The 72,089-nt window shown below is 40.8% G+C and overlaps 1 protein-coding gene across 1 annotated transcript; it reads right to left on the bottom strand.

The window, feature by feature from the left end:
* Positions 1-13,617: 13,617 nt before the first annotated feature.
* On the bottom strand, positions 13,618-55,662 carry GRXCR1 (glutaredoxin and cysteine rich domain containing 1). The gene is made up of 5 exons (XM_074589256.1): positions 55,267-55,662; positions 51,793-51,795; positions 25,669-25,908; positions 17,051-17,116; positions 13,618-13,797 (listed from the first exon to the last, which is right to left on the bottom strand). The coding sequence occupies exons 1-5, from the start codon at positions 55,660-55,662 to the stop codon at positions 13,618-13,620; spliced, it is 885 nt and encodes a 294-aa protein (XP_074445357.1).
* Between the last annotated feature and the right edge of the window lie 16,427 nt (positions 55,663-72,089).

Here is a 72,089-nt window from a genome sequence, read left to right as displayed (position 1 = left end):
TATTATGACTTTCTCTGTACTGGATGGTGATTGGTTCCAGTATCATAGAACAGAAAAAAAATAAATTTAAAATAGGAACATAATAATTTCACAGCAAGGACATTCACAGTTAATGCCGGAGTACAAGTCAACTCATTCTTTATTACAGGCAACGTGAGACCACAGTCTCACCAGAGATCTGCCTGACTTCTGAAGTGAAGTTACACATCAGCACTACTTAAATACCAGTTTTGGGCTTGCTATTAGTTTCAATGTGCATTTAATATGATCATTGACTTTGGACTGAGACGGCAATTTCCATTTATTATAAGGCTCTGATAGATTTAACCAGGTTAATTTTCCCTGCTATTAAAAAAAAAAAAAATCCATTAATTCCAAAGGAAAGAAAAAATACCTCCACACTTACACTAGGAGAATGTGAATTCAGTAATGATTTGTACCAAAATATCTTTTCATTATTTCTAATCATTAGGAATTTAACTGTTGCGTAATATAACTTTTATACAGAACACACAAATTTTGCTCATTTAATTATTTTAGCTGGATTCCTGACACAGGAGAAATTAGAGATGAATCAAGGATACCTAAAAGGAACCGGTGAAGAAGACAAGGGGTAAGATTGAACTGTCATTGTGTACCTCAGAGGGACACTGTTCAGAGTAGCAAAATGAGCAGTTTCCTTCCAGAACATAAAAAATGTCCAATAAACAGCAAATTAGATAGAAACTCAAAGTTTCATGTAATTCACTATCCAAGGAGCAATGAGGCTGTGTGAAGCTGTTCTCCCTCGGATCAGACCAGAAAGGTAGCTGTTTCCTTACTTTTTATTTCAATAAGGGAAAACCCAGATCCTCGTGTACAACTAAAGGTTCTTTTGCATAAAAGAAAGAAAACTACTGAAGATTTTCCATAACAGAAAGAAAACCTGGGAAGTTCGCGGACACGGTAAAACGCAGAGAGGAGCACCCCAGGGCTGCAGAGAGGACCATGTGAGGTCTACGTAGGACACTCCCAGGCTGTGCCTCTGAGAACACACTGGAGGAAAAAACAGTTTGCAGATTCCCCTTGTCCTTGAGATGAGACAAACACGGGCAGAAGAGAGGCAAAGCAGCGAAGAGTCTGTCCTTTGTGCAGCGACTGAAAGGCTATAAAGCATCCAGCTAAATACATGGGAAATGTCTGAAACAGCATGATTTTAGGACAATAATTTAACCGTTCTTTCAAACTTGCCTTGGACGTAGGAAAAAAAAAATAATTCAATTAAGTGGCTGATGCGAACGTACACATTCATGGAGGGATTTTTATTTATGGTTATTTTAAAGATACCAAATGAACACACAGCTTCTGCTTGTTATGGGCAAGCGCTGTATTCCTGTTATGTTAAAATTTTACTTAACATGCTAAATTTCACTAATTTAAGTGCTGAATTGGTATGATCTTTCTCATGTGTAAGAAATGTCATTAAGACCATTACTAGGTGGAGTGTTATTGTAGAGCACTAGAGGTGAATAAGCAGCTGCGCATGGGACCTTGTAGGAAGGATTGTCCTACAATCTCCATGAATGCGTATGATCCAGGGTAAATCACTCTGGCTGCACTTGCTGAATTCAAGCGCTGCAAGAATACAACTTTCCCAGTTTACCTCCTTGCTTTTTGAGACAAAAAGAGAAGCTAATCAATTCCATTGCAATGCAGACTGCGTTATATCCTGATCCTTAAGGCAAATCTGTAAAACACCTTATGAAGACAAACTTGTAATTTAAAATTCATTACTCTGCTGGACACCAAAACTATCAAGTCAAAAGTAATACCTTTTTCATCGCACATTGTACTATCCCTTGTTCCTGTCTGTGTCTGTAGCAGGACATGTGTGCTATTACATGCTATTTGTCTCTCTCCCCTCTCTGAGAGATAACTACCTTTATCATCTCACCCTTTCCTTTTCCCACTCCTTCATCTCCTGATGCTGCCTCCCCCCCTCTAGAAACCAAATACCTCTGGTCTAACTGATGCACAACTGAATAAACCAGATTCAATTGATTTCAACTCATATTTAGCTCTGAAACCAGTTGCTTTGATTTCAGACCTAGAGAAGGAGCTGTGTGTTGAAAACGTGCCTCTTTTTATGAGAAACAAATTATATAAGAAATGCAAACTCTCCCTCCAGGCTTCTGTTGCTTGTACCATTAGACCATACAGCAGAACATCACTAGCTGTGTTCATTACACTAAGGCAATGCTAACAACAAGCGTGTGATAGGCATATGACAAGCCATATCTTAGAGGACAGTCTCCACCCCTGCATGGTGTCACACTTTCAGACCTCTGTCAGGACAGATCTTAGCTCTGATGTTGAGGGCAGCTTTCCAGAGATCCCCAAAACTCAAGCTAGACACGCTCATAAACACTCATAACACCACATGCATCTTTGCTCAAGAGATGGTGAGGAGGCACTCAGCATATTTCAATAAGTAGATCAGTCATTAAAAATCAGCAGTCCCTGAGCAGCTCTTAGGAGAACAAAAGAATAAGACAATCTGAGTTTTATCCAGCTGCTCTATTGAGATCTGGGATCTGACATAGAGGAATTTTCCCAGAAGGGAAAGAAGTTTTCAAATTCAGGTGTTATTTCTGTGTTATGGTATCTAAAATTGTTGGAGCAGGAGTTAAAGAATGTAACTGCTATTTGAATAAAATTAAAGATATATATATATATACACACACACCCCTCTACAGAGGTATCAGTACTAGATTATATTCTATAGTATACAACCTAAGTTAATAGAATTAATTTATCTGCACTGTCTATGCTATTGATGGTTTAGGTATTAAAATATCTTAAATGAGTTCACCTTAGCTTTTTTTTATTTCACACTGAACTATATTGACAGAGTAGACCTCTCTCCTGCATATAATGTCATTACTAGGCATCTGTTAATTCCTAAATATACTCACTGCTACTGATTAAATGTATATTTTAAATAGACAACAATATTCTTATTTTCAGTTTTTCTGAAATGAAGAGGTTACTGAGAAATGATGATCAAAGGGCTGGAACACCTCTGCTATGAGGACAGGCTGCGGGAGTTGGGGTTGTTCAGCCTGGAGAAGAGAAGGCTCCGGGGAGACCTTATAGCAGCCTTCCAGTACCTAAAGGGGTACAGGAAGGATGTGGAGGGACTCTTTATCAGGGAGTGGAGCGATAGGACACGGGGTAACAGCCTCAAACTGGAAGAGGGGAGATTTAGATTAGTCATTAGGAAGAAATTCTTTACTGTAATGGTAGTGAGGCACTGGAACAGGTTGCCCAGGGAAGTTGTGGCTGCCCCATCCCTGGAGGTGTTCAAGGCCAGGCTGGATGGGGCTTTGAGCAACCTGGTCTAGTGGGAGGTGTCCCTGCCCAGGGCAGGGGAGTTGGAACTAGGTGATCTTTAAAGTCCCTTCCAACCCAAACCATTCTGTGATTCTGTGAAAACGTAACTGGAGAAATCCAGTCTCTCACTCTAAACAGAATGCTTAAAATAGCTTTTAAATTTCCTTTTTATTTTTAGGTGTGAACAGAAATGTTTTTATTTTATTTGGAATAGTTTGTATTAGCCGAAGGTCTGTACGCACTTACTCGTCAGAATTTCTAAGCTTAAAACGGATCGTACTAAGTATAATGCTAAAAGAAGTTGTTACTTCAAAACTGTAACAAAAAGATCATGTCTGGGTTGAGTAATATGACAGGTAGTTAAGTTTACTTTGTGAAACACAGAAGCATTATCTAAGATTTGATGTGTTTTCCTCGTTATGACACAGATTATTCAAGGAGGTAAGTTAGGAGCGGTAGCAGTGGGTGCTACAGCATCCAACAGGCATGGTTGTACCTGCGGCATAACGCGATATGCAAACCCTCTGCTGAAGTGCTGCGGTCTGTCACCGCGTCTCCTGCAGGACTGGAAGCGCTAATGAAGAATGACAACTGGTCTGGTCCATTAAAGCCTAGAGCAAGTCGTAGGCATTGTGCCAGAAAAGGGTTCTTCCAAGCACACCTTTGGACCCACCTCGGAGAATTTTTGCAATAAAAATAAGAACGCCACGTGGCACACGATGAGACTAGCAAAGCAAATTGCTGAGGGCAGTGGGACAAGAGATTGTATTATTTACTTCATAAACAAAGGAAGGAAATAGGGCTTTATAATTCTGAGTTTTGCTTTCAGCTATGTGTTTTTTTCAGCCAATAACTGATGTCACTTGTGGTAAATGATACCTCTGTTTTTTCATAATTTCCCTTCAAATGAAAGAAAATATTCTGAACAGATTGCACACAAGTCAAGCTCTAGAACGAAAGTGCATAAGAGTAGGGAGTTAAAATATATTTAGTTAGTAATCTTAATTTGGTTAATTTCATTTAATAGCAAAACACATAAACTATTTCATCCATGAAGGCTGTCAGCTATTTTTCTTTCAATTAGATGAAGCATCCAGATGAAGCATCCAGCTAGTGCATGTGTCATCATTAAGCTTTTTCTCTTGCAATTAAGGTCATAGTGGTCCTTCATGGATAAGACATTTTCCAATATTTGTTCAATAGAAACAGCTCTTGAAAATTCTTATGTCTCTGTGTGAAATGACAAGATATTTGCAGCCAGTTTCAATTGCAGCCTGCAAGAGAAAAAAAGCATCACTAACTGCAAATACCCAGAACTGAAAAAGTTTTCCAAAAACTTGTGGTAGCCTCTCTGAGTATGAAACATGAATCCTTGTGTCTACAGACATGACCTGATCCTTTTGAGCTACCACGTAAAAACACTCAGAAAATAATTACTGCTGAAAATATTAATAGTATTCTAATAAGTCATTGAATCAAATACCAATAAAGATAATAAAATGTTACCAAACTTGCTACCAGCATGTCCCTATTGCCATCTGTCTCCAAGGAACAGTGATGACACGGGGACTCTCCTGCTTGGTCTTAGGTACAAAAAGCTCAAATTTCCAATTTACTTTACAACATATTTGATTTTTATACACAAACAGATTTTAAAAGTTAAAACAGACATGATATAGCTATGATTCAATTATTTGCAGGTATCAAATAACGTCAACTGAGGAAGAAAAGAAGGGAAGTCATAAATTGCTAGTTTTTCAGATATAAAGCTTTTATAAAACCTTTATAGTTTAAAAAAAAATCAACAGGGAAAATACTTCAAGGAATATTTTTTTAGGAGCAGAAGACATAGCGTATTCCAATTTCTGCCTGATAACATCTATGTGAATCTGGGCATCAGCAAAGATTGATTTTGTCTGGAGATTCAGATTAATTTTCTCTCCCTCAGTGCCTCTGAGGCAAGCAGGGATGTTAAAACAGGGATGTTAAATCTGACTTACCGTTCAAAATTGCTGTGCCGATCTTCCCTGTTTATGAAATACTTTCAGATTCACAGCCAAGAAGTCCTTTATCTGTTTGTAATTATTACTGTTACTATCAACATGAAATGCCAAGTTGGTGAAAAAAGTGCCTTGGGGTTATAGTAAACCTCTTGAAAATAAAGCTCACTATGAAGTTAAGACAAAAAACGAAAAGATGTTGACTACTTCGGCTCTTTTTCTGCAGGTGCGCATTGGATGAAAACAATTGGTGACAGGAGGTTAATAGCCCCACTCATGGTGGCTGCCAGGAGGACAAAGGCTGACACCAGCTGAGGATTTAGGAGAGCGGGGTGGAATAAACTATCTCTATTAATCCGGGTGGATAAACTGTTTGAGGGAGAGAAGATGAAACCAGTGAATCTGGGACCAAATTCTAAAACCGAGTTATGGTATAGCAAGATATTCTGGACCATAAGTTATAGTACAGCAAAGACAGATGGTAGGAAAGCTCTAAGGCAGGACAATAGGATTTGTGGCTAGGCCCTGAGGCTATAAATCCTGCAATAAGTAGGTATACCCAGTTGGCTGAAGGTAAGTGTAAAGTGTGGCATGACATATTTGGCATTATGGAGCATTAGATGCTCTGCAAGAAGTATAGGCTGCAATGGGAAAGACTTATTGCCATCATAGACCTCATAAAGGAGCGGAGAATAAACGCAGAAAAATATTATAGGGGTTTTTGAACCATATTGCTCATGAAATATGTCCTGGAAGGTCAGATATAGTGGCTGTAAAAAGAGGAGAGGATTTTATTGTCAACTCTTCTTTGATATAGGATGTGAACAACCACATAGGATGTGGTTGAGAATGTGAGAAAAGACTGACAACTTTAGGATTATTTTGTCCCAAACTATTAAAAGGATGTGGGACATGGGAAAAGGCAGAGCAGCACCAGTCGTCTCGGTGCACTGCTGGGGGTATCGCAGGAACACGACATCAAATAGCAAGGAGCCCTTTTATGAAACTCCACCTCCCACAGAAAGCGCGTTAATGGGTCTCTCTCAAACACTGAGGAAGAGGACTGCAGACTAAACTTTCTGATGTGTTTTTCTGTTAATCTTGCTTTAGTTATTTTTGCTTCTCCTGAGTTCTTAACTGATGGAGGGGATAATAATAATATGCTACTTATGTTTAAAACTGCAGTTCTGTTGTTTGATAGTATTCTAGTAAATTTTATTCTGTGATTACAATGAAAGGGAAAACTTATCAGCATCAGCTATTACCATCAAGCTGTAATGAGAGGCAGCATGATTTTCTTACAATACTAAAAGCAATGATTGCAATATCTCTATATTTGAGTAATATATTTGAGTAATGATGATGACTGTTTATTATTTTTGTGCTCATATTTAATTAAAAAAAAAGACAAGTTTTTACTGAGTTCTCTAATTTTGCAGACTGAGGTATTGATCTTATGTCCTGTCTGTCTGATTAGACCCCTGAGGCAGTATAAAGCACTCATTGCCAGCGCAGCTCTACTGATGCATAAGGTTTAGCATAAAAGTATCATCCTACAGGTCTGGAGGCTTTTCGTTGGAGTACAACAACTCTGTCCTACCGTGTGCTATTCCCGCTTGTCATAGGATGGGGAAAATTAACGTGGAAATGAACTTTGGGGGTAAAGCAGAGACTCGAAGGTCTTCAAAGTCTCAGATATTGGCCTAAATAAGGGGCAGAGCCCCAAACAGAAATAGCACAAAGTTGGTACTGGGAGTTAGCTCAGAGAGTACTCGGATTTAGGTGATGCTTTGAAGGTTTGTCATCCTCGCTCATTTGTAATTTACCTGAGTTGAGATCAGAAAGGAATGTCGCCCATAAGTAACAGACAAGAATGCATCCACCAGATTTAATAATATAAAGTCAATTAGCAACTTTTAAGGGATAGTTTTAGGAGTGTTCACATTAAATGACATTTAATGATTTTCTATTGATCATTATTTATTTACTTTGAAAAGATCATGATCAATAATAAAAACAACAACTTGTAGTCATCCCTTCTGACTGGTCAGCAGAGAAAAGGGGGTTTTTCTCCAGATCAAAATATAACTCTCTGCCAGCTACCAGAGGGCATTACCCTGCAGCATATTTTTTTTATATATGTACTTTCAAATTTCAGGTCGCTTAAGGATAATGATTTTTGTTGAACTTAATGTCTCATTGTTGAGGTTGGTTTTTTTTCTTTTAAATAAGCCTTTGTTTTCAACAAGACGATCCTTCCATCAGTGGAAAAATTGTGAGGCCTCGAAGAGAGACAGGCAGTATACGTCTTATTGCAATGTGGCTTTTCTTGAGTGGAAAACTTACTGGATTTCCTAAATCTTTTAACTCATTTGAAACCAATTTTTCAAAGTAGAGCCGATAACCTAGAAGAAGCTTAAACTGCAAGTTTTTTTCACAGCCCTTTCCTTCTAATGCAATTATTTCCTGATTCATCACCCCTAAGAAAATTAACGCAAGAAGCAAGAAAAATAGGATTAAATGTAGAGATTTATTTCTAATAACTTTTATTTTCCAAATTGTTCTTGGATTACAATGTCCTTTACTATAGTAAGCTAAGCAATCTAAATTCTTCTCCTCACTAAATTATTTAGGGCGTAAATGTTTCCTGTTGCATGCTTTTGTGGTCAAATAACGTATCTCAGGCTAAGTGAATAAAATTAATTTTGATGTAATAATAGAAAGGCAATAGCTAGGAAAAGTACCTGAAGTATCTTTCATTATGTATTTACTCATGAAAACTGTAAAAACTCAGCTCGTTAAAATTAATTTCTTATTTTCATTAACAAAAAACCAAAACTCTTCAGAATTTTTGTTACTTTTTTCACGTGACACTGCAGTCAATAGTCCGTTTTCTTCCAATACATCTTTACGTACAGCAGAATTAACTTCTTTTGTTTCAAGACCTATCAGGTTCTTTTCTTCCATAATTATGAGTTCCCAGGTGTCGCAAATTAACTAACAGGGTGAGTGAACATCTTGGAGGGCTTCAAGACATGCTACATTCTTATTTTAAAAGAGGCATTTATACTATACACTATATAGCATTAATTTTCTAACTCTATTTCACTTGTAAAGGGAAGATAAGCTAGGCCAAATCAAATAAGATTTTAAATCACTGGAATGATTCTCATTGATTTGAGAGGTCAGTGTTTGGGATCAGCAAACTTTAGAATTAGGTACAGAGGTCAGTAAGCTCTAGGGCTGGTATAGTTTTTACATATGAATTAAGAGGTAAATAAAGCTTGTTTATGCATCATTGCCCGCTGAAACCCTCCTCACTGCAAATTAATATAAAATATTTTGTTACAGTAGGCTGCTGACAGGTTAAGACAGTCTATTTGGTTTTACGTATCTTTAGAAATAGTACACCAAGGAAATAACCAGAGACTGAATGGAAATCAACTTTCAGACACACTATTTCATATCAAAAATGGCTGGATTTTTCCCGCAGAAAATGAACGCGCATTGGTTTTAAGAGTAAGCTACTCTCCAAAAGAGCAAAATAAAAAATGTTTATTAGATAGTGTAAGATTAAATAAAATTCATAATCCCTAGGCTCTTAGTGCAAGTGAGAAATGTGTTACTCTGAAACACACCAATGGTAATACAAAGAAAACAAAATGAGGATGATGAACACCCTGCTTAAAGGGATCCTCCCTATTTAGAGTAACAAATTTACTTGCACTCCACTCTTATGAGCACTAAAATCCTCTACAGGGTAAAAGACCAATCACATGCTCAGGTTCCATCCTGAGACTACGTAAAACGAAAATCCATGGAGGTTTGTCTATGTGTGATCACAAGTTCAAATTTTATATATGATTAGTTTGTTCAGTATGACATGGCTTTTTACTTGGAAAGGAGTGCCATGTGCTTTAAGAACATTCATCCCTTTCTTAAAATTCAGCAGATCAATATTAACCGGAAGAGAACAGGGTTTTAGGTCAAAACTTGTAGAGGAAAACCGGATATTGCAGGCTTGAAGCCAAACTTAGGGAGAAAAGAAAGCTCAAAAGAAGCTCCTAATCACCATCTGGTCACTGAAAAGTGACATACACTATTTGTCTGAGTACTTGCTCATCTCGGATGAGTGAATGTGTGTAGATGTTGAAAAAGCATCTGACTTCTGCAGAGATCTCATGCTGTGTGTGAATTCGGTTGCTAGTCCTAACCGTATCGGCATTTGATTTTGTTTTAGAAAGCAGTCATACACTCCTTTCTCTACCTCACAACGGGTAGTTGTTCCCTTTCCAAAAATTAACCGGCAAATGTTATCCGTAGCAGTCTAGTCTATCTCACTCTGCTTCATTTCCTGTTGTGTTCTAAACATTCTTTTTATTTCAAAAAGTCGGTTCAAAAGTTTTCTCCTTTTGAAAGAATCATGAGGCCACCAAAGCATATGTATTCTGCAGGTCATGATATACTGCAATATCCTGTTTGTCCGGCCAGTTAGACTGATATATACAATCTCCAGAGCAATAGTCACAGAGTCTTTGTGGCTTATGCCTGAAATGATACTTTTATTTGCCAGAGAGTGGAAGCCTTTGCTTTATCCATGAAGTTTCAAGTCTGTGAGACTTCAGATGGTCCTGATGTGGGAGCCAGTTCCCTGCAGCATTTCAGTTTCTACTTTTCAGTTCTTTTTCATGAAAGTTAACCGGTAGCTAGAGCCCATGAAAAAAAGGAAATGAAAAATTAAATTTATAGAAAAATCAGAGAATGAGTTGCACCGTGTCAGGTCCTAGAACGTGAATCCTGGTAAAGCCAAGCCACCTGCTTGGTGTAGCGTGTCGGTATGAGGGATATGCAGCACACTGGAAAGCACAGTGCAAGCTACAGGCCTGAGAACTCCAAATCATTCTATTTCTCAGGAACAAAACGATTATTTTGCAAAGCAGACAGCCTAAGGATTACCTTGCTCTCACATATGTTAATATCCTGAGCTGTCAGCCGGAGAACATCCTCTTGGATCCTTACCTCAGTGTAGAAACAAGGGCCAGAAACAAGAGGAGCAGAGCCTGATGTGTTTAGAAATAGAAAATTTCCTGTATGGCGATGCAGTTGGATGAGTCTTATTTTTCCTATCAGAGGAGATCACTGATAACTCCTTGGAAGTAAAGATGCAATACTGGTGTAAATCAGAACAGAGTTGTATCCCTTATCTGTTCTCAGGCTGTCTCAAAAGTTGGATTAGTAGCTGCCTGATACATCTCTTATACCAGACAGCGTCATATCCCTGACCTGGTCCCTGGGTTTGCATTAGTAATGTCATTCTGTCACCTTTGGTGTTTCTCGGACAGTTGGAGAAGCCAGACCCAACACCTTGGCAAAGATAGTAAAGCATGCAGTAAAAGCATCTTGCAAAAAAAATTGGGTTTGTTTCTGTTTTTCATGCAGGAAAATATAGATGCATGGGAAAATATAGATGGAGAGAAAAAGCCTACTGTTCAGTTGATGACAGAGGAAAAAAGAACTCTTCTAGTACTGGAAATTTGTCATAGGTTTTTTGAAAAATACATAGTGCCTGAAGAATGCTCTATTTGTGAGCATTATGTGTCTTGTGTTTTATTATCTTCTAGTCTTGCTTAAAAAACTCTGAAAAAAAGATTCTAAAAAATGTGACCTTTTGCTTTCATCGTTTCTCTTTCTAAAAAGAAAACTAAGAAGGTTTTGTCTCATCTTTGCTTGTAGGAGTTAAGTGCCTCTTTTAGAAGGGTAGGGCATAGGCTAGGACAGTCTCTAGGTCTCTTGCATGGTCCCTGGAGATAAATCAGGAATTTTATTTTATTATAACTCCAGAAATACAATTTAGTGTATTTGTCTCTCTCTGAAGAGAAGTCACTTTCTAATTGACTGAGAGGTGGGAAAACCAGCTTCAAACCCTTATTCCACATCAATGAAGAACATTTTCAGCGGAACTGAAATTTTAGCTTACTTTGACAAGTTATAGTAATTTGTCCGTGTAGTGGAAGAATAGCGATATGGACTATCTCCATGGACATTGAGCAAAATGTCTTTTCGAGGGTGAAGGCAGTGGAATTACAATATCACAAATACACTGGCATTTTCTTCAATAGTCATTTCCCTCAAGGGCAAGTTTGCTTATGCCACCTTAGGTGTGGAGTTACTGCTGTGAATGCGGTCACCCCCTGGATCCACAGCATAGTAACAACTAAAAAAAGTGAGTTTTCATGCATCAGAAATGATGACATTCTAAGCATCAGTATTCTGCTTTATGCTTTCATTGTCCATGATACCAGTCTGGACTGCAATATTAGCCAGAAATGGAGGTTACGTGACAGTATAAAATAAAAGAAGGGAACTGTATTTTCTTTCTTTCTTTTCTTCTTACCCCTGCAGTAATAAGTTAAGCACATCTGCAATTCAGAGTTTTATAGCTGGGGTGCTGCTAAGCACGGTGGATGGCCTCTGTAGAAAATTCACTCTCTCTCATGTTATGCAGAAGATCCAGACGCTCCCTCTGAGCCTTTCTGTAGAAGCTGCAGGAGCAGCAGGATCTTACAAGCACGTTCAAGCCCGCACATTCCATATCTCATAGAATATGCATAAGTCCTTTATATTCAAATGTTCAAAAAGATAAGTTAGCCCAACTTGTCCAAGTCTTCAGCACCAGCTACCACCTCTAGATATAGCAAGTGGAATGGAGGTGGAGGAAAGGTTGTTTTCTGTTGATTCTGGTGAGGGAAATAAGGTACCAGGAAACGCAAATGTTATCAGAAGGGGTTTTTTTGCAAGCCATGCTTTGTGCAGCTGTAGCTGCCCTGTTTTACACCACAGGTATGCTGTGCCCAAAACCCTGAAAGGAAAGCTGAGTTTCCCATCACAGACAAATTAAGCAAGATTGTAGGGGGAGGAGGGAAGGGAAATGGGGTCCTCCACCAGAGTAAGCAGCCTCTGGTAAAGCCAACTGCGCTTACCCAAACCCCAGCCAGCACAGCTTTACAAGGAATGAGGCAAAGAGCAAGAAGTGACACGACTTAGCATTTGCTAAAGCAGTTTGGGCAGGATGAAATGCCTACCATGGACACCTTTTCTAGCCAATACCAATTTCGAGAAGCTGCTAAACCCCTGCATTGCTTGTGCCAGAACAGACAGACAGCAGGAGGAAGATGTGCAATGTCAATGTAAGCAGAAGGTGGTGGTTCACTAAATTATCCTGTTAAAAAGTATTCTGTGTAAATGCATGAATGCTAATGCACTTCCAAACCGGAATATACTCAATATGGAGAGCCTACAGTCCATTCAGACTAACCGATGTCTAATTCTCTTGTGCTTGTGTTGGGGAAACACACCAAAAATGACAAAGGTATACAGAGTGCTGGAGTTGTCTGGGCTTAGACCGGTGGCCCTCCTAGAGAGGACAGACGCCCTGAAACACTTGCACCAGGCTAGCCATCAAATCACAACAGCCGAACTAAGCTGCAAAGGCAGAAATCTCATCCTCAATAACTTTTTCTGCAGTTTATGACAATGTCTGGTGTTCTCACTTGATCCCCACAGGATCCATTGTCATGCGGAAGATCATAAAGCTCTGCGATAGTACAACACTGGTTATCAACAGCTACTATGTTAAATGTTTATGTAACTTTGTCAAGCAACTTTAATTTAGTACTGAAGGCAAAACAGTACTAAAAGAGAAAGCTGATTCATGGGGCTTTTAAGACATGTTTCTGTTCCTCTGTTCCCACTTAGAATTAAGGCTAGAATTCGTCCATAGTGACTTTTCAGGGCAGTGCCAAGTGGAATGGTCTTGGGCCAGTCCACATCACAAAATCTTTATTTCACTAATCTTGTAAACTGCAGATACTCAATAATCTGAAGGTCAAGTTTCATTCTGCTGTAATCTTGAGGGCATGACTCTGGACTCTGGGAGCAGAAACACATACTATTGGTGATGATCCCTCCTAGAAAAAGGAAAGACTTCACATCCAAAGGGCTGATAAGACGATAAGTTTTGCAAACTAAAAATCTCTCTATAAAGAATGTGGAAAAATATGTTTCAGGGTTCATGTTATGGTCAAGTGACCTAAGTTTAAATGGCTCCAATGATCAAACCAGCAGAAGTATACTACAAATTGATTTTTATTGACTGAATTGGATAAACAGATTAATTTTTTAAAAAATCTTATTACAAACCAGCGCAGTACCATAAAATCAGTTTGTACGTGTGGAGATGCCATTCTTAGCCTGCACAGCTCAAGCAGCGCTGTAGCCCGTTCTCGTTGCAGGCGGTGCACTTGAGGGCTTTGAATGAGTCCGTAAAGCAGTTCCGAAACACAGACATCTTGCTCCCATGGCACGCTGAGCACGGTAGGAAACCAAAGCCCCCGCAAGAGGGGCACTCGTGAGGATGCTGGACTCTCTGCTCAAAGAAGAAAGTGAGAAAGACAAAAATGTTATCAACCACCATAAGCTCTAGGACAATGAGGGGCTCCAGGACGGCTGAGATTACACATTCTGGTTCTCATCTTGAGCAATACCCACCGCCCCATCCCAAGGTGTACCACCATGGAAGAGCGGTACATCTGCCTTTCCCTGTGGTCAGATACGCATGCAGTGATCAGAGAGGCTCACTGCAGGTTCATCAGTTATGTTGTGTCTTAATAGCCTGTGTTTATACTTGCCAAAATTGCTAGCTAAAGGATAGCTTGCGTACACTACTCTGATGCGGTTTAGGTCTAGATCAATTCTAGGAGGTATTGCAATTGATTGAATCTAAACTCCAGGCAGTTTATGTTGACAGTATATTTTCTATGTTGTACGTTAAGATATTATGACTTTTAGCACTTGCAGGCCCTTGCTGAACAGGTTATTCCTATTACTGTTAGTGTTGATCATATCAAAAAGCAATTCATAGCTTCTGACAAGTAGTGCTCGTGGAAATAAGTGGTGTATTCAAATTTATGAGTGTAGAATGCTGAAGCTTTAAGTGTAAAGAAGAAAGATCATCAATATTCAACAGTTATACCTGGAGAAAATCGCTGCAAGCAACGCTTGAGTTCCCTCAATTGTCCCGATTCCTGAGTAAAACAATAATTTTACTCTATTTTGTGTTGGATTAAAGAGAATGGAGAACACAAGAAGAGATTTCAGAGACATTTTTAAGTTTCCCTTGCTGATAATGTTGCTAGTTTGTTTAATGATTACCTTAAAGTTCTATATTAGAGAAACGAAAGGTGCACCACGTTGGGTACTTACCACAGCACAGATATGTGGCTTTAACATTGCACTGTTGAGTAAAGACTTTACAGATTTATTTACAAAGGAAGAGCAAAAATCCATACAATTCCTGCTAGTGTTAGACCGAGGAATTATGCACCACTAAAAAATTCGTCACAAATTATTACCAGAGTATACTAAAATATGTACTGGTAATGTAGTCCTTCTTGTAGCTTCATCAAGAAAACTGAAGAGATTTTTTCAAAACCATTAATAACAGCATTCATCTATTGACAGCTCAGATGAATATGCAAAAAAGGCACTTTTTCTTTTTGTCCTGTAGCTCATAAACTTGCCATTTTTCTTCACCAGGCAAACAACTCCTGCTTCCATTAATTTCTCCAGGGACAGTGTTTGGAAGCATTTAATGTAAAATTAGCATTCTTTTTATCTCAGGACTGCCCACATCTTTCATAATTTATGATGATGGTTTACTTCATTGGACATTATTGCAAATAATCTCACCATTTTAAGAGAATAATAATTTTCATCTTTACACTTATTATTGTTTGTTGGGCTTGTAAATAACTACCTTTCCATGTAGTTAAGAGAACTAACCAAAAACAAATGCAAAATTGCTTCAGCTCTGTTCCTTGTACCATGTCCATTTCCATCTTGAACAGATGACAGTTCGTGTAACTACTTTCTGCATCTTCAGTAATGAAGAAACCTGACCGCCCCTTGCAATTGCAGCAAATCCATTTTTGGGAAAAAAAAAAAAAAAAAAGAAACAAAACCGAAAGGCAGTGAAGCAGTGATTGTATTCAGTAAGCAGTTATCAGTTTGCTGTAGTCTGGCATTGTTTGTCTTATAGATGTACTTTCTGTCCCAAGATTAGGGCACACATTGGGCTAGGTAATTAAGTTATAGCATCGCCCAAAGCAGGATCTGGGGACATTTCATTCCGAAGTAATGAAAAATGTTAAGGAGGTGCATTAGCTAACCTTTCTAGTCAGACAGCAAGAACGCTGCATGCTTTAATCATATGGATACTTTTGTTTAATAGTTTCTGGTTAGATATTCAATATGGATCAATATGGCCAACAGGTTCTTCTACATTTTATACAGAAATACTTATACGGAGTCATGAGACAAGGAAAGTTTTGCTGAGTTAAAGAACAGGCCAGACAAATGCAGAAGGTACCGCCTGCACTGCAAAGGGACGAGGCCCTTCATGATTTTCTGGATAATAAAAATCTACCTCCTGAATAAGGCAGAGGTGAAAAATCCTTGGGCTTAGCCTGACCGGAACTTTTGGAGGAGTTCAAGAAGGAGACTGGCTGTGAGAAACAAACATGCTTCATAAAAGAGATACTCGTTTTGTGATAAACTCAAAGACGTATGGTATACAAAGAGTTACTGAGAACACATTAGGAAAGCATATGCTGTAGTTTGGCTAAATGCAGGGAAAGAAAAACCTTGGGGTTAAATCAACTAGATGTAGCCTTCTTTTTCTCTTTCATCAGTGTCTTTTACAAATATCATACCTTCATTATCTATTTTTAATGTTGATGTTACATACTTCTGAAGCTTAGGTGTTATCTTAATTTGGTTAGGGGTGATTTCAAAATAACAAGATAATTAATAGCAATACATTCTTTTTCTAATGACACAGCTACCCATATAGCCCAGACACTATGACACAGGTCTCCCCAAAATGTTCTTTGTTGCAGGCTATCCAAAGGAAAAAAGAAAATGCTTTGAGCAGCCACCAGCACAAGACCAGCAGAAAAGTGATGACCAGTAGAGATCTTGGCTTACAGTAAGATCCCACACCCCACGTGTCCTTAGGGAGCCTGCATCAACTGTTCGCGATAAATGGCAAACTTGCCCCACAGAACTTCAATGGACGAGGCAAACTGAGAGCTGGAGAAAGGCATGATAACCTGTAATTAGAAAATTGTGAATTTGTGCAAATTGGTGTAATTGGAAACTTCCAGCCTTTGGCCAGATTTTATAGATGTCCAGCTTCAGGTCTAACCAGAACGCAGACGTGCAGGTTCCCAGCGCGTTCACTGCAGCACACAGAGAAGCCGCTCAGCATCCACACCAGATGCCTGACTCCCTCAGGGCATGGTGAAGCTCAAATACCAAAGATCATGTCAAAAGTTATGGGAAAGGGAAAATGACTTGTTTTTCCTGCCGTGGCAAAATCAAGAGAAAGTGAAGATGGACATTTTGGTTTGATGTTATCGCCATTCACATTTTCTCGAAGTTAATGGGCTGGGATACTCCGGTATCATTCATTTGGAGAGAAAAACAAAAAAAAAGCATTGGAGATCATCAGTTTATATCAAAAGAAAAGGAACTGGTGAAAAAAAAAAAAAAAAGAAAATCTACTCAGTTACAAATATTCAATGTACATTCCTTATTTTTATTTGCAGAAATACAATTACCTCAATTTTGGTTAAGAGATCCTGCAGTTCCCCAGATTCATTCATTAGTAAAATTTTCTCAGCACCCTATTAGTAAGAAGAAGAAGAAGAAAAGGGTCAGCCAGTTTAGCATGAAAAAACAGAGATGATTAGAAGATTTGGCCTTGAAAATTTAAACAGGCTGAGGACAAATTTGGCTCTCATTAAGTATTTTGTAATTAGGTCAACCTTAGGAAAGCTAGAAGGAGAGAAGAATCTAATCGCAGCTCTGATAGCAGTGCCTGAAGTTCGTTACCAGGTGTCGTATCGCATTGCCTTTCTGTAAAAGGTGACACAGCTTGGAAATTCTGATTGTGTTCCCTTTATTTTACAGGGTATGCTTCTTGACAGAATAAAAAATATGTCTAGTTACTGTGTCAAAAATTACAATTATACAAATATACAACACATTGGAGAATGTAGCAAAATGAGAGGAGGAAATTGTGTTTCAAATATTCTGGCAGTTGAGCATTGAATTAAGACACAATATGCCTAATGGATAACACAAGGAGAAAAAGGGTAATGAAAATACTGCAACAACATTAAAGTCAGACACAACAATGAATAATAATAATTTAGTCTGAGTACATTAGGCCTCTGAGGGGTTCTGTGATCTGAACCGAGGCGGTACTGAAGTGGTTTTCCTTTTTTACTCCTGAAAGTAAATGTTAAGAGATTATTGCAAACAAAATTAAAGTGTCAAAGATGATGTAAAACTTTTTTTTCCCTTTTCTTCTAATTAGAGGGCGACATTAGAATGCTTACACTTCACTTATGTAACCAAATTCACTGAATACTAAATAATACCAAACACTCACAGACACTTTTAACCTGTGAATCACAAGAAACCAACAAAATGTGAGGAAACTGAGGCACAGACAGAGGGAACTGCACAGCCCTTACCTGCTACTAAGGGCTATTGGCCATATCTAGACCAGGTGGTGGGTTCATGCCATCACACTGCCCCAGTTTGCTATTCCCTGCATGCCCAGACTGTTAAATTTCATTTTGAGGTTTGCTTTTGGCACACAGCTGAGGTGTGGCAGGATGCTGGCACAGGGCTGAGGTGCAGTGGGATGCTAGTACCCAGCTGAGGTGTGGTGGGATGCTGGCACATGGACAGGGTGTGATGGGACGCTGGTACACAGCTGAGGTGTGGCAGGACACTGGCACAGGGCTGAGGTGCGGTGGGATGCTGGTACACGGCTGAGGTGTTGTGGGATGTTGGTACACAGCTGAGGTGTTGTGGGATGTTGGTACACGGCTGAGGTGTTGTGGGATGTTGGCACACGGCTGAGGTGTTGTGGGATGCTGGTACACAGCTGAGGTGATGTGGGATGTTGGTACACAGCTGAGGTGTGGTGGGATGCTGGTACAAGGCTTGGATATACCGTCACTTTGGGCTGCCCAGAGTCAGCCAAAGGCGCTCTCAGCCCCAGGTCCCCACCAGCACCACTCTCCCTGTTACTGGGAGGTACAGGAAAGGCTGCCGGGGAGCACAGGGAACACATGTGGGTCACTAATGTACATATTAGTGTCCAACCATTCACTGTGCCTTCTGGACACTGCAGCAGCTACAAGTGTGCAGCCCGAAAGCCAACTAAGGGCCATTAAAACATTGCAAAGGATTTTGTATGAGACCCTACTAAGGTTAGATTCCCAGTAGAAAGTCTGTTTGGCCTGGCTTTGTACAAAAAAAGAAGCATTTTTGACTCTGTTTGATGATTTTCATTTGAGTTAAAAAGCAAAATATCAATATTTTAGAGGATGTGAGTGCCACTTTTGCAGTGAACGCTACTATTACAGTGCTACACTTTCAAAGAGATTTTTATTTTTTTTTTAAAAGAAGTATCTAAAAGGTAATTAGTTGTGGCTGCTATTGAAATCTGTTATAGATCATGGGCACAGAGCGTACCAGCTTCGACATAGGCATTTGTGTCCCCAGCAGAGCAGCTTTTAGCAGCCCGTCACAGAATCACAGAATGGCAGGGGTTGGAAGGGACCTCTGGAGATCATCTAGTCCAACCCCCCTGCCAGAGCAGGGTCACCTAGAGCAGGTTGCACAGGAACACGTCCAGGCGGGTTTTGAATGTCTCCAGAGAAGGAGACTCCACCACCTCTCTGGGCAGCCTGTGCCAGGGCTCTGCCACCCTCAAAGTAAAGAAGTTCCTCCTCATGTTTAGGTGGAACTTCCTATGTTCAAGTTTGTGCCCATTGCCTCTTGTCCTGTCCCCAGGCACCACTGAAAAGGGCCTGGCCACATCCTCCTGACACCCACCCTTGAAGTATTTATAAGCATTGATAAGGTCTCCCCTCAGCTGTCTTTTTTCCAGACTGAAGAGACCCAATTCCCTCAGCCTTTCTTCATAAGAGAGGTATTCCGGTCCCCTAATCATCTTGGTAGCCCTCTGCTGCACCCTCTCCAGCAGTTCCCTGTCCCTCTTGAACGGGGGAGCCCAGAACTGGACACAGCACTCCAGGTGCGGCCTCACCAAGGCAGAGTAGAGGGGGAGGATGACCTCCCTCGACCTGCTGGCCACACTCTTCTTGATGCACCCCAGGATGCCATTGGCCTTTTTGGCCACGAGGGCCCATAGCTGGCTCACGGTCATCCTGTTGTCCACCAGGACTCCCAGGTCTCTTTCAGCTGAGCTGCTCTCCAGCAGGTCAGCCCCCGACCTGTCCTGGTGCATGGGGTTATTCCTCCCCAGGTGCAGCACCCTACTGTCAGCCCCTCTCACGCTTGGCCTCGAATCTTGCTCTGCTTTCAGAGAGGAGGGGCAGCAGGAGCGACTGGCACCACCAAGCGAGGGTTTGCCAAGGCGAGGCTTTAAGGATTTGTAGCTTTATTGATGTAATTGCAGCACTGCAAATTCCCTGAGCCGGACAAGCCCTGATTTGCCCTCGTTTAGGGAAGGATCTTCTGCCAGTGGCAATAGTTGGCAAAAACACTCCTGTGACTTCTGCTCCCTGTCACAGCGAAGCTGTGGGACAATGCCTGCTGGCTTTTGAAGCAGTGTAATTAAAAGTCTGACAGGTTTCCCATTATAGATTCGTATTTTACAGGATTTATATTTCACCTGACATTCCCTCGGCCACCTGTGTTACTTGCAAAGTGGAAAGGCTCATTACTATGGTTTTAGAATTAAAAACTAAACGTCTGAATGGCTGTTGACGTTCTTAGGTGTTTCAGCATGTCTTTTCTGATTAGCAGCTGCCTCAAGTGAAATTTGAATAAAAGATACTATGCAGAGGTTAACCTTCCCTTTGGATCTGCGAATCTTAACACACAGAGTCTGTAATTAATAGAGTAATTAAAGCTGCTGTCAAATAAGTCCACTAGCTGCTTTCTGGCCAGAAAGTGATGCTTTTCTTTTTCTTCCTTGATTGTACTCAGTCCACACTTACCCACACAGGGATGCGAAAGGCTACAGAGCCTGTCCTTCCTGAGACTGACAGAAGGAGCATGAGTGACAGCGGCCATAACATTTAGAGAGGCAGCAGGGAGAAGTGAGTTTTCAGTTTTGTTAACCAGTTAAATTTCAAAGCACCGGCCTGTGAACCCTTTATCTACTAACCTCAGGAGCTCTTGACCATGGTGGGGGAGCCCAGGGGCTGTGGTCAGGCCTTTGCCCTTCTTTTGGCAAGGAAACGCCACGGACTTGGCTAAATCACTCAACAGGTTTTCAAGATCATTTTTTATTCTTCAAAATATTTTCCCGATTTTCTCTTGAGAATGTCCAGAAATTAGCATCATATTTCAGGTACAGTCCGACTAATTGCAGAACTAGGACAAATCCAAGGTTCATTAAATCTGTCCTGTCGCTAAAGCAGCCTGTTGCTCACTTATCTTGGATGTAGCCCATTACCATTTTCATGATGCAATTCTTCATCAAGGAGTACACATAGATATATGGCTCTGCATCAAGCTGGACTGGAATTCCTGCTGATTTTGGGAAGCAGCCTCTCTTCCTCACACTTCCTTACACACAGAGAAAAAATCAGCATGGCGCTGCAACACCTCTCCTGCGGACACATTTGCTGCGCAGACAAATTAGCTCCTTAAAAATAAACTTTTGCAAAGTTTACAGGCGAGGCCTCTTGCTAAGGTGGCAGAATGCAACGACATGCCTTACCCTTACTGGACCTGCCGTGGTTTTTTGCCGTGTCTTAGGGAGGACACAGGCTCTATATATCCCTGTCTTTGCCCAAAGCTCACACGTTCTTCAGCCTACGACTCTCCATCTCTCACTGCGAGGTGCCCCTTGGCGGCAGACGTGCATGGAGCGTGATTAAATGCCTGGAAACCTGCCCACAAACCAAGAAAATTGACACCACACTATATAGTACCAGCACCACAAACGCTGGATTTGATATGCAAAGAACTGAAAGATTGATATGTAAAGAGCTATCAGATTAATTAAATGCTCCTGAAATGTTAAAATGCAAAACGGAGGAAGCAAGTGGGAAAACGCTAGTTGACTCAATGCAATGATTACACCATAGTTTCGCTGCCACTGACCCGCTCACCTCCACCCCACCAAGTGAACGCCAGGAGAACATGTTCAACAAACCATAGAGGCAATTGAGAGCTACCAATTACATACAGCCGCTGGAAAGCAGCAAAAAGGGAGCAGTTACTACTTGCATAACAAAAACATGTCACACCGATATTTTCTAAAACTCAATTACAAAAGTAGCCTCATCATTCTTAGGAAATAGTCGTAACCAATGAGTCAAACAAAATAATTTACTGTAAAGCTCGTGGATTCATTACAGCTGGGGAAATTTAATAGGAAATAGTTTCTTCATGAAAAAAAAAATTAATGAATTCACATATTTGAAAAAGATTCAAGTGGGTTTATATGGCAGGTGAATACTGAATTCAGTCACACATTTAAAGTGAAAAATAAAATAAATGTATTTTAAAACAATTATGCAGTGAGCAAACATCTTCACTAAAGATGACTCTATTTGCCTTCTTTTTATGTGCATCCCTTTCCAGCAGAGTGGGTCTTTACCTAACATCAACCTCTAACAGTCCTGGGTGCCTTTGTAAAAGAGTAAATGAATGCTCCATTTTTTTTATTTTTTTATTTTTCTGTGTTGCTTTCTGGGTTTTGGAAGTCATTTTTTATTCTGCTTTGGTGTCCCAGCAGATGGCATAATTCCATTTCAGATGGAGACAGGCTCAGGTGAAAAGGAGGGATGAGATCAGCTGGTGAAGAGCAGGCTGCAGCAAGAACCTCCAATTTCCTGAAAGACTGATAATTAGACAGCGTGTGTCAAGAAATACAATGATTCAATCCTGGAAAAAAAAAAAGATTAAAAAACCTGCTGTACTGCAGCATGCAGGACTTTGCTTGGCAGGGGCTAAATATGATTTTTCTAGTGCTTCTGCCCAAGGCAGGGGTGTGTTTCATTCCCCCTGCGCGGGCGATGATGAATTCCACAGCGCCGTGAAGATTTATCTGCGCAGCCTGCAGTGCTCCAACAGCCTTGTCCCTGCTTCTGAACGGCTGGGGTACCGTATACTCTGTTAGATGTACATATGTTGTGTTCCGGTGCTTTTGTTACACCTATCTCATTAAAAATAATCTTGTCCCCTTTCAAAACTGTTCATATTTTAATTAGGGATTGGGGTTTTTTGTCTCCTTATGACTCATTGAAAGGTGCCTGGCTCAATATAGATTCTCCTTTGTATTGTTATATGTAATGTCCTTCGGGGAGGGATTTGCCAGGAAATAAATATTCAAAAATTTAAAAAAAAAAAAAAAAAAAAGAGAGACAGAAAAAGAGATAGAAAAAAATATTGCATGATTAATTTACTGACACGCCAGGCTTCTGGATTCCTGTGTTGCATTTACATATCAGAAGATAATTATCCTAAAAGGCTTTATAGAAATGTCCACTGTTACCAATGAGACCAAATTCTGTAATTAGGTCTAAATCACATTTTAATGAAACACAAGCTCAGCATAGGCTCCAGCCAACTTACTGCCTTTGGTGTCACGGATGCATTGTCTTCTTAAGGTGCCACATCCACCGGGCACTGACGTAGCTGGGGGGTCACTACTTCCTTGCCAGACCTTCTCGATACGCAAGGTGCTCCCCCCTCATTTCTCTTCCTGAACGAATGAACGCCAACCTCTCTTATGAAGCCGTGTTAAGACAGAGAAATTAAAACTGCCATAAAATAATGGGGGTTTGCCACGTTTACCGAGCGCAGTGCATGGACGAACATCCCTTACCAGGGGTCAGTGACAGGTTGACCCTGGGGCTCTCCCTTCCCACCACCCCGGGGGCTGCCTGGGTTCGTTCTGCTCACATCCAACTTGGTTTTCCCATCCTGGTTCACCTCAGCTAAAGCACATTAAAGAGCGATGCCGTAGCAATAGATCCAAAGCAGCAGTGCCGCCCAGTGTGGTGATAATCAGTAGAGATCAGCGGAGGGCAGAAACCTGGCTTCTGCCAATATGGGACCCCCCCGCAACCCCGCAACAAGAGGAGGTTTCTGCTCTGTGAGCACAGGTTTGGGGGGACCCATATTGGCAGAGCAAGGGGTTGCCACCGTCCTGGCTGGCCGTGATGCTCCCCGTGAGCAGAGCAGGCATCTCCTGGACCATTCCCTGCCCACAAAGCAGATTCTCCACAAATAATATTGCTGTTATGTAGAATAAATTCATAATCCTCTCCCGGAGCTAAAGTCTGATCCATTTAACCACAGTGTGCCTCATCAATTTAATCAAAAAAAGAAAAAAAAAGAAAGAAAACACCCCCCAAGTCTGATTTTGGAGTTGTTTTGCAGATGAATACTTTTTTCTTTTTTTTTTCTTGTGTTAAACAATATGAATGGAGTTGCTGTGCTGTAATAAATGTCTGTAGACCAGAACACCAAATTCTTTCTTCATTTTTTTACCTACAGCAGTTAAAACCTGCTGAGCACCTGTCAGCAGGTAGTTGGACGGCTAGATTTGTCTCTCCCCCAGACACCTACCTTCTTAATTCACTTGCCTTCCTTCCTATACCTCTCCAAAATATCTCATGCAATACTTAAATGGTTTTAATGAGATTGTATTGTTTGTTACACTATTGCTCCTCTGTTAAAAGACAAGATCTTGTCAAAAAAAAAAAAAAGACGGTAATGAATTAGTGGCCCATCCATCACACCAACACGACTGGAAGCAGGCTTTACCCAGAGCTGAGCAAATAATTTATTCAATCCATTTCAGCATTTTAACTTAATTCTTTTGAGAAATTGATCACACATGGACGGAGATTTTCTCGGACTTGGTCATAACTCACTACTTTTATTTTTAAGATGATAATTAAGCCAACGGAAGTCTGAATCCTGTTGAATTTTGAGCTGCTTTTGAATGAAGAACTGCTGTTCCTGGCTGTCTGGAGAACTCTCCAGCTCAGGTTTTGGATAACAGCATTCTCTACCAGGAGGCAAAATCCCCTGTCTGCTGATATTCTGCACACAGGCGGTTCTGCAGTGGCTGCAGCGGTCTGGCGAGCCCTGGGCTAGCAAATGCATTTGTTAGAGTGCTTGGGGAACCACTCCGAGAGCGAGGAATGGGATGGGGAGAAAGGGTATTTGAGTGTTTATACATGCCCAATATCCATTATGACCTGAGGCTTGATTACATCGCATTTCGTTACTTAAATCTTTTGTGAAAATGAAAGTGTTAAGCGATACAAACACAATAACCCCGCTGTGTTTAAATATAGCTTGCCTTCACAAATCACAGTCTCGCTGTTCCTGCTAATTGCTAGTTCTTTACTGCTCGAGACAAATACCTTCTCTGAGCTCTCAAGCTGTTTTATTTGTGCCGCTTTCCAGATTCTCTTTCTTTCAAACTCTGATTTTTTTCAGTTTCCAATAAATAGATTTCGAAAGTACAGGCTGGCCTTAATGAAAAGGTGATTTCAAATATCAACAGTCTTTTAGACCCAGAGTACCAGAGTACAAATTTGGATTGTAGTTTTCCATTTGGAATTTATGTCTTGCAACAAGGCAGAGTTGGGCTGGTTTTCTCTCCCTTTTACTGCTAGGATTTTCTAAAATTAAGTATTAACCAATCCTGTACCTAAACCAATGTTCAGCTGATCACAGATGCCCACTACAGACTACATCATGTGAAATTCAACACGTGTTTAAGGTCTGACACCCCAAGCTGTTAGTTTCATATTCAACACAGATATTACTAAATGACAGGTTTATGTTATGGGTGGTCATCTTCGTGGGTCAATCATACACACAGGTTCCCATGAGGAAAAAAAATCCATTTCTCTAGATTTTCATGGTTTCTACTACAAAGATAAGCTATTTTTTAAGAAACACAAGATAGCTTAGAATGTATTACTGCATCTTATTCCCCTCTTCATAGTCTCTCCCTGGTTATCTTTTGCATCTTCAGATCAAACCTATCAGTGAGGAACTGCGCTGCACATACCACAAAGGGTTCTCTGGCTTTGATTGTTCCCATCATTCCAGCATTGCAAACAATTTGCTAAAAACCCTCCTTCCCATTCATCAAGATTTTCATCTGTTCTTTCAGACCGCAGAATAAAACATAGGCTTGGGCTTTACTTACCCCAAGATAATGGCCATCGATAAACACAACAGGGAGCGAGGGAACTTCACAGACCCTCCTGCATCTTTCATCCAGTTCTTTTCCATAATCGCTGTTCAGAGCAATATTTTTTTCTTCAAATTTAACCCTGTGATTTTGAAAGATCTTTCTAACCAGTTCGCATCTTTCAAAAGTGGTTCTCACCACACGAAGGCTGGTAGTATAAATTATTATGCGGCCAAATTCTGGCACTGTTGATACCTGGGGAGGAAAAAAATAAGTTCCAATTACATTAAATAAAGTGTTAATGGCTTCCAAGTGTTGAGCAATTTCATTTAAGATATTTTCAAGCAAAAATATGCATCTTGAAAACACACTCCAACATTGTACTTTTTTCAAATGTAGAGATGAAAGGGAGGACTTAAGTTCTTGCAATCATCAGCTTAAGGCAATTTAAGCTGTTTGTCTAAGTAAGGTGCAACTCTACTTTTCTCAGAAAGCCTTGGAGATGGTGAATCAACCCCAACACTTTCAAGAAACAGATATATTTTAGATCCTGGTAGACTTCCAAAAGTGAATAAGTCATCACCCTCTTGCTGTTGTCCTGTACACAGGGTCACCCCTCCTTCCCCAAGGAGGAAAACACAGTGCTGAGAGTTAATCCCCTCTCATCTATTCAAGCACAAATTCTTCAGAGTGGCAATAGTAACGTGAAGGTAGGACTCCCCTGACCCCGCCGTTTTGAGAGATGTCTGATTCTGTTATAACAGTGACTCGCTTTTGCACAAACACCATCTGGTAGTACCCAGACTAAGCCTAAACTTGCTAGTTCAGGTGCTGTTGGCAGCCTCCTTTCAGCAAGGACAAGAGCCTAAACTAAATTCCATCAAGTCCATGAGCCAGTGCTAACTTACAATACTGTAGGTCTCTCCAAGCTAAACTAGTTTACGACTGCAGAGGGGACAGATGTATCCCTACTTTTTAGTGTGGATCTATGTCAAACTACTCTAACATCCAACCAACAATAAAAAAGTTTGTCTTGTGCGTATTCAGTGTCCCATTCAAAGCCCACTGCAGCTAGCGGAGGCAGTTCCCTTGGCTTTGGTAAGTTTCATACTACAATGCAGATTTTACTTTTTATCCCACTTCTTCATAAGTAAAAGTTTATGCCACATCTTTTCTTTCTGGGATGAAAACAATCAGGGAGGGTAAATATTACACAGACTAGTTTGTCCAAGAGAGTGGTACATTTTCAAAAAGCCCGAGAATCATTGCTTTAAACAAAGACATTATGTTCAGATAAACAGGTAAAATCCTAGCTGTTTTAGAAGGTGGTAAAGCATTTCCAAGCTTTTTGAATTTTCCATTATGTCCAGCAAATGATATTTAATCACTTCAGCAGTATTCCAGGAGTAAAACGAGAAGTTAGAAAATAATAGGCAAAGATACATGTAACACACCGTAGAAATCTACGGAAAATTAACCTATTGGGCAAATAGATAACTGTTGAACTATGTCATGTAATAACCATAAAGAAAAGGTTGTAAAGTTGGGTAGATGCCATTGCAGGTTTTGCCAAATAACGAAGTCATGATTTATCTTACTATGTAAATGTGAAAAATAGTCATTGTGAAAACAATATTCTGCTCAAAAAGGTGTTTACAAGGTTCAACGGATGGTGAAGAGGTCTCGGGAAAAGCCCTTGTGTTTTACAGATCACTTAGAGAACATTGGAAGTGTAATTGCAGGCATTTGCAATTTATCAATTGTCTGTCTCCTGTTCTGGGGAGGAAGCCTGTTGTGATAGGTCAGTATTTACTTCTCTTTGAGCGGACGTCAGAAATTCAATTTTAGGAGCAGATGTTGTAAAAAGTGGGCGACTTTTCTCCAGTCTGTTTTCTAGGTTGAAAATCTGTTATACCGCCACTGCAGCATTGACTTTTCTCCAGCGTATTTTCACACATTCCAAGGGAGAGGATTAGCTCGTCTTCTGCTTGTAAGAGAAGTACTCTACATAAACACTGCCCATGCACAGGTTGCTGGAAGGAAGAGTAGTTCATCCTTTTCACAAGTAACCAAAAGGAGTTCTTAAAATATTCCTTCAAAAGATAATTTCACATACTTATTGTTTTCTCCTCTTTGGAGTGAAAATACGTTTTGAAGAGGGAAACTATTCAACAGGATGGAAATTCTTGTTCCTTCATAGCTCTAATCTTCACTGCTGTTTGTTCCCAGACACCGGTGGCTGGCAGCACAGACACAGACAGTCATTATCTAGCGAAGCATCAGGACTGTGGTGTCCCTGCAGCATACAAATAAGCAGCTGAAGAGACGGAAAAGTGGAAAGTTGTAAAGTGATCTGGAAAGATATCAAGTGGAAGGTGTGTACGCAGAGTTACTTTTACGTTTATTCCTTTATTTTTTCCTAATGTGGTAATGAAGAAATACCCTTGTTTGCCCTGCACAGAAGTATGAAGGGTATTGACTAAATCATTCTGTAGGGAAATTTTAGCAAACAACTCGTTTTCTCTGCTACAAACACACAGGACTTGTCCTTGGCAGGACTTTGTCATACCAGGGAAAATCCTTCCTGTCACCTGTCTTGAACCACACTGGTAATTAAAAATAGGAGTCAAGACAGTTAGAGGGATTTACATGGAGTTTTTTTAATGACAATCTATGCTAATTCCTATTTTGTTACCTAGTTCGATGACTACAGCCTGCAATATTTAGTGACTAGAATACACTCTTGAAGTAAATCAGCTGAATGATGTTTGAACATTATGCTTTTCCTTCCTGGGTTGGAACTGTGGCAAAAACATAATAAATGACAAGTAATGTAAACAAATGAATAGGAAGACATTTTAGAAAATGAACTTTTACAATTTTGCGTAACAAACTTCAAATTACAATCGTCTCCTATGTTTAGGAAAAATGGAAAGTTGTAAAGTGATCTGGAAAGATATCAAGTGGAAGGTGTGTACGCAGAATCACTTTTATGTTTATTCCTTTATTTTTTCCTAATGTGGTAAATGCACATAAAATTTTACCTGCAGATAAAGAGAAGGTAATTCTCTGATTAATGGGCATGACAAAACTACTTGGGCTGTGGAAGCTGGTCAGAAGGACAAACCGAAAGATGTGGAGCAACTTACACTGACCACTTTCTCTCACCTTCTGTAGGCGGGATTCTCATTGATACCTGAAGCTCATGGAAACCATCTGGCCTGAGGTGGCAACTTTTCTGTCAGATTCAGAAAACCCCGTGCACATGGGCCAGGAGTGTGCTTCAAAGAAGGTGTCTATGTAGAACGACTGCCAAGGAAAGGACTTAAGTTTCAGAGGAAAATAAATTTGCTTTAGTAATGATCTTCTACATCATTTACAGGTTTTAGTTTAACAGCACAGTGCTATCGTCTCCCAAAGGGTCCAAAGGCAGTATCTGTCTTACTGCATCAGCCTGAAGAGCTTGCATTTTGCTTAGGAGCTTCAAATAGGCAGGACCAGGCATTACCCGCGTCACTTCATGGCCCAGACGCCACTCCCTGTGACTGGAGAACAGCTGCCCTTTTTTTCTCAATCTAGAGGGAAAAAGCAGTTGTTGCACCAGTTCAATCCTGTTCATGGTTGAACAGGAGAAAACCAAAAGCTCTTTCTTCTTTTGCACCTGACTCAAGCCCTTTCCCAGACTTCTCTACCAGGTGGATCAGGGCTTTCACAAATGAGGAGTTATTTACACTTTGGTGTACCTCTCGCTCTGCCATCCCACCATCATCCATCTGACACGGTTGCAACTAAATGTAATCATTAACTGAGCAAGTCTTCTGCAAACAGCGTGAGGGATGTCACCCCATGAGGCTGAATACGTAAGCTTAGCATCAAGAGGCACCACAGAACAGAGGAGGAAATTGCTGATGAAAAAGAGAAGGCTTAATAGAGCAAACAGATGAGCAACAAAATGGAGGGATGCAGGGAACCGAAAAAAGGGCTGAAAAGCCAGAAATAACCAAAAATAGATAACAAACCAAAACACAAAATGTCAGGGTACTGACAAAGGAAGAGTAGTACAAACTAAATGTAGAAATAAAAACACAAAAAATATGACAAAAAAAAGAGACAGACAGTGAAACAAAACAAAGTAAATGATAAAACAGACGGAAGGTCACTGGAATATGACATCCTGAACCTTTTTTAAAAGAAATCCTGGCAGCCAGTGTAAATGTACAACAACAAATGTATTTACAGAATATGTGAACCTCCAAATTGTTTCAATATTTTGGGGTATTTTTAATAAAAAAACTTTTTATATTACTGGAGCTGTGGAAATACGAAATGTTTGGGAATCGTAGTCTTAAAATACGTGTTTGAGAGTTTACCTTTTCTGTAGAGCAGCTGCAATGACAATAATAACAGACTTCTCAGTAGCTCTGAAAACATTGTATAACCGTCAGGTGTTTCCATGGTGTTTCTGAAAGCCAGTTAAACGTGTATGCCATAAAACTCCCACGGACGTCTCTGGGTTGAGACCTTCCCCCCTGTATCTTACCCCCAGCTTCTGGATCCAGCTGCAGCTGAAGCAGCAGCAGCAGAAAGCGTCCGTGTTTCTCTACTGGTCCCACAGCTACCCTGGCCCTGACCATTCCCCCCAGCCCGCGCAGGTGTCACCCACACTCCTATTTGTAAGGGCAATTTCTACAATGAATTATTGAATAAAAATACTAGATTATCTCTTCAGCATATTTTTCATGAATTGCTTTCCCAAGGCTCTAGATTTTCCTCAGTACCTTTTATGACATCTTTATGTCTGCCTTGCTGACTTTGAGTGGCTCTTTATCTTTGGAACAAAACTCTTCCTGTGGGTTTTTTTGCAGCACAGCTAAGGGCCGGCGAAATTCAGAGCAAAGGGAGTGGTCCAAGCCAGTGCATTTCTACTTGTGGTGTAAGGACCACGGATGGACCTTGGGGCATACAGCAATTATTCCTAAAACAAGTGGTAACATTCGCTACCTGAAAACCTTTGTATATGACTGTGTCTGCATGAGAGCGAATGGACAAGCCCAGCAGTTAAGAGGAATATTCATGGTGTTAACCTAATTTTTGTTTGGTTGCAAATGAAAACCATAACAGCAACACTACAAAAGTACTCATGGGATTATTATTTTTTTTAATCCTTTCTCTGGATAGAAGGCATAAACATATGTTTTAGCCTTATTGGTGTGAGAAGAATAGCTATTTATATTCATATCCATATATAATTTATTTCAATAGTGGCGTCACCCACAAATTTACAATTGGTTCTTTTAAAGTGCAAAGTAACAAATGCAAAAAAAAAAAAAAAAACAACCACCCAATCCACTCTATTCTTTGCACTGTACGCTTTATATGAGCAACTGTATTCTAGCAAAAGCAGAATATTTTTCTGCTAAGATTAATGGGCTGGTATAATACTTTTGGCAAAAGCTGAAATGTTAATGCCATCCTTTATCACATACAAGATTTTTAAAGGTTTTTACTGTGTTTGGATATAACATTCAGCTAACGTTATTCATGCGGCAGTGAATTGCTTCTGTGACCTAAATCAATGGCTGATATGCCCTTCTCTGTCTCAGAATATCATCTTTCAACATCTCGGAGTGTGCTGCTGAAATATGCACCCCTTGGCTTTGTAATTAGATACTATCAGACTGGAAGAAGTATCTGCTGTCCACTAAGTCGGCAGAGGCAGGAATCTAGAGCACATTATAAACCCTGCGCCAGAGACGCTTCAGTGAGTAAATGCAACACCCGTGAGATAAAGAAAATGTTGAGCAAGAGAAAGTTAGTGTGTGTATATATATATATATTTATGTATGCCTATATGGGCATATATATATATTTATGTATGCTTGCATATCTACAAGTTTTAAATTAAGCTGCTCACTTCATAATTGGTATTGCATACCTTACAGCTTGAACTAGTATCAATAACCGACTGGCAAGAAGAATTAACGGTCTAATGCTGATTTTCTGACCACAATCTGGTTTGGACTTTTTGTTTTTATTTTCCACTCAGAACCAGAAGGGAAGAAAGCGGCTACCACTTTCTTGTTGAAGAAATTCTGTAGAAAAAATCATCAACTCAAACATTTCATTTTTGCAAGACTGAAAAGCTTTTACTAGCTTTTGAGTTTTTAAAATGCTTTCACTAAAAGTAATGTATTCTTCCTGAAAAGCTTATTTTAAAGTAAAAAGTTATCACCAAAATGTTTCCCTTTTTTTCTACATGACATTTCATCAGAACATAAATGTTTTCCAAAATGTATAGCTTTTAATGAAAAACATACTTTTCATCATGTCGCTGTTTCGATGAAAATGTGTAACAGCCTTTGAACAAGATGGCTGGAAATTGAAGGTCTGTGTTCTGGTGAAAACTATAATATTTGCCATCACAACAACCTAGTACAACGCTAATGCAGTTGTGAACCAGTCCCTTCTGTCCGTCATTGCTGGTTGCCTCCTGCAAATTAAAGGTTTAACGGCATTTTTCAGAAAGAATTGATTTGCTGGCTGAAAGACCTATTCCAACAAACAGACCTCATCGACCGAAGTAACATGTTTTTCTTCGGCAGGTAAGCTCTGTTTATGCGTACGAGAGGAACTGCAAGTGGTCCCTGGCTGTGGCGTGCGCTCTCGGTATGAAATCACATTCCCTTCCAATTCACTGTTTGCAATTTCAACCCTCCATGGGCTCTCACACAGCAAAGCACATTGCGCACTTAAATTTAAATTTAAGCACTCTCTTAAGAGCTTTATTACGTTAAGGCTGCAGTCCCGTTTGCATTGTCTTCAAGGACCTGGCACTATATCAATATTTGGGAACATTCAGAACCTGAATTTTATTAAATTCAGAAAACTGTGCACTTTAGTAGAGCTCAGTAGAATAAAGACTTGCGATAGTGCAAGTCATATACTCAAGTCAAAGCAGGTACTGACCTTCTCTTAAATACATCACTTCGAAAACACTACATTTTTTCTTATCCAGTTTTGGTAATTGCAGGAACCTTTTCAAACTGAAGGAGGGTAGATTTAGATTGGATATCAGGAAGAAATTCTTTACTGTAAGGGTAGTGAGGCACTGGCACAGGTTGCCCAGAGAAGCTGTGGATGCCCCATCCCTGGAGGTGTTCAAGCCCAGGCTGGATGGGGCCTTGAGCAACCTGGTCTAGTGGGAGGTGTCCCTGCCCACGGCAGGGGGGTTGGAACTAGATGGTCTTTAAGGTCCCTTCTAACCTGAACCATCCTATGACTCTATGATTCTATAACTGTAGGACTTGGAGTCTGTGACGCCATGTCGTTGGGACAGTGAAATGATATCACCAGCTACCATCCTTATAACCATCAGCAAGCTGGGAAGGTCTATCGATGCCAATTTACAAGTGAGGGCATCAAGAGCTGCACTCCTAAATAAGGCAGCCAGAGAGTCTGGGACGCTCCCAAATATAGATACTAGTTTTGCTTCCCCAAAGAAAGCAGTCAGGTCACTCTTTCTCTCAGCTTTTAAAATAGCACAAATACCTGTGTCACTTTTGTGCGCTTGTATTCTGTCACTCGCCTCCCCCACAAACAGCAGCCCCAGGAATACATTCATTTCCAAAAGCTGTATAGGACTGCAGGCTCCTCCGCCTGATTGAGTGGCCCAACACAGGGCATGAAACATCTCATTTTTTCCCATTTCGGTTTGAGCTCTGAGGAGCTGGTCATAGTTACTGAGAAGGGCTGTGATCCAGCAAGAACCGGAATTCTTTGATCTTCTAACCTCTGGGCAGCTGTCTCTCTTATCTACACACCCACCACATACTGTCAATTGTAAAATAGCACAATTTTATCTCCTAAGGTAGGCATCCTCAAAATTGTTCAACAACTGCAGCATAAAATGGATATCATACCTAGGATGCTGGTATGGTATATTTATATAAGTCTGCAATTCATTTGTACTTTTCAGGCCGTATATCAGTTTTGGGGATGTCAGTGAAAATAACAAAAGTAATAATAATATTGCATGTGATATTTATACTGTTCCTTTCATCCTAAAATCACTTGACTAAATACTAAAAAAAAAAAACAAAAACAAAAGGAGGGTTCTCCATCCTCTACCACCATGTATGTGGGTGCTGTGAGCCTTTCTGTTCCTCCCTAAATACAATATAACATCATACCCTTTCTTCTGCCACTGCAAGCTTTCCCACATCTCTTCTGTCAAAGTGTTTTCATTTCAAAGCAGAAAAAATACTTGCAATACCACGGAAAAGGAGTGCAGGGCACAACCTTGCCTCTCCCTGCTCTTTGTAGTGCTCCAGCTATCGGCAGGTTCAGAAGGTCCAAAGACTACAACTGGGCTCACCTCCCAATGTCCTTGTTACCGTCCATCCAGCACACACCCATACAACCAGGCTGCAGCCTGCTCTCCGGTGACCCGAGCTCAGGTAAGAGAACGGGTTATCTCCCTAGGGTTTGCGGTCTCTGCCAGAACCCTGATGCCTCTTCGGAAAGTGTAGACTTTCCAAAGTCAAGCACCTGCTGCAGGTGTGGCACTGCCTCCGGGGGAAAAAAGCAGCTCCTCTTCAACAAGGCAGAGCGATGCTGTGGAAGTCAGCCAGGGCAACCTTTAGTACGGCGTTCAAACTAGCAGCAAGAAGATCCATATCTGTCTGTGCCTAATTGGATTTTATTTATCAAGCTTTGGAAGGTCTATCACTGTTATCTTATTAATTTATTCATGCCATCCTGTATATGATAGGAATAAATTAAACCTGTGAAAATCAGAAGCAAAAGATAATCCTGTGAGTAATTCTAAACGAGTCTGCAATTCTCCCAGGAAGAAACAACACGGTGATATAATGTTTGTTCCTCTCCTTTGCTCGCTCGCTCCTTATTTCTATGGTTGTTTCTTTCTTTTTCTTACTTGCTCCGTATTTCTATGGTTGTTTCTTTCTTTTGCTTGCTCGCTCTTTACTTCTCTCTCTCCATTCAACGCCTCCAAGAAATTCTTCCCAGAGAAAAAGAGAGTCTCTGGGAAGACACTTGGCACTGTTACTTATGTTTATAAGACAGGAGAAGCGTTCCTTTGTTGCACAGGATGCTGCCCACAAAGTCTGAAGTGGAAAAAGCAAGAGCTACCGAAAACAGTTTTGTCCTCGGGAGTTTACAAGAGGCAGTAGAAGTTGTTTGAAAAAGGAGCGTCCAACAATCTCTTCTTGCATCGTGCGGCACCTTGAACTACTCCTGTATTCAGCAGAAGGGACCTGAAACCAGACAAGTTGCACCCGGACTGTCCTGTGACATCGCTGAAGCTACTTTTGGTAGCCTGGCATATGGGGCGTAGGTTAAGACAGGTAACAGCTGAGCTGCTTACACGAGTTGAGTGTTTCTATCTTCTATACCTTACAGTCTTCATCACGTTAGTACCTCTCATCTTTCTTTTTTCTTTCCAAAGGAAATACGGTAGGGTATTTTTGATCCCTATCTTATCTGCACAGTCAGCACAGTAATGTATTTTATAGATGATAAAATGTAAGCATTTAGAGGGTCAAACCGTATCTCAGCAAGGTATTATCTCTCATACCCCTTTTTTTGGAGCAGCCAGTTGTATCTGTTCATGGACAGTAATGGAAGAAATTATTACAGCAAGGAGTAATAATGGCCAAAATATTGTCCTGGAAACAACAGATATTGCAAAATTGCCAAAAAGTGGGTTTTCTTTTTCAATTTCCTTGCAAAGCCTTCAAACATAATCCTGATGTGTTGTGAAAAACCTTCAAATGATACACTCTCAATCAAATACTGTTTATGTATCTATTAATGTAACTGCCTGAAATGTTTCTTATGAGTGAAAAATAATTACAGTGTTAATTGAGAAAACGCCATTACACTGTGTTGCATTACACTTAAATGCAGTTAAGAATTCTTTCTCAGATAATCCAGTGATGGTCATAGGAACCAAATCACGGATATCTCTTGCTTAATTATTTAAAAAAACCTTCAATGTTGCAGAGATCGCTGTGAATCTACTTGCTAGCACCTTCTTCCCCTCTCATTAGCCCTGTAAGGACACCAAGAAAAATACAATGCTAGGAAGCACAAGGCAAATAGCAATAAAATATTAGAGCCAAACAAATTGTCCCATGGGTAGTCCTTGTACCGTTGGCCTGCATGAACTTTGGATTGCCAATAATTTTGAAGCTTCCACCACCAGTAAAAATGAAATCTTTCTGAGTCCGTCCATATCAGAAAAATCCAACACATAATTCAGGACAGTGCAGTTTTCTTAACAGCACTAGCCAGAGAACCTGATTTCAGAAAATTTTCATCAGCCAACACAATGACCATGCAAAGATAATATGCAATTATGTTTTAGGACAGACAGATTCAGTTCTTGGCCATTTACAGCAGGAAATTCCCAGTGCAATTTTAAGGTAGCAGTGAGGAAATACCCAAACCAAGTTTCAGCAAGGCACATAATAACTTCCCACTTCATTTGCAAAGTGTGCTGTGGGATCTTACACCAAAACAGAGAGTTGAAACCTGATATACTATCTTTCATCCTTATTATGACCTCACCTACGAAATATGACTCTGGAGCCAAGTGTTTCCTCGATTAAGTGGCATCTAAAATCAGGATTTGGGCGTTGTCCCATTGCTTTAGTTTCTTTGAGTATATCAATCATTATAAGCTACAGAAAGCATTATTCTAGGATGATTACTTTAAATCAGTTAGCTTGGCTAATGATACAGATACATTTGGAGTTTTTTAGCCAGTAAATCGATAACCAAGATTCAGCCCTGTGAAGCAAACATGATGGAGAGAATGCTCTGCCATTCACAAGGCATTCACTATATACAGTGAATGAAACTGCAGTATTTCCTAGAATACACTACTTAAAGGGAAAATATTTGTCACTAAGAAGGTTGACTCGAAATGAACTTCGTAGTGTGATTTTCTAGCTCTTGGTTCACAATTTCTTGAGCACACTTGGGTAAAGTTCCATGGGAGTTTCTCAGTTTTCTCTTTTTACCCAATACAGCATTTGCTTGTCAGGTGAGCAAAGTGGCCTCAAACCACAGGGGAAGCACACTTGGTTTTTCTGATATTGACCTTCATCTTCACTGAGAGCTTGATTGCTTCTCAGCCTTCAGCGGCAGGGCCACAGCACAATCCAGCCTTGTTCTTTCCTCTGTAATGTCAGCTCTGAAACGAACTGACTGGGAAAGAGGAGAGTAAAGAAAGTTAAAAATTGCTCAGATGCTGCTCATCAAACAGCCTGTTCATCTATTACCCTCCTCTTACCTTATCAAGTCATTTGAGAGCAACAAGACTCCCTATACGAGAGGAAAGGTGCTGGGATTACTTTACTTATAAAGACAGTATTTGCAAAAAGGCTCTTTCAAGACAATGAACAACATTAACCTATAAGACTTTTTCTTTCCAGCAAAACAAACTCAGTTTTTCAGTGGGGGAATGCTGCTGCTTCCGATAAGTAGTTTTTACTTCTCGTAGCTGTTTTACAGTATATTTAATATGAACATTCCTAATACCCACCTTAACCTATACAGAACAGATCATGCAGACTTCAGTCAGCACCTGTCCTAAAAATGATTTATCTTTGGCAATGGGTTATTCTATATTTCCCCCTGTGCCTACCCTGTGTTGCAAGACTAATTGTAGTGTGCTGTAACCTGGCATCCAACCAAGCAAACAATTGTTTTCTAAAGTTACAGTGTTAGTAGGAGAGTTATAAGCTCGTTTTACTAATGTTTGATTATGTGCTATGTTTGATAAATGGCTTTCAGCTGAACAATCTGAGTGGCGATATAAACAATTTCTCTTTGTTTGATGTAATCGCTGGATCAGGAAATGGAAGCCTATACTTCTGCAAAATTGCGTTACAGTGTTACAGGAGATATAAGCTCTCTGATTTGCTTCTCGGGACTTTGACTGCACAAAACAAATGCTAATTAGAAAGGCTTATTAAATTTTAATACCATGTTTTATGAAGTAGGCTTTGCCAGTCAGATACAGATGAGGAGACAAATTCAGGAAAATTCAATGGTAAAAACTGCAAAGATTTTGTAAAACTTCAGATTCCCTTGTGGTCAGGACTAAAGTTCTGGTGGAAAACTATGCTAGAGTTTGTCCTGGTTAAAGCAAAGTTAGGAAGAAAATTCACAGTAGACGTGGCTAAGATATAGGTATTTTTAAGTTGTAAACAAAAGAATGAACAAAAGGATTATTCTTAATGTTGGTCACCAATTGGTGTTGTCGCAGTACAGTGTAAAAATCCTATTTCCTCCCACTCATCTGGCTTTGCCAAACCTTCTAAATTCAATCTATAATTGACAACTCGTGTTTCCCTAGTCCTTTTATCTTTCTCTCTACTTCAGAGAACCGACCAGATTGGAGACTAAGCTTCCCTTCCCCTCCAGCAAGTCTGATTGCTCTTCATCTCTCTTCCAGGTCGAAGTCATCTTTCAGGACTTTATCACCCAGTTTTCCCCAGGCCTCCAGGACAGATTTGTACTTCCTCCAACACTGCCAGCCTGTGGAACCCATTCTTCTCCTGCCTCTCGCTTTCTGCTTCATTCTCCCAAGACAGAGTACTTCACTGCCACACTTGACATTTCTGGCAGCTATTGAAGGACTGATTTAAGTGCAGCCCTTATCTTTTCATAAGATTTACGTAAGGTCAAAATTACAAGCCTGTGCTGCAGGCAGGCTGTGAGAATGGCTGGGAGCTAGAGATTCCATGGTGCCAGCTCAGAAGTAGCCAGTGCCTCCTTAGCACCTTTCAGTAGGGCTGAGCATATAATGAGTTGGCCAAAATGGGACAGAAGCCCACCAGAGGACCCACACCACTAAGCTGCTAGACGTCCCCACATCAAACCTAGGAGCATTTGCGATGAACACAGTTCCTAGGTTTCTGGACATGTCTAACTTGCAGAAAGTGTCACATATATCTTATCCTATACAAAGATCATCACCATGCGCTGCCCAGAGCGCATATAATGCCACCACTTCAGATGAACTCTGCCTCTCTGGTGCAAACTAGTGCCATAAGCCAGAAAGAGACTGAGCCAAAACGTCCAAAGCTGTGTATTGGTTGCAGTTTATGCCTGAAATGTGATGAATTCAAAGCATCACTTCCTTCTCTGGTAGGCTTGTTGAGAAATTCTGTGAATTCAAGTGAACACACTTATCTAATCATCTTAACAAACACGGAAAATATATGGTACTTGAAATCATTGCAGGACATCTCCACAGCCATCACACCAGCTTTTCGTGCTCCAAAACAACATTCCAACCACAGCTCTTCCATTTCCCTCCAAGATGTCTCTGTGAATCCAGATAGCAGGAAGCTTCCTCCAGCATCCCATGGATAAACTCAGTTTTCCTCCACGAGTATTTGATTTATCTCCTTTATTCCCTTTACAATATCAACGTTCCTATTTTATTCTTCTCCAGCCTATCCCACATAGTCACCGTCTACGTGTAACAACCTTGCAAAACAACCACTTGAGATTTTCTTCAAACTAATTATTTTGTCTCAGTATTTACAACCCAGACGGTCTTATTTGCCATGACCTTGGTTTCCACTAGTTTTCTGGCTCTTGGTTAACTTCATCTTTTCAAATACCTCTACAGAATAGCTTGGCAAGGATGCTACGCAATTTCAGCTTATCAACTTTACTCAGAGACGTTTCTCCAAAGACGCTTCAGTTACCTTCAAGTTACCTTCAGTGTTTCAGAGAAGAGAAGGACATTTGCTTCCCTCACCAATAACCTCTTCTGTTTTACCCATTTACTCCCAGTGTCCACTCATCATAGTTTTCTGTCTCACCTCCCGCACTGCTCGATGTAAGATGAATTCCTTTAGAAATCATCTGATACAAAGTATTTCCTAAAGTATTGAGGTATTTGACTATGTGTAAATAATTTTTGCTAAAATTCACATGCAGTCCACAGAAAACACGCTAGCTGTGAAGCACGGTGGCGCATCAGTGGTCAAACTGAAACGTCCCACTTCTGCAAGAATTTTATTTCTGGCAGGCAGATATGGCTTGTGTTGTGACAGGCCTGAATGCAGTTGTGATGGCCACAAAAACGCACAACACTGTGCTCTTGCACGAATCCGGAGGTCTTTCAATTGAGGTCTAAATTTTGGCCTGAAGTTTCATTGCATATTAGACTCATTTTGGCTCCAGTAGCATGTCTGATCTATGCAAAACTAAGCAGCCATAGCTTTTAAATTATCCCCGCAAGGGTTTATGACTGTGTTACACCAAGGAGAAAGGAAAGGAAAAGAGCTGTTAGCTGTTTGCGGCTGTTTACCCGGAGACGGTTTTTTGAAGACTCTGCTCACAGAACAGCAGTTTAACAGTTTATACAACATGCCTTTGACATGAGAAAGATACAGTTATTTTTAAATGTCTGGAAAATGGGGAAGTCAAACAAAATGTGAAAATAAGAATGGTAGATTCACAATTTGTCATTCCTACCAATTTTCTGTGTCTACTGAAGACAACATGAAGTTAAAGAACAGGCAAACTGGAAGGTCAATGCTACAACTCCAAAGCACCTTGCAAACAGAAACTAATTAATGTAAGAGAGAGAAAGAAAAAAAAAAGTCTACTGCATGTCACCTAAAGAAATGCTGCCATCAGTAAATTAAAAATATATGGCTTGAGCTGCATAGCATCTGCCTGCCTAAAGCTATGTCTGTAAATAGTGTGGAAGACCAGAGAGCTGAAACAACAGACCACAGGCGGGTCATGAAAAGAATGTTAATATTAATTATACAAATCTAAACAATGGGCAAGCCCTGGAAATCTGAGAATAAGCCTCTCTTCTTAGAAGAAGATTTGTCCTAGATTACACCATTTAATTTCCTTGATTAACAGTTATGAGTTACTACTTGGTGATAAAAGTTATGTGTAGGTGTATGGAAAATAATTATTATTCAACATTTGTTCAGTGTTTATTTCACCTCTATCTCTTTATCACTAGCAACAGGAAGAAACAGCCTGAGCAAAATGAGAATTGTACTTCAATAAAATGGAGCTTTTTCTCAAGTTTAAAAAACACTGTTCAATTTTTTTCACTCGTTTTTTCTGGGCCTTTCTGTTTTCTGAAGCAGGAAGAAGGGCTGGAAAAAAACAGAAAAGAGCACGTAGGTCAACTTGAAAGAGTTCTGACTGGCGCTTAGTGCTTGGTCACTTGCCCAAAAAGGACTTTTAAACATATCTAGACTTGCTTATATGTGGTTGTATGTATGAAATATTTGAATAAATGGCTAGTTATTTTTCTTGCGCATTTACTTTTCTTACTGTCAGTTCTCATTTTAAGGTACTTTGGAGCTTGCTTTTTAATAATATGAGTAGGATTTTTCAAATATGTTTAATTGTCTTGAGTGGGAATGTTTTGTCCTGCTACTTACTCAGACTTCTACTCAGACTTCTACTATTTACTTATGTACCATTTCCCATGATGTCACCCTGAATTATTAAAATAAAAACACAATACATTTGTCTTAAACAGCACCGTTAGTTGTCTGGCCCAAATCCTATTTCCTCTTGTCATAAGCAGCTTTTTCCTTTGCTTTTTATTTACCACACTGTTCAAGATGTTTGAATCCTGAGTTGCCTGTCCAGGGAGGATCATTGGGCAGCTTGTACCCTACTTGAGAATATTCTGTAAGCAAGGCTGGCTTTAGCCAGAAGTGAACTAGAGCAGGACTTCTGAGGGCTGGCAGATAAAGGCGAAGGTGTTTGATATCGCAGATCATGTGGAGAAGTTAGCAAACAGCACGGCTCCCAGTGAGTCCTGGTTTGAGCACGCTGGCCCCATCTGTCTGTAATCACTGCTGCTTCACTCAATAGAACATCTCATACTGCAGAGAAATAGAGTTGTGTTGATCAGCAGCAAATGGCTGACATGAAAATTACTATGTCTACTCTGTCCCGTTTCTTTTTAACTTGGCAGCAGCTTTTGAAAACCCTGTTTACTGTTCTCTGGCAGGCAGGTGAAGCTTTTTTTTTAAAAAAAGGTTACTATTGCTTCCTTCTTTCTCTTTTCTCCTCTCTTTCACCAGTCCCTTATTCATCCTTTCTAAAATATTCCCCGTGGATCCTTAGACTGCTAGAGAGACTGATAGATGTTAATACCATAATAATAATAATTAATACATGCATACATGGATCTCTGACTCAGTCATTTTACATTTAAACATAGCCAGGTGCAGTTTACTCATGCAGTGATCCCCTTTACAGTTTCCAAATGTCAATTAAAGTTTGGTTAATTAAAAGGCATTAGTGGTCTATGAAAATGAATTCTAGTCTACTGAGCTTCTTACAAATGTGATTCATCATATTTCTGAGTGGAGAATAAAACGGTTAGCTGGTGAGATCCTACTCGTGATATTACATGGCCCTTCCTTCTTTGCCAGGCTATGCTTTGTGTAGTGAATGGATCTGTTTTCCTAAGACTTACCTTCAATACACCAGAATATCATAGGGAACAGCACAATAATCCATCACTTCTTTCTTACTTGCACGAGTGCTGCAACTGGTGATTTTCCCGGTGTTAGACAATCAGCAAGTAAAAATTGGTATTCAGGAAAGCTCTTATCTTAGCTCAGACTTAGCTCAGTTGAAAATTTACTGCATTTTCATTGGCAGGTGGTTCAGCCTTTCATCATGGATTAATTACACTCCGAGGTCAGACTGTCTTATACAACAGAAATACTTCTGCTCATTCAGAAAACAACTAAAGAAGGTAATAGAACAAATGGGATAAGGTGCCACTCTGAACAGTAATCAGTAGCAGAGAAAATTCAAAATTATGATCCATTCTTCACAATTTACCTTCCTAAGCAATAAAATCAGAAGAAAGAGTTAAAGGAAGCATGGTTTTGATTTAGGCTATGCCCCGGAGTTTTAGTGTTTGGCAGAGAACAAGCTTTCTGTCAAAAGTTACTTTATCCTTTACTGTATTCCTGTGAATGGAAGCAGGAATGGGATGCACTGAGATCTTGAAACTCCCAAGGAGTGTTGAGCAAAACTGGGAAACCAGCGCCCTCCCAGTATGCATAGTTTTCATTTCCTAACATCTGGCAAATTATATACTTTTTCTTTCCTGCCGCTCTCTTCAACTTAAATTCTACCAGAAAACGTTACTCATCTGGGCTGAGATAAAAACAGGCTATTCTGTGAAAGGATGAGGTTGTCATTTCTATTCTACAGTTAAGGGAAACTCCAACCATTTTTCAGGCGGACACAGAGCATTCTCTCGCATAGGGCCACAAAGCACTCTGCAACCGGTAATGGATTTTGCACAAGTCTTTGAAGGAGGCAAAGAGCAAAGCTGGGCCACGCGTAGTGCAACAAAGTGCTGATGAAGTGCTGATTCAGTCCTTACTCCTCAACGAGAGAGTGCCTTACCACTCAATATACGGAAGTGATGAAAAGGATCTCTTGAAGTTATAGCACTACTTTGTTCTGTATTAGCACTGAGTGATGAAGGACCTCCTTTCCCTGCTATATTACTTAACCTAATTGGAACTATGCTCTCAGCTATCTCATTACTTAAAGAACTTTGGTACCTTTGTCTTCAAACCCTGAGTAGTTAATTACTAGTTATACACTCAATCTCCATTTCTTAAATTAAAGATCCACCTGCATTGCACACATATGGTGCTTCACTCCTTTTTTTATGCAATAGATTCCAAAACCAAAAACAGAGACCTTGAGATTTTTATGCAGACATAGAGGATGCAACTCCTAGACAACACACATAAAGCAGCTCTGCCCTAGAATAGCCTATACCATGGCCGCCAGCCTTGATGTACAAAAGGGGACAGATGACTCATCCACCATTTCCGTGTGAGCAAAATGGAATCCCTCTCCATGTAGCAGAGTTATAGACTTTGTTGCTGAAAAAAATCTAAGGTGCAAGCTCTTTTTTTGGCTTTTTTAACCAAATAGGTAAAATATCCGAGAATCAGAATGTAGGAGGTTGTATGCTTTATATCAGCTCCTAAGCCTGTTAGTCAAAATAGCTGCCAAGGTAATTATTCTATATATATATTTTTTAGAAAGTCAATGTGAGCAGCTTTGTGCTCTGGTCTGATTCAGGATTTGTCCCAGAAATGTGTATTTTTTAAATAAAGCAGAAAATGTTATTCTTATAACCAGACTTGTCATATAATATTGTTCTCGTAAGAGGGTTAGAATCTATATCATGTCATAGAGTTAAACGTGTTCTGCTCAAGGAATATGACCGCAAATGCAGATGCTGAGATAATTTAATTGGTTATCTGCTTTTCTTTTGAGGCAACATTTCAGTGGCTCCTTTGCGTAGAAATCCTTCAATCTCCTGAAGCAAAACAATTTAATAAACAACATTTATTCTAATATCATATCATGTCTTCGAAAAATGCTGAAGCCCCATACTGATTACATTTTTGCCAGTTGCATAACCTTCTGCCAAAATGAGAATTGCGACAGCATGAAAGACGGGTCAGAAAGTTCACTAGTCATCTCTCCTTTTTTGACAACTCTTGCCCTTATCTCTTGTGACTTCAAAAGAGAATTGCTAGAGCAACTGAAGATAAAACTACCTGGTTGAAGGAACTACATGGTTCAAGGCTACTCCCCATCACATGAGGATCCATGAGAATATCACAGATCAAGCAGATAGCTTTTCAAAAGTCCTGAACCCTCAGCAGATACAAAAACCAGAGCTGCCTTGATATAACTTTGCAGACAGATTTAAACAAGCAGAACCTATTTCCTAAACAAGTCATTTAGAAACCGATGTCTCTTTTAAATCTTAAGCTTAAGTTTGGGCAAGGAGGGACTGTGTAGGTGGTTACATTTTTGGATCATGGTGGCATTTGGAAGAACAATTGGATTTACCCGCTGCATGTTTGGGAATCTGATTGAAAGCATCAGCCAACACCTGGAAAGGGAAGTTCTCAAGATGCAGATGAAGACCTGCAATAGGTGGAAGGAACACCAACAATAATGCTTAAAGGTCTCATTTTTCACTGAGTCTATCAGTCTGTCTCTGATGACAATCTCCGCTTGAACAGCAATGGCATGCTTCACAATTGTGGGAGGCAGAGACCTTTGCTTTTAGATGTAGTAAACCAAGAGCAATTCATGAGCAGCTGGGAAGGAAAAGATCACATTTTCTTTAAGAAACTGTAACTTCAGTTGCAGGTTTAGAAACTGGCTGCTTTCTGTCTTACAGAAGTTATGCGGGCAAATAGATTTTTCTTAAATAATAGTCTATGACTGCTGTCAATTCTTACTATTTTTAAAACTTGTTAGATAATTAGCAATCAGTGATGTTCCAAACAAGGCTGCCAGCAGTAAAGAAAATTTCTTTGCCCTTGCACCGACACTGGCTGATTTATCAGTGCAGGATATAACATCGCGTGTTGTTATAAACTTGGACAAACGTTGGCCAGTAAGTCTTCCCATGTGTCCTGGGCATGGAGAAAGAATGGCTCTGCATGTGGTATTTCTGCCATATAGAAGACATACTCTGACATCATTGATGGATGGTGTCTCTAGGGATAGTTCCAAAGCAAAATTGTACTAAGGTTGTTAAAATGCTTTCCACGATTCATACTAGCAATGAATGATGGTTTTCCTGTCTTTTTTCTTCCCGTGTGTGAAATGAGTGTCTCCCTCACTGACTCCAGCTGCTCACCCGTGACCGTTTCTGTTGCTTTGTACGATGGAGGCCGTGAAGAGTTGTGCTGTGGTGGCCACTCCACAACATGACTACTGTGTCAAGCAAAACCACAAGGTTGCCTGCTTGGATGGGAAGCTATGCTTTTCCAACTGCTTTTCAAAATCAACAGGCTGGGGATGCTGTCCCAGTTACTATTTAACAGCCAAGTTTGGGAAAAATTCAGTGAGATTTGAGTTTCTTCCTTTGTACTACCTAGTACTGGATGCTGCAGCAATGAGGAAGGTTTTCATGCATGAAAGTCACACCCTTTTCTCTCTGGCTGCAAATTCCCTTCTGAAGCATATTTTATTGCCCTTGAGCTGCAAACTTACGATGATGCTGAATGTTGTGGTCACAGGTTAAAGCTCCAGCCCGGAAAAGCAATATCTCTTTTGACCATTTCTTTCTTTCAAGCTGTTAATCATGTACCTTGCGTTGGCGTAGCGTGTAACAAACTGTCGACACTAGTAGACAAATGTCAGAACAGGCTGCTGACAGACCAGAGCGGTCTAGCAAGCGTTATCTGCAAATAAAGCATGACTTCATTTCTTCTCTCTTAAGGAAGGAAATAGTCCTCAACGACACCTACACACCAATTAACTTGGCAGCAGGTGACTCCTGAAACGTAGGTTTGGGCAACTGCTAAAATGCAGTTTTCCTGGGTCATTGTAACCCAATACCTGTATGGCATGCGTACATTTATATCTGTCTAGCTTGTGTTTGCAAATGTTAGTGCAAGTATTTGCAAATCCTAGCTCAGAACTGAAACAGTTCTGAGATCTGTAAACTAAAAGGAATTGTAATGTAATTAACTTGTTAGAAAGTATTTTTGCTAATGCCTTCTATGGCAGGAAATCAAAAGCATTAGCACATGTCTGTAAGTACATTAGTACATTTACCAGTAAGGTAAAGATAATACCTGACTCTTTTGAACTTTTTTTTTTTTAAAAAGGAGCTGCATTATTACCATATTTTTGCAGTTGCACAACTGCACAGCTGTGCCATCCGGTGACAAATTAGTCCCGCATAAATATTGGCTTCCGTATTTGTAAATGTAATTAAAACATACTTCACCCAAGTTACTTATATATTTGGTTGCAAAGTAATTTATTTGTACACAAAAATTAGAGGTCAATGACCAAGAATGATGCTAGTAATTAGGCATATAGGACGGTACATATTTGTAGGCAATTTATTTCAGCTTTATGTGTTCCGCAAACTTTGTGTATGCTGTGTCAAAGGCATGCAGATATTCAGGGGCAACAGGATACAGCAAATTGGCTAGCAGGCAGCCTGTTGCACCATGTTAAAGAAAGGGGAAGAGCCCCAAGTTTTCTTGATGGTCCTAGTTTTAAAAATATTTCAAAAGATATTCTCTCACAATTGTCCTGCTGAGTTACTGAGTTGAGTTCCACAGCTGAAAAAAAAATGTAAAGGGCTATTGATATTAATTAATGAATAAGACTAATTAGTTCATCTTTTTCATCTTTCTTGTAAGAGGCCAATTTAGAAAAAAAAAAGGTCTTCTACTGTTAGAATAAGTAGAAAAAAATTCTGCACTAACATCCTAAGAATTTTTTTCAATAGGCTGTTTACATAACATCACTTCTTTTCAAGTCTGTTTGAACCAAGATGAAGGATTTTCCATGTAAATTCAAAGGTTGAGGACCTTATTGAGCAGTTCCACAAAGGGACTTTATGTAAAAGTCCCAGAGCAGTACATAGGCTCAGACCCAGTGTTCCTCTAGTATTCCAGGTCATCTACCAGACAGGTAATTAAAAGTAAGAGGATGGCAAGCGTATGTGGTATTTCTTTCTAATACTCTCCCATTTTACGACTATTTTAAGCTCAGAGAGCTTCCTGAGGCCAACACGATTTAGGAATCCCACTTAGTAAAACCAGGAGGCGCCTTTTTCCATTTGGCATTCACATTCTTTGCTTGAGAACAAGTACACTGCTTCTTTCTTTCAAAAAGAAAGCAAACGTATATTTAGATTTAAAGAGAGAGCATGAAACAAGGTGGCAGAACATGGCTATTTGCTATCTCTCATGTCTTGGCTACCTGGATTCAGTCTCCTCTCTAGCTCTCGTCCCTAACAAGCAAGTCACAGGCTTTTCTAGGATACCTCCATGATGAAGCAATGCCATCAATGCCATTACTGTAATGCTTAAGAGCAAGAAAGAAAGAAATGGAAGTCCAGCACGATGCTGAAGCATAGTGTTTGGGATGGCAAGTTGAGACTCAGCAAGCCTGTGTTCCACTCCTGCTCCAGCAACTTATTCATGCTGTCTTGTGACTGCCGGATTCAAAGTGCAACTCCCACCACTGCCTCCTGCAGACACGACTTGTAACAAAGCAGCATCTGCTTATGTACGGTTTGTGTAGGATCTGATCCACTAGGCATGCTCAGAGGACACCTACTACATCAAGCCCTGCAGGTGAGACAGGCAAAGGAACGCCTTTTTTGCAGTTCCCATAGGACACGAGTAGGAGGTAACTGTCATGCCCTGTCAATACTGAGATGCTGAGGCACGTGGCCAAGGCAGATCATTCGTCAAATTTTCATTAATAAAAGGCTTATGCTACCTTTGAGACAAGGTGGAACCAAAGAGAGGTTTGGAGGATCACAGTTTTGGAGCTTAATGTCTAAGTCCTTCTTCAGAAGCCTATGGTATTTTTTAATCTGTACCTAAAGTTTTGATTCACTGTAGTAGTACATATTCTCTACATAAATATTCTCTGAAGTAGAAGCATAGCTTCTTTGCTATGCCCTTTGTCACGCAAAAGATAAGGCCAGGGGATGAGGCTTATTAATAAATCACTCTGTTTGGGAAAGTAGCCACATGGTGCAGACTTCACAGAGGGAACAATTCAATTCTGTCCTCCCTCACAGCCCCGGGCAGCAGCTCTGCTTTTTCCTACAGGCTGCACAATCTGCTTGGAGCCCAGGCACTTGGACCTTAGCTGGGGTAAGCCTGAGACACCTCTATTCAGTACCAGTCAGTCGTTAGAAGTTGTCTGCTATCAACAGCAGGGATGAGGTGCTAATGCAGTGCAAAATGATCTTTTCCTCACTGCTGCTTCCATCTTGCACCTACCAGAGTTTGGTTGTACTTGAGACCCCGGTGTGTTTCCCAGACCCTTGCTAGGAAGCGTCAGTTCAGTCTCTGTCTCAGGGAAGGCTGGTGTGCACAGATTACCCTGTCCGTGTTCAAAACCGCACCCTTCACGCCACTAATGCTTGACTGCAAAATGCATAAAAACTATTTCTCAGCTGTCTTGCATTTTATGTAGTCATTTCTACATACGCTAAACAGATAAAAATATTGCAACCTGCGGGGAAATATTAATTCATTGTCATAACAGTTTTCACTCACATGCAGATGTAGGTGTGATTCAAGAAGCAAAGTACCTGCTTATTATATCCTCTGAAGCAGAAACATATGTGAACACAAAACAGAAATGTTTATTGTCCCAGGGCTTGCCTCTGCTTAGCCCCGTACGGGGCACCTGAGTGTCTCAAGAACAGTGTCCTCATTTACGGATCCATTGCAAGGATCAAGACACATCAGAGCAAGGATAATTTTGAGGCCACGTGGTGCTCTGGAAGGTTGAACAGATGTCCAGCACATGCTAATCAGCCAGCAAAATAGTCTAGCAATTTTTTTTTTCTTCAACTGTTGATTCAATCTTGAAGAAGTGACAAATGTAACCATGGTTTTGTTGCTAAGCTTCCCAATGCTGAGTGTATTGAAAAGTCAAGACATCCCTTACCTACATTTTTAAAAAATTAGACAGCTAAGTCTTTTTGAACTCAAAGCTTCATTATCACTTTCAGAGGTTTAGATAAAGTCTGTTTACTGATCATTTCAAGTCTATGTCGAATATGTATTTCAAGTCCAATAGCAGCAAACCCTAAAATACCATGAACAGTCTAATAATAGACTTGCCTGCGCTCGGTGCTTTACAGCTGATTTATATGAGAACAGGAGAACAATAAATATCAATATTCTGAGTATTGACCAACCCCAGGCTCCAGTTAAAAGCCCACAGACCTGAACATCTTCCTTGTTAAATCAGCGTGGTTATTCAGCTGCCACCTCTGGAAACTACCTGTTTCAACAGTCACTTAATCAGCCGAATCCCTGTCCCGTGCACTGTGGTCACAGATCAAAGCGCTCAGGAAGGTACAAAGGAATTGGTGAAGGGACACTATGCCCACTCCAGTGGTGATCCAGTCGTCCTTCTAACACTGAATTTTCTGTAACAAACAGAAACCTATTTATCATAATTACTTGATCCTCAGTGTGATTATAATTTTTCCTGTTCTTCGGTGGATTTCAGCGCAATGCTGTTCAATCATTAGTTTTCCAGACTTGTTAACACTAGGAACATAAACTGGAACTTTATACCTCAAAGAGGGTACCTACAGCTCACTGGGATTTATCTCCACCCATATAAGTGGCATTACCACAGAAAATGCTATGGCTTTAGTTTATCAGCAGGTTTCCCTAACATTGCTGCTAGCAGGTACAAGCAGTCCTTTTGCAAGCTATGCCCATTTGGGAGTCACAGGGCAGTGTTTATGGATCAGGAGAGGAAGGGAAAGTTCAGGAGATCTTTCACAACCTTAGCCCAGTCCTAGCAGAGGTCTTTGAGTTCAAACAGTCCAATGATGCTGGTGTGCCAGCACTGATCATCAGCCAAAGAAGCGAGGAGGACAACATCTTGACTCCTCCAGTGAAAGTGCAGACCTCTCTCTCTTCTCCCCAGAGTTTTGGCAGTTGTAGTCATATCTGCTCCAGGGTCTGAAGTGAAATACAACGTGCCACCATCCCTAAAACCTTTGCTTGTACTATTGCACCAGAAACTTTTCTTAACCGCACTTTGCAGCATCTGCCTTCTTTGGAGGACAGGTGTTTTTGCTGCTGTCTTTCATTTTATTTTCGCTATGATATTAGCTAGCCCTTCCATGCTAGCCCTGCATGTCCTGCTGTGTATTCGCTTTTCCAAGTCACCTACAAATACAGCAAGATGAAAGTGAACCTAACCACCCCAGAAGCTCTCCTTCTCTTAACAAACTTCCACCTGATTCTTAACTCTTTCCCATCTCCCTAGACATTGATAAGCTAATTCTTTGCCGGGCTGAATATTGACTTGCACTTGGCAACCTTAAATGTTAGCTCTGCCTGAGACACCGTGCTGGAAAATATCTTAAAGACCAAGTACCTTGTGTCTGACTCCTCACCCATATCCCTTCGGATGCAATGTTCACTAAGGCATTAATCAGGTTTGTTAACCAGGCCTGCCCTTTCGTAATAGACATCGGTGGGCCCTGCCTGAGAATGAGATCTGCAGCTAATTTAGCAGAAGGTGACCTTTCAGAGCAGGCCCGAAGCCCAGTGGAGCATGTAAGTGTGGAAAGGGAGGAAAGGACCCACGCTAAAACAATGGAAATGAGGAGACACCTGTGTAAAACCTTTGGCTGAGCTCCATTACGTTGCACGTTGGGATGGAAACCCAGCCTGGCATGAAATGATCATTGCACAACATAGTAATATACCAGACAACCCAAGGCTTTTTTGCTCTGTGTCACCAGGAAGCCATCATAGGAATGGTCTAGTCATAAAAATTTGTTGTGAAGAGAATTACGTTTTTTTCAAGGAAACAAGAACCCTTTCTCTACTACTTTCTATGGGAAAATATAGGAAATATTCATACCCGTTCACATTTTAACAGTATTCTAAGTATTAGAAAACAAAAATTTTAGTAACGTACGGAAATAAGACCACAATTACTTTGGATATGCAGAGAAGGGGCTTATGTTCCTGATGCAAATGACAGGTCACGTCCCCAGCTCCAGAGCTGCCGACACCATCAGTTTTAGTGTTTCGGAAGGAGATAATTTCACTTATCCCAAAGACGTGCACAAACAGGGAGACACAGAGCTCCCGATCCTTTCTGTTATTCAGGCTTTTGAGTCGTGCACATTTCTCAGGAATAAAATATTCCCGACTGTTTGACCACTGTACTGCCAGCCCTGTAGGAGGCCATCCCTCCGGTCCCACGTGGAGGATGGTGGATGCGTGTGACCATCCCTGTCCCCCCAGGAATGGGCACCGACTGGCCTCCCGCCTTCCCCGCCAGAATGTGGTTGCCATGTCAACGCTCTCCCTGTGGCATCCACCCCTGGGAGGGAAAGGATGGAGGCGTTGCCATGGAAACCACGCTCCCCTGAAGCATCAGTAGGGATGGTCTCTTCCCTGCCTTTCTGACCCCAAAATGTCCTGCCATGAAGTTCTGTCCCACCCCATCCCCACGGCCGTGCCAGACTCAGCTCTGCAGCCACGCAGGGCTGACCTGACAGGAGACCTGCTGCTGTCACAGTGCTGCAGCTCGCGTCTGGGGACAAAGACGGTCACCGGACAGACTAACGCGATGGACCTAGTTTCTCTTCTCAAGGAAGGAAGGGTGGCAATTGGAAGTCACTAGTTGTGCTGGTGATGGAAGTGCTCAGTGCAGGGGTGTAGGGAGATGTAGCAGGGGATGCCTGTCTGCTTGGCAGTAAATATACATTCTCAGGCCAGACTTGTATCATACAACAACAACCAAAACCACCTTTTCCTCTGAAAATACTTCCTGTATTACATTGTGCTATTCACATTCCCAGAAACCTCCAGGAGGTGTGAGTTTTTTCAGATGAGTCTGTTGTGGGAAGAAACTAACTGAACCAATTGGGTAGAAAGGCTGTAGTTAGAAAATATGGAAAAAACATTCAAAAAAACAAATATTCTATGGAATGTTAAAATACACAGAGTGCTTTTAGCACAGGTGTCTAAGCAGAAAACATCAAAGGTCTTGGCTGCGTGACTTAACAAAGCCCAGTTAATGAATCCCTGCTTATCCCTAGAATATCTGAAGAAAGTGATTTGTTTTAAAGGATCTCTCCTCTACCACAGGGACCATCTGGGGATTGTTGGGTGATAGGATAGTAAAGGAGTTTGCAGATATGCCTGAAGAATGAGAATACTGACACTGCTCAGGATTCAGGACTGTCGAGAGTTCACGCGCATGCTCTGAGATTACAAATGCCTGCTTTGACACTGACTCTAAGAGATGTATAATGAGGTCATCTACTGCTGGTTCTCCTCAGGAGTATACATCTTCACTATTGTTACATATTTGCTGTTGCTTAGCTAAGAGAAGCAAAACATGTAACTGCAGATGACCTCACATAGAATCATAGAATCATTTAGGTTAGAAAAGAAAATTAAGATCATTGAGTCCAACCATTAACCTAGCACTGCCAAGTCCGCCGCTAAATCATGTCCCTAAGTGTCACATCTACTAATCTTTTAAATACCTCCAGTCATGGTGACTCAACCACTAATCAAGGAGGAAATTACAAAAATGCCCAGATCGAGGATTTTAAGTTATATCTTCTAATAGAGATGTATTTCTACCTTATCGTATCTTTGAATGCAGAACTCCTGTTGTTTCTCTAAGCAGTATTGCTGTGCAACTAATTGTCTGGAACATACTTACAGAAAACCAAAAATCGTCCTCTAATCTTACCCTAAAGGTCATTACTTCATTCGTAATTAATATTTCGATCATATTTCACATTGGGATCAAGCAGTTCCCAATCTCAAAGCCAACCTTCGCGCTTTGCTCTCCTCTGTGTTCACCATGCGGCACAGAAAATTGGCTCACAGTATGAGATAAAAGATATGCAAACCGTCATTATTCTTCTTCACTAGACTTCAAACTTTATCTCTGGGGAAACAGGAACTTGTTTGTGTAGAAACATCAAATCATGATGTTCTCTGTATTATTGAATATGTGTCTATGATCCAGTAGATGCTTAAAGTAAGGATATACAGTTATTTCTGAAAAGCAGTCATTTAGACCTGCCGAAGCAGAAGCTGCTCAGTTCCCCATATATTTTCCTCATCCATTTTCAAAACCTGCCTATTCTTTTGGCCTTTCCAATGCCTGTAGCAGAGTGCTTAAATTAAATTATGTGCTGTATAAAAAACTTCTAAGTTTGTTTTCATCTGACAATTTAATTTTTACACTTTCTTCTGCTGTAAAATACATGATCCTTATCGCTTTTAAACAATCTGTTATTTTACAGGTTTTAATTATGGAGTTCTGTGGTAGACTTGGCTACATATCATTTTCTGAAGTTATCAGATGGACATGCCTCCTCTCAAGCCTTCCTTTCTTCTGGCAAAACACCTCATGGAAATAGTGCTGGTCCTAGCTGTAACTCTGGTAGGAATAAAAGAAACTTCACTGCAATAAAAGTACATTGATTTCAGTCCATGAACCTTTCCTGAAGAACTTCCAGCATAAAACTGGAGGTAGAAACAGCAAGCTGACAGGACTACTAATTAAGGTACGTATGTCTTCAGATGGGTCCGTTTATTTAGGTGATTCGAATTTCTTAGTTTGGTGTCACTGGTGCAGTGGAAGGAAGGTTTTAGGAGGGAGCGAGGCTAGAGAGGTGAAATGGTATACTCCATGTAGCGAAACAACATGGGATGCTATTTGGAATAAAGGTTGGAGAAGAATCCAGACATGCCCCAGTTAACATTTTCTAACTCACATCTACTTAGAAAAAGTGAGTTTCTTACAAATTTTATCAGATTAGGGAATTCAAGGACAAACTCCTCAGTGAGTGGCTTGAAAGCAAGCAAGCGACTTCAGTGCTATGTGATGTAAAGAACAAAAATGAACAGCTAATTAATCTTTGAAATATCCATCTTCCCCAGGAACATTGATACTGACAAAAAGACTGCTCTAATTTAGCTACAACACAGAGGACAAATTCATATTCAGAAGCAAGAGAATGTTAATCTATAGCAATTTCTAAACATATTATGAAATGACTGAGCTTCAAAGTAAGAAAGAGCTGTCAGATTTCATTTCAACACACAACAACAGTTGCTACTAATATCAAATTTCCCCTGCTTTAAAACTGCAAAAATGCTTTTAAAACAATGTTCTGAAGCCGAATATAGGTTAACTTAAGTGACCATCCTAATTCTGGATTATAACAACCTTTAGAAAGAGTTTGTTGCATGTTGCTCTTTTGTTTGAATATTAATGATTCAAAGGCTTGAATAGCTTATATGGATAAATTCTACATACAGGAACTAAATTTTTTAGAAATTTTATCTTGATTTTTATGAGGTCTTTATTTCTCTGCCTAAGATGTCAGTGTGGCATCTGTTTCAAATACAGATATTCTGCTCCTTCTACAAAATAAATGGAAAACAGACATTAATAAAAGAGACTTCCGACTAAGATTTCATTCCTCTGAAATTTTCATGTGGGAAAACCATCATTGCTGCCATCCTGCATCTAATTTGATCTACTTTGCAGATGAGACACAATGGAATTTGCAAGTATACATATTTACACGTAGGGGACAGTAGATAACATCGTAAACTCGTTAGAACTAATATAATAGAAGTGGAAACGTGACACTTCCCCGTACAGTGGATCTGTACAGATCTCCAACAAAGCCCCAGTTACTTTCTCTGTTAGGTTTCTTTCCAGGTCCATACACAGATAGCACAACGTACTCATTTCTAGTCAGCAAATTTTAAGTCAATTTTGAAAGAAAAATTTCACAGTTGATTAGGAGTGGGGAGCCAGACTGCACCAGAAAGAGCAATGAGCCCCTCCTGTGCGACGGCAGCGAGCGGACAGCAGTGGGAATGAGGCAGAATATTGAGAAACCATAAATGAGAGAGGTTTGGACGAAGGGGAAGAATAAAGGGGGGAGTTAAAAGGGAGAGACGCAGGGCTCAGGGACAGCAGGAGCACATCGCCTACCTGAAATACTTTTGCCAAATTATCAAAGAGGACTTGCCCAGCGCTGACTTTATGCTTGACTCCCCTGACTGTGCCGTTTTTGCTGAGGATGTTGACTCTCTTTGTACCAAACCCCTTCTCTTTAGTGGCTCTGACTAAAATGAGCAAGTCGTCCGGCTCGTTCTCGTTTTCGTCGCACTCGGACCCTACGTGTCCATTCTGCTGCCCGTCCACTTCGCTCAGCCGGCTGGTTTGGTCGGTCTCTGAGCTACTGGCGTACTCGGAGTCCAGAGAGTCGGCGGCCTCCCCGTCGGCGTAGACCTCCTTCAGCACCCTCCCGCTGTGCGAGGACGCAACGCGGAATCGAACCTTCCTCGACAGCCTCTCGCTCTCCGCCTTCATCTCGCTTTTAAACATCGCCTCTTCCATTGACATAAGCAGTTTGCATTGTTCCAGCGTGGTGGCCATGGCATTTGCCAGTTTGTCACACTTAACAACAATATCAGCGCTGTTTTCTGTTGACGGGGGTTCTCATATTAAACTGAAGAGGGTTCCCAAGAAGCTACGCTGCCCTTCTGCAGTTAATAATGGATGCGTTTGTGCTATGGTTACCTTTAAACTAAAACCTGTAAAACGATCTCGTCAATTAAATATTAAAAAGGCAGTGTGTACTTTTTAGCACCAAGGGAGAAAGCAAGAAAGGGAGAAATCATATTCCTTGATTAAAATAAAAATTGAAACCCACACATGATAAACCCAATAACAGAAATTCCATGAGTTTATATGAATGCAGTTCTTGTTCGCTGAGAAAGGCAAAAAAGAAGAGTTTTTCCCAAGATCTGCAGAGTCAAAGCTGTTTATATATGTTACACCTGAGGGGAAAATCGCAAAATTCAGCACTGGAGTCAATGACGGGCACATTCCTTTCACCAAAACACTCAATTCCCCTACCAGTCAGACCTCATTCACCAAAGTTGCTATTGATATAAGCTTACAGAGCTTCGGCGGGGAGCTCTGGTGTTTTGTGGTGCTGGCCTTGTCACAGACTGGCAGAGCAGTGGAGAAGCAATTAGTCACAATTTGTTGCACAGAGTAACACTGTGTTATTAAATAAAACCGAGCCGCAGCCAGTACCACACGGTAACCACAGCCTCCGTGCGGTTCTGACAATTATTCAAGGGACTGGGCCAAGGGAATCTGAACAAAGCAATAGGAGAAAGCTAATTAATTGGGGCAACAAGGATCAAACAACAAAAAAAGTAGGGTAATGTGGATTTAACTGCAGGGGAAGCAAATTCCTCTGTCCCAACTAATCACAAGCAGAGGCTGGCGCAGCGTTAGGCACCCGGCTCTAGATATAAAAATAACAAACCCACACTTGAGATTTCTGATTATTTCTACCCAATACCATGCAGTAGTAGTGCCTTAGACCCCCAAGCTGGTTCTGAGTTTGCAACGACGATCCTTACTTACAGTGCTATTTCTGCATTTTCTCCGTTTAAAGTAAAATGCAAAGCATCCCATAGAGCTGCAACGAGAACTCCATCCCCTTCTCACTTTCCTGGCAAACGTTCCCTAAACAATCTCCACAGCGTCATCCTCTCTCCAGGCGCATGCATACTGAATTGCTTCCTGAAGCCTGTGACCCCCCGACAGGAGTAGGCATGAAATGAGCCCCTCGATGCTCAGCCAACCCAGAACGGTAACGCCCATGGCCATGAGCAGCTGCAGAGCTTCAAGCATCTGAGGAGGCTTTCTGGCCAAGATTTTGGAAACGCAGGCTCAAGTCTTTCAGCAACTAGGTGGGGGTTATTGGAAATTTCTTTTGAAGAAGAGGCACGAAAAAAATGCTCTTCGGCCCAAGAAAAATCACATTTTTGTGTGACTAAACTCTGAAATTACTGATTTTCCATCTACAGAATAGAAACACAAATGATTAGTGGCATTTCATAGCATTCACGGTTGCCACACTTCTTTCTAATTCACTGTATTATCAACTACTATTATTCACACAGAAAAAAAAATAGGTAAAAATAATGTTAGAAGAGTTAAAATGCATTGCTACTCATCTTTGAGAGAAGAAAACCAGTTTGTATCAAAGTCTGTGCTAATAAGACACCTTGTGAAATTCATTTTGGAGGGGGTTGAATCACACTGTAATACAGCCGCTTGACCACAGGAGTTTTGACAATAGATAGAGCGCATTATTGCTAAAAACTGACTTCAAAATCTGTAGTAATCAACTCTTTTACTATTCTTTTTCTAAATTCAATAATAAAACCCAAATGCTTGGCAATCGATTGCCACAGATTAAGAAATTTGAGCTTCTATAATGGAAATTTTTTTGCACAACACTTTCATATTTTCATTTCCTCCAATTGGTGCTGTATATTCTTTAACACAGAAACCATTTTACTCCTCTTGCAGGCAATGGGAAAGTTTGTGTTGTCTATGGTGCAAAGGATTTGATGCTACCTGAGTCATTTAAAAAGTTAATGTAGCATTGAATAAATGCAGAATTAAGCAGTACCACATTTTAAAAGCACTCCAAATACTGTTAGCATCTTGCTTGTAGGAAAATAGCTCATCGTTTATTTTCATGGCAATTCCATTTTTCATTTGGCAATATTTTTATGTCTGGTTATGAGAAATGAGAAACCGTATGCACAGTTTTCTCCGCAGAAAAATAGTTAAGCTCAGTGGCGAGTGCCCCTTGACAGAGGTGTTTACACGCACAAGATTTCTTCTTGATGTTCCAGCTGTGGGCCTTCTCTGAGCAAACCTGACTTTGGGGGTAAGTGCGCATTGGCAGCAGGAAACAGACAACAGACTCTAAACCGGTTGTATTCATGACAGGAGACATTTAGGAGTTCAAAGACCTGAAATGCACATATTTGTCCCATCTCTGGGTGCACGTTCTCAACCAAGGTAGAAAGGACAGGAATTGACCGAGCTACCTCTGTCCCTCCTGCAGAATAAAATTTATACTAAATGCTGACACAAACTCCACATACCCAGTTTGATGCAGCACCCTGCCAGCAGTTATATTTACGTTTATGAGTTTCTAGCTTCTCTAGACAAACTTATTTTCCAAAGCGTTATTTCATTTAATGAGCGGTATCCATTAAAAACTACTGCGGCGGGGTTTTGCTGTAATGAGATATTTCTTACCCATAATTATGACTCTTTCTGAATCATTTGGTTATTGTTAGTTTTTGTTTCTGCTTAGTTTGGTCCTAATGTTCTGCCATTGATTAATTTGAGGCCAGGGAGTCCAGCAAGCATAAAATTAAAGCACACAGAGAAAAATGTTGTCACTATGGAGATTTCTCCTGAGTGGAGAAGTCCCCTGTAAAAAAAAAAAAACACCTGGAAAGAAGATATTACATCCATTGACTATTCTTTTACTCTGTCCCATCTCAAAAGGAAATGGACCAGCCCATTACCTTGATGTTGCTGCTAAATAATAAGGTTTCCAGTAAATTCCTCACATTTTATCGCGTTCAAACTTATCACTAAGTTGAAAGGAACAAAGACGATGATGCTTCTGTACGTTGTTGACTTCTGATGCTTCTTCTGGACACAGAGTCAAGATCCCAGTACTGGATAACGCCCAGGGGACAGATGCTGTACAATGCAGCCTGAAAGACAAACATCTGCTTTAGACATCTAAGAATCTGCATAGACACCTGAGAATCCTCCACACTTCATGCCTGCAGGGAGTGATTCATCACACCTTTCTTCCCTGACAGAGAAAGTGGAGAAAGTCTAACTAGTAAGCTTAGTCTAAATACTTACCTTTTAAATGATTGGAATTCGGTCGGGTGAGCCAAACTCTAAAATACATTTAAGATGAGAGCTTTGAACTAAGCTAAGGGAGCAATCACATTATGCCGAGTGAGACCCTTATAACTGTATCAGGAAAGAAAAAGAGAGCAGAAGAGAACAGAAGGAAACTCGAGTCTCATTTATAACCCTGACGTAATTTCTGTAATATGTAGGTGACATCTAGCTGTCAGAGTTCATCGCATGTATATACATAGATACACTTCAATTTCAGCAGCTTATACAAGTAGAGAATCTGTCCTAGGCACTCCATTTCTCTAAGTTTACCAGCTTCACCTCAGGAAAGGATCACAAATTAAGAACATTCAACTGTAGCAAAACGCTGGAAAGAGTATCTAGCCATGTGTATTGAGCAGCAGAGATTGTCTGCATTTTGCTGAAGAAATGTAGAGTGTACTACTTGGGACTACTGTAAAAATGGACCTCATGACATTCTCATTGATCAGAGAACAAAAGTACAAGGTATAAAGAACTGTTAGAATTGGTAGTATTAAAATAGCAGTGAAAGGAAACCCAAATCATGAAAATGAGACTTTTGGAAGAAAACAGATGTCCAAAAAAGAAAGAAACTAGGTTGAAATCAACGAATGCCTTCTTCGTTTCTGGACATGTGGTAATTTTAATTTATAGAGCAGTTTACCTTCTGACAAAGCGTTATACTCTCTGTTTTGATGCACAGTGTAACTGGAGCCGTTTTGCCTGATGTATTGTCAGGTTACTAAGTATATATAGCAAATCCGTAGGCTGACTTGATACCATTCACACTGGTGTCATTCATCATTAGACAGATGGCAGGAATTCACAGTGGCTTGTCTTGTGATACTAAGTTTTCTTCACTCTACAAAGTCTGCTTGCAACCAGCTCTAACTTCATTACACTGGTAGTAATCAGAAGCGTATTTTTTAATCTCTAATTGTTAATGCACAATTAACGGAGCATTCATCAGGACTCAGACATTCAAGAGCCCTACATTTCACGTTTGTTGTGGGGAAGCAGGTATTCCAGTTTGTAAAAGCTCATGTGGAAAGTTAAGTTTGTTTATTCTGTTACAAGTAAATAAAGTTTGTGAACAACACGCTCTATGCTTTAGAGATTACAAAAGCAGACGATTTGAACCATGAATGCTAAACATGTTTCTAGCTGAGACAGATTTAGTGCGTTTCCCACTTGCTCAGAGAAGGAGTATTCCCATTTGCTAAGCTGAGAAAACATCTGTCTCCTTTCCTGCAGGTCCAGAATAACATTTTAACTGTAGTAAAGTTCAGGAGGATGCACAGAGCATGGTCAGGTACCCATCAGGGAACTCTTCCGTCTGGCAGTTTTTTATCAGGCATAGCAGCTGCTAAACAGAAATACTACAGATGAGAACAGACCAAGCATCCTGTTGCTATTATAACATCAAATTATTCATGTGACGAGTGCTTTACACTGCCATTTCATTTTATTTGTAGATTTCATTTAACCTCTGTTCAACAGCTGTTAGGCAGAATGGCAGGGTTTCCGTCTCTGTATTTCTGTTTGCGTTGGTGAGTTGGTTGTGTTGTTTCTTCAATTTACATAATGAATGAGTTAAAAGAATGAGGAAATCAACACATGTATCTAGGCCATGCACACAAGTGCGCAAGGAGGTAAGGGGACATATGGGATCTTTCTGCTACCCTTTTTGCCAGCGGTAGCAGAAAGCCTCCATTTCCAAACTCTTTAGGGAGAAGTGCCCTACATTTTATCTGGAAAGGTAGTCAACAACCATCTTTAACTTGAAATTCACAGCCATTTTCTTGAAAATGGGTAATATCAGATGAATAAAATTTAAAACAAATTCTTTCAAACTTCTGTCATCCTTTGACTCAAAAATACATATATTCATATGTACACCAGACGCAAAATCCTTATAGCCCTTTTTATAAGGTAAGTATGTTAGGCCAACATGTTGCTGTCTATATTTTGGACAAATTCCAACTAGATCGTTGAATGCTGCATTGTTATATTTTGGATGTGGTGGTCTTTCCCTCGCGTTGCTATGTTCTCTTAAACAGCTGCTGAGTCCTACGGCTGGGCTGTCAACATTTCATTAGTGAGTGACCTTATTTAAACACATCTCTTACGTGTTCTTGGAGACAAGAAAGATTTAATTATATAGCTTTGCTGGAATTACTCTGAGAATCTTATATAGGAATGGAAAGGATTTATAAATACTGTGAGTAGGCTTATGTTTTTAGAATTTTTTTCTCAGATTACGGAAATGTTTTTCAGGTAGGTTTATATCCAACCTGGGTTTTTTGACTGAGTAATATTTATTTTGGGATTTTACCTTGGAGGGAATCAATGCTAACAACATGGCAGTGGTTCTTTTTTGATCAGATTTATTCTTCTGTGGGAGTGTGTACAAATTACTGCTTGCAGACTGTATGGAAATTCCGCCGCTGAACATGCAAATGTCTACTGGTAGACTTGAAGCACAGATCTTGCATTCCTCTCTCAAACTTTACACTATGTAGTAGTTTTGACAGATATTTTTGAGCTAAAAATATGACTACTAGTGCTTTGGAATATTTTTTTTTGCATCTCTGGCTTTCACAGGAGAAAATCATATTCAGTGTTTTCTTCCTATCATTTTTTTTTCTCCTTAGAAAACCACATCATTATTGTGATTGTAGACAGTAGATACTCTAGAGATAATAACACATAATAATGCAGCTTAGCTCTCACTTCACACACGGGAATAAGAGTGATGAAAATAAGATAAAGGACTTTCATTTTGTTCCATTATTCCTAGCTAATGTTACCGCTACTATTCTTGCTGTGGGTTTCTTTCATTCAAAGCTTGATAAATCCTTATACGTTGTTTGTTCATCATGTCTTCAGATCACTGTCGAGAAAAGAAAGACTCCAAAATCTTGTAAAGTTGAGTTTATTCCAGCTGCTGCTCATGTACGTAACAGCAGACTGACTCCTGCATAAGGAAGATGCTCTGCATACACTGTGATTTCCCATACGGCCACTGGTTGATAAGAAAAGTCATCCAATGCCTGGGTTGCTGTGCTATTTTTAATTTAAGATGGGGAAGATGTCGGTTTTGGTGAAGGAAATATTTGTATATATACAAACGTATTCAATCCTGGCTGAAAAGGAAAGGATAGCGTTTCATACAGCCTTCAGGAGAAAGAAACGTATCACCTTTGTCTTGTGTGCTCCTGAGGAGAGTTTCATAGCCGTGAGTTCCCAGAGGTAAATCTTCATCAAACCTGGAGTCAGAAGAGCCATCCATGGACACAGAAGAGATGAGACCGGTTGGACTTTTCCACGTGACGGTAACCCACAACCGAGTCCAGAGGCGAACAGAGAAAGGCCAGGCAGAGGGCAGGGGATTAGGGTATTGGTCTGCTTAATGGCTGAGCTAATTGCAAGAGGGATGAATCATTAAGTCATTTAGGCTCTGCGGATCTCAGCCACCGAACTGGGAATCCCCTCACCCACTTTGATTCAGGCTAACCCTTAGGATGGGCAGGGACATAATGTCAGCAAATGCTTATCTTGACCAGCTGATGAATCGATGCTCAAGCTGGATGAAATCACTGGCTTTCTACCGACAGAAATTCAGAGCTTAGCCAATGCAAATGGCAGAGCCTGGACTGGTGATTCACCCATCGGAACAGGGATGTCAGGTACCATTGGAGCCGGTCTCCCGCTAAGGCTGGCACACAGCAGGCCCAGGGGCAGGTGCAGAGGGGGCTACAGAGGCACCACCAACAGAGGAGAGAGGCCTTCCTCTTCTGCTTGCTAACAGGAAAACCATTACTTTTTGATCTATGGTGGGAGGAAAAGCTTTGGAGGACAGATGATGCTTTCTTCTTTTAGCACTGATTGCTTCAAAGTCATTGGGAACAACTGATGCAGTGCTGTCCTGCTTTTCCCCCACACTTCAGTGCACTGTTGTTATCATAAATCCAGGTATTCGCAACTCTAATTGGCAGTCACTTCCTTGGGCCACTCATTTGCTGTGTGAAAAAAGAGATGCCAAACATTGCCCAAATGGATATGCACTTGCCATGGCACTAGGGGAAAAAAAGAAAAATAAGATGCCACCTTCTTCAGCTACACTTAATCTCTTTAGGCTGGGAAACACTGACTTGCCAGCTGAGTACCCAGCACTCTGATATTTGAACACTGTTCGATAGGTTGGTTTGTACATTATAATGAATCATATGTCACCAGTCACATATTCTTTTGTTATTATTATTTCAGTCTTATTGCATTCCTCTGGAAATCAAAGGCAGCAAAACAAGTATAGCCTCCATACAGTATTCTAATCTTGTTTTCTTTTCATTTCAGCTTGGACTTTGAGCACTTAGACTGAGCTAATTCAATTTACAGGCTCATTAACCAGGCTGCAAATGAAAGGGGAAGACAGTGTGTCTCCACAGGAATCCTCAATGTCAGAACCATCCCTGGGTTTTAAAACCTCAGGAGCTCCTGGTGCAGCATCGGTCCGCTTTCTCATACCTGAGATCCAAAGTAGGATATCAGAGAACCATAGAATAGTTCGGGTGGGAAGGGACCTTTAAAGGCCATCTAGTCCAACCCCCCTGCAGTAAGCAGGGACACCTTCAAGTAGATCAGGTTGCTCGGAGCCCCGTAAAGAAAGTGGCAAAGAAACTGAAAGGAAAATCTTAATGTTTTTGTCTCCAGTAAATATAAAATTGCATGTGAACTTCTCTCAAGGCTTCCTGGTCAAACTTTTACAAATACCGACTGACTTGCCAACAAGCTTTCATGCTAAATCACATTTTTTTTTCTGATTCATCTTAAAGCTGTTTCAAAACAAAATAAGTATTTCTTTCTCTCTCTTTCTAGCTCTACCTCTATTTGTCACAGCTGAGCAACAGTGACAGTATTGAACGCTGCGTTTCCAGCAGGCATGTCTGAGGGCTGTGTTCTGAGCCTGCCTGTCAGAGCTCTTCAGTGCACCCAGCCCCACAACATTATTACTGACCATCTGGTAATTCCACTTCTTCAGTTTTCTTCCCGTGAATGTGAAATTCCTTAACGTATAAAATATTTTTCTGGTCAGAATATCTTTTGGAGGGATGTCAGAATACCTTTTGGAGGGGCTTTTTGTTTTGTATTGATTTGTTCTGGTTTGATTAGTTTTACTGTAACTGTTCGATTACTATTTCTTATTTCTTCGCTCCCCGTAGCTGAGGAGATGGCTAAATTACACCAGTTCCCAAAGCATGCAGCCTTCAGCTGAACACTCGTATGCGAGCGACTGTTTCCTCTGTGGTGCGTATTCATCAGAGGCAAATTCAAATGCACAGTCTAATTTTATTAGATTCTTATGTTTGAAATATGCATTCACAAAGATTCTAACCGTATCTTTGGCGAGGTTCAGTGGCAGTCCTGACGCTAAGTGAGCTCAGCAGGAGCTCAGACCTCCCCATCGCCCCCCATCAAGGATACTGAGCCCAAGATATTGACTGAGCTGCAGCATATTTAATTTAAAAGTTTACCCTCCGTCTCCAGTTAATAACACACACACGCACTCTCTTCTTTCAAACAAACCCCTTTCACAAGCAGTGGTGGCCTTTATGCCCGGCAGCTAAATGCCTGGTGACTAAATGTCACCTCTTTGAATGCAAAAGCTATTTCATTGTCCAGAACTGTTCCTGGAACACTGAGCAGCATAACGATTCCTGATAAAATAGGCACCTGGGATGTCTGATTGATACTGCAGTGAATTTTCATAGCCATGCACTGTCACTAGAATCCCGGTTTATTGTGGTCTCCAAAGACTTGCATTTATTGGACTCAAAATCTCTCTGCTGCCATTCTACTGACACTTCTGTTCCAGGGCAAATAATTTGTGAGACTTCCCTCACAAATTTTTCTGCATCTTACATTTCCTGGCACAGATTCCCACCTTCCTGCAGCAGGCTTTCTTTACTTTCTGCAACAAAAACCCAGATGAAAGCTAAATCAACTGGGCGGGTGAAGATTCCTTGCAAATAAGTGAAGTATTTTGGTGGTTTAGCTCTAGCACAGATATCACATTATTTAAGGATGTCCCAACAAGTGACCCAAATGACTCTTAGTCACCAATGATATTTCCGAAATCATGAGTCAGGCCACTTAAAATCTTCAGAAAGGGTTAATATTCTATGATTTTAAAATCTGTATGTTTCTTTTCTCTTTGATGTCAATCCTGTTATTGCACCCCTTTGATATTTTCAAACCTTTCCCTCCAACTGCATGGAAAGTAATCTCATTCTTCATGGAAGCTGAGATATTTTTGCCCAGGGAAGCTGTGGATGCCCCATCCCTGGAGGTGTTCAAGGCCAGGCTGGATGGGGCTTTGAGCAGCCTGGTCTGGTGGGAGGTGTCCCTGCCCAGGGCAGGGGGTTGGAACTAGGTGATCTTTAAGGTCCCTTCCAACCTGAACCATTCTGTGATTCTGTGATTTTTATGCAATCCTTTTATTTCACCAGTTCTGCATTTGCCCAGGACCATGTCCAGTCAGGTTCTGAAGATCTCCACATTTTTCACTATTTTTGCTAAAGATCACCAGTTATTGTGACACTCACAGCAAAACTGCAAGGATTACCAAATCCAGTCTCTTAGGGTGAGGTGCAACAGGGTGCACACAGCACCTTGCATCTCCCTTGAACATCCTCAGTACAGTCTATTGTGTAAGCTATTGGCTAGTAGAAGATGCAGTCACTAAGCCACACATCAAAAGTTATTCCCTTCACTGAGAAGAGACCCCCAAACCTGGCATCTGCTAATCCATCAACCACCTGCTTACACGGATTTCTACTGGCAGTTGTTACCAGGTCCCTATTACTGCAGTGTGTAGGAACCTAATTGTTTTGTGGAATATCTTCACAATGAGGTGCAAAAATGTTCATCAGTCAGCCATGTTGCTTAACCTGGGAACAGCTGGCAAGCAAGTCACAGTATCACGGAATGGTCAGGGTTGGAAGGGACCTCTGGAGATCATCTAGTCCAACCCCCCCTGCCAGAGCAGGGTCACCTAGAGCAGGTTGCACAGGAACATGTCCAGGCGGGTTTTGAATGTCTCCAGAGATGGAGACTCCACCACCTCTCTGGGCAGCCTGTGCCAGGGCTCTGCCACCCTCAAAGTAAAGAAGTTCCTCCTCATGTTTAGGTGGAACTTCCTATGCTCAAGTTTGTGCCCATTACCTCTTGTCCTGTCCCTGGGCACCACTGAAAAGAGCCTGGCCCCATCCTCCTGACACCCACCCTTTAAGTATTTATAAGCGTTGATAAGGTCCCCCCTCAGCTGTCTTTTTTCCAGACTGAAGAGACCCAAATCCCTCAGCCTTTCTTCATAAGAGAGGTGTTCTAGTCCCCTAAGCCGTCACCCCTTGCCATGGGAGGACTTGCGATTCAGAGTGACCTCAGGTGTGAATTTCTTTACAGATGCTGGATACAGCACCATCTAAAGTTCACATGGCCTTACTTGTCCTACCTGGCAGTTTAGTGAGAGCATTTTGATATTCCATTCCAGACCAGATCACTATGGACCTCTCTCAGAGGGATGCCCATGTTGCCTACTACAGGGACAGATTGGACCTGTGGAGGTTGGTGCCAGTAGCTAATGGCAGAAGCACTCAGAGCTTTGAAGTAACCACGTATGTTATGTGATTACCCAGGCCCTTAGTAATATTTAGGTACTTCACTCCGACTGGGCAGACCTAAGTCTCACAATAGGAGCTGGAGTTTCTGAGCAGCGCAAAGACTACACATCAAGTGTGGTAACACGTGGCATGGACCTGAGCTGGCCCACTGTTAGGACTCAAATGGCTGTCCCAGGCTTTCTTGATGAAAAAATTGAACTCTACGCCACCTGTCAAATTTTATTTTTGATGTTTCAGTCCCTCTTTCCTTTAAAAATATCAGAAGCACACAATAAGCCACAAGGTTAAAGCCACAGTGAGCTGAGAGAGGGTCAAGTGGTAAAGTGGGGGCTTTTTCTGCTCTCTGCCTGGGGCGGCTTGACACAGGAGAGCAACTCAGAGCGCAGCAGGGAAGGGAGTTATTCGCGTGAGCAAACAGGATAAAGTTCATGTCAGGAACACTAAAGGCAGGGGGGTTTAGCTTTGGAAACTCACCTACATCTTTAACACTGTATTTGCTTAGAGTTAACATTAAAATACTGCTTTTTAAAAACCATTAATTTGTTGAATTTGGAGCAAAAAATGAAGACATCATCACAGAATGCCTTTCCATGTTTTTTACAAGCTCTGTATTACTGTTATTTGTCCATGGAATACAGATTGATTATTTTTATGAGACACAAGGGTGTAAATTTTCATGTAAGTGATGCCCACAATTATACAGAGAATACTTTAAGCAAACACTGTGGCTGAAAAAATCAGACATTTGTACACCTTTGATTACATATATTTCAGTTTCTTAGGTCATTACTTATCACATAACACGGTTCACAGGTCTGAAAAAATGTTCATTGTGGTATAAAAGTAGGCATATAGTGTGATGATATAGCTTACAAGAATACCACAGCTGTATTACTGAAAATACATATGTACTGTAAAATTACTGCTTTATAATGATAAATACTTCACTGAAACAAACATGAAGTTTAAATTCGTCCAAGTTTTGGTTGTCCATGACTACAGCCAAAGCAGATGTACACACATGCACGCTCACTGCAGTGAAATGCCCGAATGTGTCTTGTTGTGTTTCTTTTTGAAGAAAAGGAGAATCGTTTCCTCCATGTCAGTGCATGGTTGTAACCCTTATTTCACAGGCTGCGCTGCCCAGCAGACGCGAGATGACTGATTTCAAAAGCTGGCAAGTTTCCTTTGTGTACCGTAATTGAATTTGGTGTCATCAGCTGGAGCCAGGAGAGTCTCACTTTACCTCAGAGTAAATTAAAAATGCTGGTCATCCTTTTTTTTCCTTTTCCAAAAAAAAAAAAAAAAAAGTGTATTGATGTATTTCATCTGTATACCACAACTTCTTCAGCATTTGTTGTTTGATTTGACAAACTATTTGCATGTATATTAGTGCTCCTGTACAGTGTCAAATTTGCACCTCCCTTCCTCTGTCCAAACTTCTCCCCACTTGAAACACTTTCCTCTAACTTTCAGGCACCGTTAACTAGGAAATAAAGCAGAGTGAGAAAGTTATTAATTTGTATAATAATTTCCTTTAGTTTCATATGTAATGATTTCATTAGGAGCAAATATTTTGTTATGAACAATTTTCTGAAAGCCTTTTAATCAAATTCAAAGCTCACGGCAAATTAAGTAGTCATCGCAGAAACGTCTGCATACCTAGCAAAGCTTCCGCAGTCCTGGCTTTGATTTTCTCCATCCTCTGATCCCCTGCTTGGTCTGCTTCCCCCACCCCTCAGCCTCGCCGCTCTGCCTGCCTTCTCTCTCTGACCCCCTTCTTGGAGGAGTTGAATACCTACTCTACTTTCTACAGTAATATAGAATTATTATTTAGAATGTCTGGCTTGTAAACTTTCAGCAGTATAAGTATTTGTGTTGAGTAAAGCCCTGGTTTATTAGCTATATACAAGAAATACACAGTTCCTCTGACTGGAACAGGATAGATTACAGCCAAGTCATTTCCCAACAAATTATGAAAGTACGCAATCTGCTGTTTCATGATCAATAGATGGTGCAATGCAAGAAGTGATTTCAGACCTCTCTGGCTCCTGTAATGAAATAATTTTATTATAGCAGAATTATATGTATTATCCTCAAACTAACCATGCAGCTGGACGTGTTGTCTTGGGAAACATACATATTCCTAAAGCGAACTGGCTGATGCTTTAACAGAGCTTTCTTTTCTGGCTTGTTGACCTGAAAAAGCAATCTGTCTTCAGTGTTTCTAAGAAGCTAGTATTTTAAGGGAAGAAGTGTAGTATTTCACTTGATTTGGGCATTTCAATTATTATTTCCTTTGCTGGAATCAAGAACGAACCAAAATTTATGCAGGAGTCAGAAATTAAAAGATCTTTTCAAATGGAACTTGAACTGAGGCAGTGACTGTAATTCCCTTTGATTAAACTAATTTCTTGTTTAAGTACTTAAAGACTCTGACAAGGCAGACAGACGTTTTTGTACCTAAGGTCCAATACTGCAAAATAAGAGTTGATATTTACATCTGTGACGCTTTAAGTATATTCTCCTTTGGACATTGCTACTTCATGGGTCTGACTCACACCCTCATACCTGCAGGCTTGAAATATGACTGATGTAGGAGACTACAAGGCTTAAGCATTTACTGATTAAGCAATACACTAGTAAGAAAGTAATTGCCTAATAATATAATTAAATAATAAGCATATCACTACTGCTGATTTAGTTATATCATTTTGCATAATTATTGCATACAATTATGAAGCTATTATCACTCAAGTATTACGAAACACACACAACCACTATTGAATTACAACTCTATCACCCTTTCCTCCCCCCACCACTTAGTACTTGGCTGCAAGTCCATCGGTCTCTACCGTACACCACACGAAGTCTTTCAGACATAGAACTGATGGAGAGTTCAGCGGGTCACCTAAGAGAGCTCCCTCCAGCACCCCAGAAGACAGCCCAGCATCCCAGTCCACAGGTCTGCTTCATTAGTGTTTGTAGACATCTATGCTCCTAGCATCAGGAGATCCACTCCCTTCTGTGTTTCTTACCTGATTTTATACTTATGCCCAATTTACTTTATTTTCAGAGCCACCATTTTGCCATTCTTGCACCTCATTTCCTCTGACCAAACTACTCCTTGTGGACCGGAGGTGGACCGGATCCTTTGCTTGAAGGCACATCTGGCTTCTCTTCACTTTTGTGGGTAGCAGACCTATTTTGTACTTGTAAGCCCTTAGACAGAACAGAATCCTTCCTCTTGGTGCTAGAGGTCACCAGCTTCCATCCTTCCCCTTCTCATCACTAGGTGTGGACACTGCCTGCTTCTCTACTGCAGTTGAGGTCCAAGGCTATTCAAGCTCCTGCATCTCAGAGAAGCTCCTATCTTCTCCAATGCGGCACAGTCGTCTCTCCTCCTATAACTCTTCCACTTGGTGGCACAGCTCCTCCGAGGCGGCACAGCTCCTCCGAGGCAGCACAGCTCCAGGAGGACAGAAAGCCATCTCTCCTGGTATCAGAGAGAGAACCCATGTACTCCTGCAGCCTGGGAGTTGTAGGACTGCATCTATCATCTGAAGCTCAGCCTGTGTCAAATCCTCTGCCCTAGCAGGGACAGCCACGCAAACAGCTCCTGGGGAACTGCTCTACTATACATCATCATCATCACCACAATAAAGCACCTAGTTCTTATATAGCCCTGTCCCAAGCACCAACTAAAAGGGTGCTTGATCCTCCCTAACTGGTGGCAGCTGCAACAAAGGCTCAGTCCCTCTGGGTAAAGGGCAGCTGACCATGCTTTTTAGAAGCTACTAGAGCTTCCTTGAGATCACAGCCCTATATCTCCCCTTACCTCGTCCCTACTCAGCAATAGCAGGCACCCTTAAGTTTCTCAGAAGTTTCCCAAGCATTCGCCAGTGATCCTGGACCTTGTCCCCAAAAGGTCCAGAAGCTCCCAAAGCAGAACCCAGAGAGTGACACGCAAGCATGCTGCATCTGTGGCTGCCTCTGTTAGCTGTGCTCATGAGAGTCCCCAGAACAGGAATTACCCAAACACCACAGAGAAGCTAAAAAAACCTGGAGCCCCACCAGCCTGGATCACCTCAGAGACAAGCAAGTTCCATGAAGTTCTGTAGAAGTGAGATACCAGTTAGATAACCCCAAATACCTGGAAAAGCCTAAGCAAGCTCTACATAGGCAAGGTCTGAGTTTGGAGGGGAAACATTTGCTGTTCTGTTTTTTCATGGCTGTTTTCCAAGACCAACCACACTGCAAATCTGAATTTAAACTCTGGATGGGTGATGCACTAAGTTAAAAGGCTGTTTCTGAGGGCAGAGTGTTGGCAATCCTATGATACTGGTAGCAGGAGTAGTGCACAAAAGCCCGTGCCCAAAGCCTTGACCTACTTGTATTGACCTGATACTGCAGGTTACCTGGTTGTGGACTGATGCTCAGGCCAGCCCCAATTTTTGGACTACAGGATGAGTCTCTTTGACTCACTATCCCAAAGACTTTTCTTTGTGGCCTCATATTTTGTTGTATCCCCTGATGATAAAGTTACAGTTTGGTACTTGCTACATGTCTAGACCTGTAGTTCATCTATTTATTTGCTTCTCAGGCTGTATAATGGAAGATTTTGCAGACACCCAAATAACCTATTGACCACCGAAAGAGAGGAAAGAGAAAGCAGCTGCGTGATCCTGCACAGATCTACAAGAAAGCCTTGTCTCTAAGTGTGAGTGGCCTCAAACTTCACTGTCTTTAAGCTTTGCAATTTTTTTAAATCCCAATGATTGCATGTATACTGCTATGTGGAGCATCCTATAGGTCAGGCTTAAAGTCCAAATATATGTTCATCTACATCGCTGCACTGCAGGATGTCCCGCACTCTCTACAACTACCTGAGGTGGGGGTCGGTCTCTTCTCCCAAGCAAAAGGTGATAGGACAAGAGCAAATGGACTCAAGTTGTGCCAGGGGAGGTTTAGGTTGGATATTAGGAAAAATTTCTTCATTGAGAGGGTTGTCAGACATTGGAACAGACTGCCCAGGGAAGTGGTGGAATTGCCATCCCTGGAGGTGGGATGGGAGAGGAGGAGGGATTTAAAAGACAGGTGGACGTGGTGCTGAGGGACATGGTTTAGTGGTGGTTCTGGCAGTGTTAGGTTAATGGGTGGACTCGATGATCTTAAAGTTGCCTTCCAACCTAGACAATTCTATTCTTCTATGATCCGCAAAGTGGGGAGTTTTTAGGCTAAAGGGAAATCTTGGGTGTAGACCGTGCTTAAAATGTCTCTTATAGCTTACTTGCCCTGTGGACAGGATCAGGCATCTTTCTGTCCTACAGTTCCTCAGGA

The sequence above is a fragment of the Larus michahellis genome, chromosome 5 (genome assembly GCF_964199755.1).
Source record: "Larus michahellis chromosome 5, bLarMic1.1, whole genome shotgun sequence".
Classification (NCBI taxonomy): Eukaryota; Metazoa; Chordata; class Aves; order Charadriiformes; family Laridae; genus Larus; species Larus michahellis.
The sequence above is the reverse complement of the archived record's forward strand: the minus strand, read 5'-3'. Positions and strand labels throughout refer to the sequence as shown.

Excerpts from the sequence above, each read along its gene's own strand:
- GRXCR1 (XM_074589256.1), bottom strand. The coding sequence starts at position 55,662 with ATGTTTAAAAGCGAGATGAAGGCGGAGAGCGAGAGGCTGTCGAGGAAG. Across the intron at positions 17,117-25,668 it reads TCGATGGCCATTATCTTGGG|GGTGCTGAGAAAATTTTACT; the intron begins GTAAGTAAAGCC and ends TCTTACTAATAG. Across the intron at positions 13,798-17,050 it reads ATCTCTTAACCAAAATTGAG|AGAGTCCAGCATCCTCACGA; the intron begins GTAATTGTATTT and ends TTCTTTGAGCAG.